The sequence below is a fragment of the Salminus brasiliensis genome, chromosome 1 (assembly GCF_030463535.1).
Source record: "Salminus brasiliensis chromosome 1, fSalBra1.hap2, whole genome shotgun sequence".
Lineage (NCBI taxonomy): Eukaryota > Metazoa > Chordata > Actinopteri > Characiformes > Bryconidae > Salminus > Salminus brasiliensis.
Genome location: NC_132878.1, coordinates 13,938,399 through 13,994,665, shown reverse-complemented (window position 1 = coordinate 13,994,665; position 56,267 = coordinate 13,938,399). Strand labels below are relative to the sequence as shown.

The 56,267-nt window shown below is 38.8% G+C and overlaps 4 protein-coding genes and 3 non-coding genes across 10 annotated transcripts; 5 read left to right on the top strand and 2 right to left on the bottom strand.

Annotated features, from left to right (window-relative positions):
- Positions 1-2,360: 2,360 nt before the first annotated feature.
- Positions 2,361-20,381, top strand: fkbp15a (FKBP prolyl isomerase family member 15a). The gene is made up of 26 exons (XM_072672408.1): positions 2,361-2,425; positions 5,508-5,614; positions 6,585-6,642; positions 6,764-6,833; positions 6,915-6,989; positions 7,126-7,224; positions 7,956-8,105; positions 8,430-8,492; positions 9,165-9,308; positions 9,467-9,603; positions 9,716-9,764; positions 10,027-10,134; positions 10,477-10,561; positions 10,638-10,729; positions 11,200-11,266; positions 11,404-11,510; positions 12,310-12,408; positions 12,497-12,591; positions 13,421-13,523; positions 13,740-13,911; positions 15,317-15,453; positions 15,590-15,745; positions 17,170-17,265; positions 17,346-17,411; positions 18,074-18,181; positions 18,746-20,381. The coding sequence occupies exons 1-26, from the start codon at positions 2,361-2,363 to the stop codon at positions 19,100-19,102; spliced, it is 2,865 nt and encodes a 954-aa protein (XP_072528509.1). The 3' UTR covers positions 19,103-20,381.
- lrsam1 (leucine rich repeat and sterile alpha motif containing 1) lies at positions 17,306-42,405 on the bottom strand. 3 transcript variants are annotated; one of them, XR_011978959.1, is made up of 26 exons: positions 42,298-42,405; positions 40,300-40,421; positions 39,550-39,606; positions 38,579-38,623; positions 38,377-38,454; positions 38,207-38,275; positions 38,043-38,127; positions 37,599-37,720; positions 36,674-36,764; positions 35,505-35,614; positions 34,745-34,774; positions 32,380-32,502; positions 31,444-31,583; positions 31,066-31,110; positions 30,312-30,382; positions 29,372-29,471; positions 29,204-29,291; positions 28,985-29,059; positions 27,684-27,764; positions 27,361-27,456; positions 26,421-26,519; positions 26,168-26,299; positions 25,443-25,503; positions 24,541-24,746; positions 22,410-22,592; positions 17,306-18,830 (listed from the first exon to the last, which is right to left on the bottom strand). XR_011978959.1 is itself a non-coding variant. In XM_072672421.1 (25 exons), exons 2-25 carry the CDS (start codon positions 40,369-40,371, stop codon positions 22,470-22,472), a joined length of 2,199 nt encoding a protein of 732 aa, XP_072528522.1. In that variant the 5' UTR covers positions 40,372-40,421; positions 42,298-42,405; the 3' UTR covers positions 19,398-22,469. The 3 variants fall into 3 exon arrangements, 2 of the variants coding, with proteins under 2 accessions (XP_072528522.1, XP_072528535.1); XM_072672421.1 differs by lacking the exon at positions 17,306-18,830 and having other exon boundaries at positions 19,398-22,592; XM_072672434.1 differs by lacking the exon at positions 17,306-18,830 and having other exon boundaries at positions 19,398-22,592; positions 24,541-24,713.
- Positions 42,406-43,444: 1,039 nt separating this feature from the next.
- Positions 43,445-47,004, top strand: rpl12 (ribosomal protein L12). Of its 2 annotated transcripts, none has more exons than XM_072692808.1 (7): positions 43,445-43,608; positions 44,989-45,062; positions 45,184-45,282; positions 45,902-45,983; positions 46,336-46,422; positions 46,764-46,876; positions 46,958-47,004. In XM_072692808.1, exons 1-7 carry the CDS (start codon positions 43,572-43,574, stop codon positions 46,961-46,963), a joined length of 498 nt encoding a protein of 165 aa, XP_072548909.1. In that variant the 5' UTR covers positions 43,445-43,571; the 3' UTR covers positions 46,964-47,004. The 2 variants fall into 2 exon arrangements, with proteins under 2 accessions (XP_072548909.1, XP_072548910.1); XM_072692809.1 differs by having other exon boundaries at positions 43,589-43,679.
- Positions 44,785-44,912, top strand: LOC140538149 (small nucleolar RNA SNORA65). The gene has a single exon (XR_011977710.1). It is a non-coding gene; the product is annotated as a small nucleolar RNA SNORA65 (small nucleolar RNA).
- Positions 46,056-46,182, top strand: LOC140538137 (small nucleolar RNA SNORA65). The gene has a single exon (XR_011977706.1). It is a non-coding gene; the product is annotated as a small nucleolar RNA SNORA65 (small nucleolar RNA).
- LOC140538142 (small nucleolar RNA SNORA65) lies at positions 46,548-46,675 on the top strand. Its single transcript, XR_011977707.1, has one exon. It is a non-coding gene; the product is annotated as a small nucleolar RNA SNORA65 (small nucleolar RNA).
- A 781-nt stretch (positions 47,005-47,785) lies between the features above and the next one.
- Positions 47,786-50,980, bottom strand: pole3 (polymerase (DNA directed), epsilon 3 (p17 subunit)). Its single transcript, XM_072692807.1, has 4 exons — positions 50,442-50,980; positions 50,113-50,198; positions 49,882-50,000; positions 47,786-48,800 (listed from the first exon to the last, which is right to left on the bottom strand). The coding sequence occupies exons 1-4, from the start codon at positions 50,505-50,507 to the stop codon at positions 48,622-48,624; spliced, it is 450 nt and encodes a 149-aa protein (XP_072548908.1). The 5' UTR covers positions 50,508-50,980; the 3' UTR covers positions 47,786-48,621.
- Positions 50,981-56,267: the final 5,287 nt, after the last annotated feature.

Here is a 56,267-nt window from a genome sequence, read left to right as displayed (position 1 = left end):
AAGCAGCTCCAGGTGTTCCTCCCAGTTCGGCAGACTATGGATCATTCGTCCTCCTGGGTCACTGACTTGTGTAGCACGTCCCTCATTCCTTTGTGATATCACAATTGAACCTACTGCCAGCGCCATTACTCTTGACAACTGTGGATTTTTTTCTAACTCATGTTTAATAGTATTTTTTTCATGCCCATTCCAATGGAGACCACAACAGGCATAAAATGTCAAAAAACATAAAATAGATAAGGCTGAGCCTAAACATCTGGAACTCGATATTTGCATGTTTGAGTTGAGAAAAAAATCCTGTAAATTTATTATATCATGTGTGTTCAAAATAACTTCAAATTATTAGCACTTGCAACAGTTACAGTTATGCTAACAGCAAATTAGTTTGGCCAGCATGAGCATACATTTATATTTTTGATTGAAAATGGGTACTTACTCCTCCCTCTCTGCAGTTGCTCCATCATGCTTGTCTTGTCGGATGTCGGTCACTCTCACAAGTACTAAGACATTTAACATGCACAAGACCAGACAAGGGAAGGTTGAAACAAAGGGGCACTGATACAGAGAGACAACGAGGACCACTGTTTATCATTGTTTCTCCACCAGGTGGCGCCAAAGCCACACTGAAGTGCGCTGCTAAATGTTTAAGTGTGGAGCCGATTTCAGTACCAGGCCCTGTCCCAATTTTCGCCCTAAGTCCCTCCTGGAAGTGCCCTTAATATAAATTTGTCGAGGGCGGGCAAAAGGGGCGTGAGCATTGAAGTCGAGTTTAGAGAAGAACTGGGACACACTTTGGCTCACATCCTTCAGCTGTTTATGACACTGCTGCTTAAATGTGAAATACTGCTGTTGCCACGATGCTGGAGTTAATAGTGGCTGCTATTTTGCTGTGCTGCTGCTGAAATGGAGAAGAGGTCTGTGGCAGAGCATCATTTCGATACTTTTAATAAAACATTAAAATCACTATATAAATTAAACAGTGCTTTTTCTCAGATACCTGATTCACAAAATCACACCAGTCTTCATAAAGAACAAATTCCACTTATAGCTTCTTTTCTTTTTCTCCACATTTTTTTGTTTTATGTGAGGAACGCATGGGATTGTAGAGGAACATGGGCAATTGCCTTCACAAAAGCGTAAACTGATGTGGACTTACCAGAGGGGCGCATCAAGTGCTCATAGGGGGTGAGAAAGAAATGGGACATCCTACAGCCTACACCCAGTAGATTACATCACATCATGGGGAACAGTCTATGAAAAGAGAGAGAGAGAGAGAGAGAGAGAGAGAGACAGACAACAATACACTAGATGTCCAAATGTTTGTGGACTCCTCTTCTTGTGAATGCATTCAGTTACTTACTTAAGTTGCACCCATTGCTGGCACAGATGTGCAAATGCACACACAGTACAGCTAGAGAAGTACTGCCATTAGAATAGGACTCTCTGGAGCATAAACATGAGACACCATGCCTAATGCCACCTGCTCGTTCATTGTTTCTCCTGAAATCAGGGGAATAAAAAAAAAAGAAGAGTGTATCGTGTATTTGTTGGAGTAACTGTCTCTTCCTACTAGATTTTGGAACATTGCTGTGGGGAATTAATTGCATTCAGTATCAAGAGCATTAGTGAGGTCAGGATGTTAGATGATCACCGCCCCCATCTCATCCCCAACTCATCCCAAAAGTATTGGATGGAGCACCATCCATCATTCCAGAGAACACAGTCCCACTGCTCCACAGCTCAATACTGAGGGGCTTTATATAGTTCTATAGCCCACGTCTGGTATTAGGCATGGTGCCAATAGGTGCATGTTTATCTGCTCCAGGGAGTCCTAATCTATTGGCAGCACTTCTCTACAGCAACTAGAACAGCTGTGTGTGTGTGTGTGTGTGTGTGTGTGTGTGTGTGTGCATTTGCACATCTGTGTCAGCAATGCGTGCAACTTAAAGTAGCAGAATGTATTACTTAGCATTAATTAATTAATTAACGACTCAATATACACACCATGACCTGCTCAGAAAGTTGTTTGGGAGTCATTTTGGGAGTGTAAACCTAAACGAAACTTGGAGTTCAGAGAGCTCAGTGTTTGCAGTCGCGTCTGGAACCGAGAGCCGATTTAAAGAGAACAGGCCGCCTTTCAGAGCTCGTGTCAGCCGGTCACGTGCTTTAAAGAGTCCTTTCCAGTCTCAAACAGCCCCCTACTCCCTACTAGTGCCTCGTGCCTGCGCACCTGCGCACCTGCGCTGCTGGCGTCACCTCTGCTGCCTCAGAGCTGCTGAGTGTGCAGCAAGTAGTGTGTGTGGTGTGGTGTGGTGTGGTGTGGTGTGGTGTGGTGGGGTGTGCAGAGGGCTGTGCAGAGGATGAAGGAAGTTAAAGAGCTTTTTCCTGACTACCACGATGAAGAATTCCTGGCCCCTAAAAGCGGGTAAGATTCTGGACCTTAATGAGAGGTGTTCAGCTCGGTTAGGTTAGGTTGTGTATGAGGGTTTACTCGTGAGAGCTGCTGAATTCACCGAGCTGCTACAAAATAAAAGCCTGCTGCCTCCAATGCGAGGAAAGCTGAATATTCATAATACTCAGTTTTAGTTTGTAGACGTTTTGGGGTTTTACACAAATGAGTATTGGTGTGCTGTAGCTCTTAGCAGCCCAGTTTTGAGAATTTAGTGCGCATACATTTAGCTAAGTTTTATTGTAAAGAAGTTCAGTGTAATAAAAAAGGTCCAGTGCAGCTTCACCACACTGCGAAATATTTTCAAAAATACATTCAGGCCAGTTTTTTAAAAAAAAAATTGTGCATTTTCTGCAGCTGTGTTTTACTCCCCACCAGTTGCCTTAAACTGCAGTTCCTCTAATTCCTTCACATGTTCCAGCTGTATATGGTTTAAAATAGGTAGCTAGAGCAGTAAGACAGCCACAACCAATAGAACTTCCTTTTCTCAGCATCTCAAGATAACTGATTGTGTTGTCTAGATCACTGCTTCTCAAGAACAATAAATTAGTGTTAATAAAAAATAGTGTTCACAAGATAATAATAAATTAGTGTTAATAAAAAATAGTGTTCACAAGATAATAATAAATTAGTGTTAATAAAAAATAGTGTTCACAAGATAATAATAAATTAGTGTTAATGAAAATAGTGTTCACAAGATAATAATAAATTAGTGTTAATAAAAATAGTGTTCACAAGATAATAATAAATTAGTGTTAATAAAAAATAGTGTTCACAAGATAATAATAAATTAGTGTTAATAAAAATAGTGTTCACAAGATAATAATAAATTAGTGTTAATAAAAATAGTGTTCACAAGATAATAATAAATTAGTGTTAATAAAAAATAGTGTTCACAAGATAATAATAAATTAGTGTTAATAAAAAATAGTGTTCACAAGATAATAATAAATTAGTGTTCAGGAGATACAAATGCAGAATAATACAGAATAATAGAATGAACTCCTGGCCTTTCTGGACTTCCATACCAGGCCTGTGCCATTCATCTGTAGATCTTACTCATAAAGTTCAGACACCATTGGAAGGTTTTAACTGTTTAAATTTGGTAACCCTTCACCCTCTGGACTTCTGGGGCAGGATTCACAAAAGTGTAATTTTTTTTTAGATGTGCATTGTCTCCATACTTAAGAAAAAAAATAAGATAAATAGTTATTCTACAATATCTTTACATACATATCTTTTCCTCTTAGTAAACAATTAGTTTTTAAGAAAACCAGTTGTCCTTAATTTTCTACTAAGAGAAAAGGTATGAAAAAAAGATTTTGGAGAATAACTATATTCTTAAATATTTTCTTAACTTTTTACGATCGCCTCACACTGTCTAAGACGGTAAGGATTTAGAAGGCTAGTCTCAAAGGTGACCAGTTACTAGAATTACTGGAGATTAAAAGTGGAGACTGTAGTGTAGAGTAAAGTAGAGTAGTGTCTATATAAGGACAAATGTAATTCCAGTCATCTTATTTTCCAAGGAGGATCTGTTTCCTGTTGGCTTTTCCCTCCAACATCACTTATAGTTCTTGTTTAGTGACATTTTTTGAATTCCTAAATTAATTCTGGCTTTCCTTTATTTTTCACAGATTTAACTGATTAATGTAACGTTTAAAAATGTGTCTTGGATTGTTTATGATCAGCTGTAAAATGCAGCATAAAAGGCTACGTTACAAATGGCAACAGTAGAAACCAACAAAGTGTAAGAATAAATCTTACTTATAGAAAAACTACTTATAATATGATTTCGTAAGAGAAAGTTTGAGATCTTTAGATTCTGAAAAAGTCCTTTTCTTAGCAATGTCTTTGTGAACATGGCCTCTAGTTCTTTAGCGAGGACTCTTACACTCTATTTTTGCTGTGTCCAAAAATGTATCATTGACACACCACTGTGCCCTGTTAAATCATATTGAATTGTTAAACTCTCAGTAGCAATATAATCACAGTTCTACTGTAGTATTTGTCTAATATTTTCAATGTCATGCAGCACAGAGACCAGAGGAAAAGGAAGAGACTGACTTTTATAAACCAAAAAGGTGGGGCATTATAATCAGGGGTCTGTGTAATGTCACTCACATGCAAGTTATTACGAGGCACGGACTCACTGCGGTCCACACCAACACAACGCACAAAGAACGAGTCAAGGGACGACACCAAGGATAGGATCGGAGGAATAAGGGAGAATTTGTTCTTCTTTCTTTAATCCTTCAGGCTGCTTGGCCTGTTGGGGAGCTACAGAAAGCTGGCAGTCATGTCTGCCGTGTGGGACACTGACTATCTGTGGAGAGAGGTGCAGGGGTCAGTATACCCACTTCTGAACCCAGAGAGATGAAACCTAGCCCTTCTCAGGAGCATGGTGATTGGAAGGGGTTTGTTTTTGAGAAATGTTTGAACTTTTAGATTATTGGGGCTGGCTACCAGTAGAAGACGTTAGAACCTTAAATTGGACTGGTGATTATGAAGTTGTGCTTTGGTGCTAATGGGAGGCTAATATTTTCTGTGCTTCTGCAATCTGATTAGGGTGGATAATTTTGGGCTTGTTGCCACTTGTTTCAGCTATAATCATTCTAATTCATAAGTCATGCTTCTGTTATGGTGAGTCAAATGTGTAATTTATGTTTTCCATTGTATTCATTTGTGGCGTCTTTACTAGCGTGGTATTATAGTTTTTCAGTTAAAATGTACCTGGTAGTCTATAGAATGGCTTAGTTTCTCAGACTTATGCAGAAGCCACTGTTAAGCCACCAAACACTTTAACTGGTGACTCATATTTTGTATTGTGAAGCCATATTTGGTATTAATTTGCATTGTTTAAACGGCAAGGCTTAGCAAGTTGGCATGCATTTGTTCTTTAGAAAAATGAGTCAATACTCTGGCTTGTTTTTGCGGTGTAGACAACAGTGCACTACAGTGTCACAAACCTCTTGGCTACGTTAGTCTTCAGTGAAAATCTGAAAATGTGAAAAATGTATCTAATGAGACAAATATTGTATGTGTGTGTTTCTCACAGGGCAAAGCTGGCCTCTCTCTTTGACCTGGACCAGGCTGAGAGTCAGGGAAATGAGTCCTTCCAGTTCACCGCCCCCAAGCAACCCAAAAAAGCCTCTGCCACCGTTGGTACACATGATGCCATCTGTTATTTATCTATTTTTACATAATTTGTACTGTCAGCTGTAGTGCTACATTTCTATTTCCATTGATGGCGTTTAGCAGACACTCTTATCCAGGGCGACTTACAAAAGTGCTGAATCAGTGGATGAGGATGGACATGCTAGCTTGTTCAGTGTACAGTGATTGAAAATAAGCAATGTGGCAAAATTGTAACCTTGCAAACCCATAAGACAATACTGCACAAACACAATACAATACTGTACAAATGTTTGAGGAAATGTTCCTCATACGTAATATGATTAATTAATTTTTTTCTTTGAGTAGTTCCTGTCCCTACCCATTTGAGTGTTTTTCCATCCCCTGAGCCTAGTAATGAGCAAGTTAACTATCCTTAGCTGAGGCAATGTTGGAACAGAAAACAATATTCAGGACAGAGTTCTCTTGGACCAGGGCTAGGAACCTGTATTTAGAGGGTGGCATACAAATTGGAACAGTCAATACACTCCCTCTATCACATGTTGCTACCAGTGCTAAGAGACATAAGGCAGGTTAATATCTCCACTTAATTACATAAGACCAGCTAACTGCTTCTTTTCAAACTGATGCTAACGCAACATCACTGGACAGTTCACAGTGTACACACTGCCAGTTAGCACAGCATTTCTAACTGGCTAGCATTTCACTGAATGATGAGGAAGAGGGAGCCACCCACAGAGATGCTCTTTAGATGATTCCATAGCCATCCATTACCAGGGTTTGAACCATTGATGGGACCATCGGTTAGAGGTATGCACCATTCAGCAGCCCCTAGAATGAACAGTTTAAAATGGGACATGAGAGAAAAAGTTAGTCAATGATAATTGGTTGATGTATTTTGGTTTTGTTTAGCTAGTGCAGAACTAGAAACAATTTGCCACAGTATAAAAAGCACATTGGGATGTAATCTATCACTGTTGTCCCATTTTGTTTTTTTTAGGCCCGCCTCCGACAGCTCCAGCTGTTCTGTTGGCTACTGGGGTCCATGCATTCTGCTAGTGAGTCAGTGTGTCTCATGTCCTCTTTTATGTTTTTATATTAGAAATGTTTGACTTGTCATGTCTGTTAATAATAGTTTGCATGACTGCTGAGGAACCTCTAACCAAGTTGTGTTTTCAGTGTAAATGGACAATATATGAAGCAAGGCAGGCTGGGTGCTGCCATCCTGGGAAACCATGTGACCAAAGAGGTGAGAAGATAATGAAGAACTAAGCAAGAGCAAATGATAAATCAAACTCATGGATGCTTTTTTTTGAATTTGTACTTGCAGTATAAAATCCTGCTGTATGGAAGTCAGCAGAAGCATATCACTACAGCACGAATACACCCTGGATTTGTCCTTACAGTAAGCTCTTCTCTTTTCTCGCTTCTTTCTTTTTGTCTTCTTTTACTTCAATTACTTTTCCTTTTCCTGTTATTTTTTTCATCTCTCCCATCTCATCTCATTCTCATTGTGCAGAATTGTTCCTCCTTCTCCACAGGTTCAGTCTGGTAACTACATCACATTCTACGATGATAAGCGTCAGAACTGGTCTCTGAAGTTTGACCCAGAAAAGGCTGGGTTAGACTTTTGTAAAGAGGTAAATGTGAACTGACCCAAAATTAAATGCTGTAGATGTGTGAACATCAGTTCTTTGTTTGACCTTTCTTAAACTGCATCATATTTGTCCTGTTCATCACAGCAGATTTGCAGTGAAAGCATCGTAATCCTAGTAAAGCTCTTGGTTTTGTTCAGCCAACTCCAGCATGGTCACTGTCTGTCTAGTTCTGATTTAAAATTTCTTCTTTTTTCTAGATGATCATCTTTTATTGCTAGTAGCATATAGAGTATATATATTTTTTTAGTAAACAGCATTTGTGCTTTAGTTTGTTTTAACCTGGCAGTAGGGCTGTGCAGTGGCTGGTGCAGTGGTACATTTCATACACAGAGACACAGCACCATAAAGAACATTAGGAAAGTGGTCAATAATGGTAAATGGTAAAGTGATGAATATAGAGCAAAAAGAAGAGAATGAATAAAAGTGTTACAATTGAAAGTGTAGGTACTCATTAATATTTGTGTCAATATTGTTATTATTATAATTTTTAAATTAGCCATGAATGTCTGACAGCTTCTGTGAATCTGTTTCTCTAATTGCAGCTTAGGGACTTAAGGTTGGCGGGCCAACCATGTCTTGCTGTGATATGTAAATGAATCGTCTAACCAGTCACAGTGTTTTACAGTGTGCTGTGAATATCATAATAATGGAGGGGACTTCCCTCTCGGCCACTCCCTTATTCTTCTGTCCCCCTTTCTCTGTCCTTCTCTCAGGTGTGTTTGGCCAAGTGTAGCAGCCAGACTTGTATTGACAGTCTGGTGGTCCAGGACCTGCTGCAGGGTGAAGGTCAGGCAGTGGATATCGGGGACACTGTGCAGATGGCCTTCTGTGGTTGGGTGTTTCAGAATGGCACTATTGGACAGGTCTGTTTGTGTGTGTTTGTGTGTGTGTGGTATTTCAGTTTCTTGATATTTGTAAAACTGAAATGTGTTTATGTTCACATAGCCAAAGCTCACAGCTTTAATGTAGTTTACTGCATGATGAGGTTTTCACAGTAGAACCTTCTGTGTATATTTGTTTTTTTTCCCCTCGTGATCTTGCTATTCGGACAGCTGTGCTGCTCATTACCAACTCAGGTCATAGCGTCATAGCCTAAATGATGTCCTGCAGTTTATGCTTAAGCTCATAATTGCATCTCTGTGTTTTGTGCTTGGTTATAGCAAGAGACATGTGTTTCTGTCTTGCAGATGTTTGATTCTAACAAAAACAAGCTCCAGCGAGTAAGGCTGGGGTCTGGGAAGGCCCTGAAGGTGAGGTGTTTGGCAGTGACAGCTGTTTATCATCATACATGTTCTACATACATACACTTTCTGTCAAAATATTTGTGGACACCTCTTCTAATGAATGCATACAGCTACTTTAAGTTGTACCTATTGCTGGCACAGATGTCCAAATGCACACACACAGCTTGTCTAGACCTAATAGAAAAGGACCCTCTGGAGCAGATAAACATTTAGCTGTTCCTTAATAAGCATTAAGACAAGCGGGTTTTGAATCAGCAGAGCTGTGTTCTCTGGAATGATGGTGCTCCATCCAATACTTTTGGGAAGTTGGGGAATTGGGGATGAGTTGGGGTGGTGGTCATGCAACATCCTGACCTCACTAATGCTCTTATTGCTGAATGCAATCAAATCCTCACAACAGTTAGTAGAAAAAACTAGTAGAAAGCCCCATTTGGATAGTAGGGACAGTTACTTCAACAAAAGCAGAATAACCAAATTTGAATACCTTTGAATTCTAAAGAGATAATGAAGGGGCAGGTGTCTCAATACTTTTGTCCACATAATGTATCTCTGTTATTTGTCGTTGTATATTCCAGTGGAGGAGGATGATGATTGATGGTTTTCAATTTCTGTTATTAAACTTTTTTCCAACTTCGGACCATCAGAGAAACCAATTCTCTCTTGCAATCTCTGTGTCAGGGCTGGGAAGAAGGGATGGTGGGGATGCAAAAAGGAGGGCGCCGGCTCCTTATCGTCCCTCCCAGCATGGGTTATGGGTCAAAGGGTGTTCCAAGCCATGTATCATCAATGAGCACACTGGTGTTTGATGTGGAGATTTGTCATGTAGGTTAATCTGTTTATTCTGAAGGAGACTCAACTCCTTTGTTAAGATTGTTGAAACATTTTGCATTTGCTCAATCTCAGTAGCCCATGTATACCAGTTTGACTCTTGCTGCTTGATGGAGTGGTTTCTTCATTTCTTCATTCCACTACCCCTTAAGGTTAAATTCTCCAAAGATGAAGACTGCCTTAGCAGTGCATCTGCAGACTCTTCCAATGCTTCTCCAGTCCCTGATCTAGAGAGCTCCAGTGTTGAAAGTACAAACCAATCTGCCATATGTGTGACCTCTGACCAAAGGTTTGTCCAAAGCAACATTTTACTTTTAAGATACAAGTGCAACAGTTTTTGATCAATGAACGTAATCTGTTTTGTCATTGAGATTTTGAGTTACCAATTGTTTAATCCTTAGACATCAAGCACCATATGCTAAATCAGGACCTCTAAATGAGCTACCAAAGGTAAGTAAAGAAAGGCTTTAGAAGAGCATTGTTATCCAAACCAAGTGCAGCATGAGCAAAGCTATGCCCACGTTTCTGAAATGCCATTCGGAATATAAGCTAAACGACATTATACCTTACCTTCCTACCTTAATAATATCTTGCATTCATATTAACCTTAAAATACATATGGGTTGTTAATGTAAATATTGTAATTCACTAACTCACAGTGACTCTAGTTTTAAATTTTCCTCACTGTTCTTTCTTTTCCTGTTAAACTCAGCACTCTGATGCAGCCAAAGCCAAACTCATCTCACGCATGGCTAAGATGGGTCAGCCCATGTTGCCTTTCCTCCAAGGGGCCATCCCAATTCAGGCAGAACAAGAAAAAGTAAGTGCTTATGGAGAAGTCATTAACAGAGAGGTTCACTTACTTTTTCTAGCCTGCAATGTGGATGATTACTCTTCGTGCTCAATAAAAGACATGAACAGTAAAACTGACTGCGTTATTAGTTTAGGTATGTGTTTGTCTATAGTTGTGACCTGGATCAGACCAGTTAGTAATTTTATTAGTAATCAGTGTAGAAATCCAGGCAGTTTCAAATGGTTTGCTTTCTTTTGCTTGCAACTGTGTATCAAATCCTATAACCTATAACCTGCTCCATATAACTTTATACTTCACATACAGCGGTTACACATTGCTATTTGATCTGCTTTCTATCTGTCTGTGTAGAATGTCGGTGAGTCTGGGCCAGTTTGTGATTCATCCCCTCAAGTAATCCCACAGCCCGTGGCTTCCAAACCTCCGTCCTGTGCTGGTGAGAAAGCACTATTATTATTTGTTTCCTACGTTTTCTGTTTCTAATAATTTAATATGCTTTGATTCTTTTGTAGTATCCCCAAAAACTGTCACCTTTCAGCACCCAGAGGCAAATGCTGCAGGATATTCCCAGCACGTGGATGTCTCCTCAGGTCGGGCTTTCCAGGTACACTTTCGGGACACCTTGTATTTTTTTTAATTTATTTATTTATTTTTATTTGATAATACTTGATCTGATTTGCTTTTTGTTTAAACTCCTAAAGACGAAAGTCCTGATGAGTGCCAACATAGTTGAAATATGTGGGCTTTGGCTTTATCATTTGGAAGAATTAACTGTCAAAACAAATTGTGGCATGCATTTACATGTGTGACCTCCTCAAAATCAGTCTGGTTAATCTAACAGTTTTAAAAAACAGGTTTCCCCCCAAACAGTTGAGGAATGTGTACAAACACTCGAAAGTTGGTTACAGATTCTGTCTTTTTTTGGTGTTGTGATGAAGAGGACGCTCTCATGTGGCTTCCACCTCCAGCATAACTGAAGCTGCCTTCAGCTTAATTTTCTGGTAGTTGTTGTTGTTGTTGTTGTTGTTGTTGTTGTTTGTTTTTGACCTTCTTTGTTCTGTGTCTGCTCAGCAGCCTTACGTTGCATCTCAGCTGCAGCCTTTTGCATCCGTCGTTCCACCCCAACACATGCCATACCAAGGTTAGTATAATACACACTTTCTCAGAGCCTTCATCCACTGATGTATTTCTTTAGTAGTGTTAAAATGCATCACATTCAAAGACCGTCAGATACAGGGCCAAATTTAACACATTTTCTGACCTTTTGTTTCCTTCAAGTTGCTGACATCAGCTCCTTCCTGTTAACCGAGGCACGACAACATAACACTGAAGTCCGATTGGCTGTTGGAAGGGTGGCTGACAGACTCGAACAGTTGGCCTCCAAGGTATAGCATATGGCCTTTGACTTTGATGGCTATAGACCCATGTTGGGTTCAATTAAGCCTAAATCTAAGCAAACAATTTCATTTCTTGATATCAGTAATCAAAGTGATCATGTTTTTAATTTGTAATTGTTTTTAATACGTAATTGTTTTTAATAAGTACAATTTGGACAAAAGTTTTGGGACACCTGCTCATTCATTGTTTCTTCTGAAGAGTTAATGCTGCTTTTGTTGGGCTTTTGTCTACTGCATGGGGCCACCTCTGATTGACTAAAGCACTACAAAATCTTCCTTTTTTATTTATCAATTTATTTTTTAATCCAGAGTCCTGTATAGAACCCAGATGCTGAGTCAGGACCTTAAATGGATTTACATGTGACCTTCCAGTGGGCCAAAATTTATCCACAATGAAGTGAAAGACTGAGCTTCAGTTTTTTAGGAAACATTTGGTTGTTCTAGCTTAAGAAGTGTAGCATATCATTGCATAGCTTTTAGCTTTGTAATTATCTTTTGTGATTATTCCTGAATCATCTAGCTAAAAAGATTGTAAAAACATGAAACCATGAACCTTTGCCCAACTAAATTAAAGCTACATGAACCACTGAACTGCTCTGGTTGCTGCATTATAAATCCCAAGGTTGTATACTGTGCTGCAGTATCAGCTAGCCTCTATAACTAAGTACATTTACGGTGTGACACAATTTCAAGACATTTTGAAATTTCAAGACATCTTCTAACCTATCTGAAGGGAAAAAGGCTCATGTAGGTCGAATTCTGTAGGTGTGATCTCTTTCTCTTCCAGGTGGAAGACCTGCAGAAGCAAGGTTTCTGTTCTTTTGGCATGTCTGCCATATCCCTGGAAACTGCCATGATCTTGCATAACATACAAAGAATCATTCAGGTAAGGTTCATCTCATTAAACAATTGAAATTGAAAAAAGGACCTTGGGTTGTGTAAACCAGTCTGTTTTTTGTGGTCTGACTTTGCAGGAGAATGCCTCTCTGAAGAAAGAAGTGCTGGAGAAAGATTCAAAAGTGGAGGAGCAGACACTCAAAATAGGAGAGCTCATTGAACAGAGGCAGAGGTTTGTTTCTCTGAGTAATATTCAATACTTGGAGTTTATTTCAGACTGTTCTGGACAGATTCATAGAACATACTGCTAGGATTAGCGTGCCATTATGAGCAAACTGCATCATAGAGACGCATCTGCTCTTTCATAAACCTGGATTACTGGCATGTTTTACCTCTTCATTTATATGTGGCACTATAGCACTTCTCCATCATGCGAATGTACTGTTACAGAATAATTACACAATATCAGCCCACAAAAAAATACCACTTGAATGAACCTTGTTCATTAGGTTAAATTAGGATTGATGAGGCATCTCTGAACTCCTTTGTGATGAGTTAAAGCAGATGTATTGGCAGTGGGCTGAGGGCCATAAAGGCACCCATCTTTAGGTAAAGAAGATAGGTAGTCATCAGTTGGGTACTTTTACACCACATTACAACATAGTTTACTACAATACTAAAAAAGAAAACAGGTAATAGGTAATATGGTATAGAAATGTTTTTCTTATTGGGTCAGAGAGTAGAATTAAAATCATAAAGCTTCTTTAAAACATCTTTGGGATTAGTTGAAGCCATTTTTTGATCCAACATCAGCTCTTCGCCTTTCCAGACTATACATAGTGTACCATGAGTTCTCCATATTCTCTTTTTCTTTATATTTTAGCTTGTACATGTACATTTAATTGATCAGAAGGGTGTTATAGAGAGTTCTGTAAAGGGGATATGACATGAACTGCATTTGCTTAGTCTGCATTTCTCAGCTCTGTGTGTGTGTGTGTGTGTGTGTGTGTGTGTGTGTGTGTGTGTGTGTGTGTGTGTGTGTGAGTGAGTGAGAACATTAGGTACATGGAGCAGAGCAGTTTGCTGATGGAAGAGAGCAACAATACACTGCAGAACAGCAGCCAGCACAACCATGCCAGGCTGCTACAAGCTGAACAAGAAAAGGTACAGTCAGTTCTAGAGTGGCATGAGTTCTCAAGCATCCAAGCTATTCTTTTTTCACATTTTATGAACGCCTTTAAATAAGCTCCCTAAATAGTGGAGATTGTAATGAGGCTTATTATTAATTAGCTGTATAAAATGTTTAAAAATTTGAAAACTAAACATGGTGGAAAAACAGGATGGAAACAGATGGCCTACTTTTAACCCCCCTAAATTCAGGTGCGTTTATCCGAAGAGCTGAGTTCCTGCTCCTCTCGTGTGTGTGAGCTGCAGGATGAAGCGGTGCATCACCAGCAGAGGGCAGCAGAGCTGCAGTCCCAACTCAATTCTGCCCTGCAGGAAAGCCAGAGCCGCTTTGCCCTCATCAGCACCCTGCAGGCTCAAGTGGAAGGTAGAGGAACAGTGGCCACTTCTGGCTGTGTTAATGGAGACTGCAGTGATTGAAACTGTTGAGCTTTGATGGGTAAATAACTTTAAAAATCCTACACACAAGTAAAAAAGGTTCTATATAGTACCTAAATATACACAGCCATAACATTAGCACCACTGACAGGTAAAGTGAAAAACATTGATTATCTTTATCTACAGTAGCATCTGTCAAGGGGTGAGATATATTAGGCTGCAAGTGAATAAATCTGTACTTGAAGATGAAGTTTTTAAATAAGGACAAATGGACACGCATAAGAATCTGAGGCACTTTGATGAGGGATTGCTAGACAACTGGATCAGAACAACTTTAAAATATCAGTCAGGTCTGGGTACCTACCCAAAGTGGTTCAAGAATATATACTTGTGAACCGATGACTGGGGAAACCAATCACCTCAGGCTTATTGACGCGACCTGTGGAGGCCCCTCCTCACAACTTGCTGTACTTGAAGGATCTGCTACTAACGACATGACAGGATTCCTTCAGAGGTCTTATGGAGACCCTGCTTCAAATGGTCGGCTCTGTGTCATGGTGGCACAAGGGGGGCCTACTCTGTATTAGGCACACGGTATTGTAATGGTTGATAGGTGCCTGTGGGACTCTTGAGTGGCGTAGCTCTCTAATCATAGACCCGATTATCATCCGATCACTACAGGTTTGATTCCCAGTAATGCCACAGCTATTGGTGGCCAGGACTCCCACAGTGCTTAATTGATCATTCTCAGTACTGCAGTGACATTGAGCCACTCATACCAGCACAACACCACCTAACACCATGTCAGTCACAGCAGTTCTGCTGGAGTTTTTAAACACTGTGTCCACTCACTGTCCATTCTGTTGGACGCTCCTACCTAGTTGGTCCACCTTAATGTAAACTCGGACCGAAGATATTTCTGGTTGGTGGTTGTTTAAACCAGTAGAGTCCTGTGGGCAGCATCCTGTGACCACTGATGAAGGACTGTGTGCAGCAACAGATCAGCTTCTGTCTTTGACTTTACGTCTACAAGGTGGACAAACTAGGTTGGAGTGTTTGGGTGGACAGGGTTTAAAAACTCCAATAAAAAAAAAAAAATAGCTGCTCTGTGGTGGTCCTGTGGGGTCCTGACCATTGAGGAATAGAGTAAAAGGAAGCTAACGGAGTATGCAGAGAAAAAGATGGGACTACAGTATGTAATTACAGAACTACAAAGTGCTCCTGCATGGTAAGTGGAGCTCATATACTGGCAGAGTTTATTCCGAACCAGGGGTGGTCATAATATTCCATAATATTCTGACTGTGTGAATGTATCAGCTCCTAAAGGTTAGGCTTGTATGCATTTGCTATACTTACTTTTTTGTTTGTGCTTTATTCTGTCTCTGTGTTTGTAGAGCTGAGAAATGAAAGGGAGCAGTCTCAGCAGCAGTGGAGAGCAGAGAAACAGAAGTTCAGAAAGATGGAACTGACCATGAAAACCATGGAGGAGGATCTCCATGACTTCAGGACTGAGAAAGAACTCCTTGAACAGGTGTGTGTTTCGATGTGTTTGAGAGAGATACAGAGACTTTGATTCAAGTGAGGAGTCTCTGGAATCCATTCATTTAGCATGTATTCCAATACAAAGTTGATTTTGCTGGTGCCCTGATTCCTGTGTGCCTTGCTAGATGTTGTCCGATAGGAAGAGGAAGTGGCAGCTGGAACGGGAGCGTCTTCTGATGGAGCAGGAGGAACAACGCAGGAGCAGTGAAGAGGAGAACCAGCAGCTCCGCAAGCAGCTCAGGAGGGCCAGAGTCTGCGCTGATGCACACACCAGGCAACAGGTGAACTGAATTGGGGGGGTATCTTGTACAATGTTTTATTGTGGCTTTATGATGTTTGATATTGTTGATTTTTTATTTTTTTTTTTCCCCCTGTGGTCTTTGATGCTTGTTTTATGTGTTTTAATGTATATCTGCCACTCTGTGTCACCCCTTCTAAACTGCCAGTATTACTGTCAATATGCAAAAATACCCCAGAGCAGAGTTTGATATAGGTGTACACACAAAATATTGGCGTGATCTAGTGCTTCACTAATAAGAAAGCTATAAACTGTCATCACAACTAGGGGTCCACCAATATGATAGAATATTAGAACATAAAAAAGTAACTTTAAGTGCTTTAAGCTTTAGGCTTTAGTCTACACAATGTCCAAATGTTTATGGACACCCCCTTCTAATAAACACATTCAGCTACCCTAAGTTTTAGCAATTGCTGACACAGATGTGCTGATGTGCGCACACACACACACGGCTAGAGGGGTAAAAAGCAGTGGAACCGTGTTTTCTAGAATGATTGTGTGCCATCCAATACTCTGAATGTAATCAAATTCTCACAGCAATGTTCCAAAATCTAGTAAAAAGTCTTTCCTGGACAGCAGGGACAGGTACTCCAACAAAGGATAAATTATTTTCTGAGCTCAATCTTATTTTTAACAAACGTCACAAAAAATGTATCGTCATAGAGAGCTACACCTACATGGTAGTAGTATTGGGATACCTGCTTATTTAGAAAGGGCATGAAGTGTCTTTAACTTTATCTAAAATAAAAACAGTTTATAAAAATATATTTAACTGCTTTGTAAATTGATGTAGCATGTATTTCCTGTCTCAGTTGGTAAATTATTTAGGCAATTGTAATGATATGTATTTAAAATATATTATAGTGACATTTTATTTTCATTATTGAAAAGCTTCTACCTTAAACATTACATTAGAGTATTCTAAGAGCATCTTTCCTGCTACATTTTCTGGACGCCTGAAAATAAATGAAAGTGAAGTGGAGCTTCTCTCAAATGGCCCTCTCATTCCTGATTTGTGTACTTTTTGGAAGGCTCATTTTAGGGCTCTGTTACACCCCTTGCTTAGTTTAACGAAGTACTCTGCGATCAAGTTCATGCTATGTATGCTAGACTGTATGAGTTTTTGTGTAATGCATTAAGTTTTACAGCGAGTGTTGACAGGTTTAAATCTTTAAGACTGGGATATACTTTTGATTTAAATAATTGATTTAAAAATAACGAACATGGTAAAAATATGAACACACTGCGCAGGCAAATGAATTGGCATCATTATAATTCAGTCTAATGTATAAACATTTGTATGGTGGGCCTGGTCCTGTACTCAAATCTTCTACAAATACTGATAATACCGGTCAGCAATTTAGACAAACCTTTTGTCTTTTGTGTTGCCTTCGTGTTAATCTACAGGCTGAGCTGGCTCTAGAGTGGCAAGAGATGTGTGATGCAACCGTGAAGGTGCAGAAAGTGAAACTGGAAGGAGTGGTTAATCAGTTGCGTGAACAGGTATGAGTGCTGCAGACAAAAAAAAGATGGCAGTCAGATGTGTATTCGGTCTGAATTTAATTTGTTTCTGTATGCCATAGTGTGCAACGTTACAGAAGAAAGCAGAGAGTGAGAAAGAACTGCTGGAGACCCATTTGGCTGCTCAGGTGAGGAGCAGCATTCATCTATTTCTTCTACAGCAGCCAAAATTATGGTTCCAGTTTTATAGAATAAAAACATCAGATGTCGTGATTCAGTTTTCAGCAGGATGAAGAAAAGAAGTGGACAGTCGGTCAGCGTATTTGAATAACACTGTACAAATGTATTTTAATGTAATTTAAATTGAAATCCAATAATATATTATTATAATAATAATTAACCCACATAGAATTTCTGTTCATCTGTGTAAAACGGGCAAAAAACCTGCTAACCCAGTGTTTCTCATCTCTGGTCCTGGAGGCACCCTTCCCTGCACATTTTAGTGCTTTCCCTGCTCCCAGCACACTTGATTCCACAAATCCGCTGATTAACAAGCATTTTCAGAGTTTCAGTGGGTGAGTTAAAAGAGGGAGTCCACTCCCATGTGCAGGACAGGGCGCCTCCAGGACCAGGGTTGAGAAACACTGTGCTAACCAATAAACTATGAAAACCAAACAAAGAACACATTTCATCTTCAGAGGAAACTAGCATGTGACTTGCACTTCTAACATCTTGCAGACTTATCTTCTCATTTCATTTATTGAAGACCGATCAGTCCACCACTGTTCTTTAAGTTTAATGGTATTTATTGGGATGTGAGTGTACTGAATGTGTGGTGTGTCTGGTACAGGTCAAGCAAGTGATGAATAGACTGTTCCACTCTCTAAAGGGACAGTTTGCACTGCAGGGCTCCTACACTGGTGACTCTGTTTTAAAGATGCTCCTCAAGACCATCAAGGTAGGTTTTGAGCAGTCAGAAAACACAATAGTATTTTGTAGTAGATGTTTTCTGCATACATGGGACCTGAAATGTAATTGTTTTTTGGTTCTTTAACTAGATAAAAACAACCCAAATAATCAAGTGATGTTAATGTAGAGTGGGTGTGGCAGGTTAGTACACAAAATATATAAACATACTAGCGTGTTTTGTACAGAAAGTGATGAAGCGTTGCTATGCTAACATGCATTGTGTTCCTGGCTTTTTTTCCCCCCTTCCCTCAAATTGTGTTTCACACTGCATTGTGGGACAATCATGTATTATTAAAACCATAGTAGATACTGAACTTTGAGTACGCAGTTAGGAAGCACCCCTAGGTATTCACCATTGAAGTGTGGTCCTCATCACACAGGTTTATGAAAGTGTGCTGTGCTTCCAACAATGGAGAATCCTGAGAACCGCTTAGTGCGTAAGCTGTTCATAAGTTATAGAGAACACAATCATGCTGGTACTGTAGTAATTAATCAGGATGCTATATCGTGTATTTTGCATATAAAACTAAATTGTTTTTTTTCCCCACTTTAGCATGTGACTATGCAACTTCTTAAACAACCCCCGGAGGTCGTCTCCGCAGCAGATGGTGAAGCAGGCTATGAAGAGAAGTGTCTCCCTACAGAAGAGACGGGGAAGGAGGAGAAGATGGAGGAAAGTGGAATAAAATGTGAAAAAGAGGATCCTTTACAGGCAAGCCTTGACCAGACCTACGTGACTGCAAGACAAACGACCCACCTGGACTCATCTGAGCTGACTTGCGATTCATCAATAGCTTTGGTTCTAGATGGGCAGTCAATGGACACACAGAGTGATGAGCATGGAGATGAAAATAATGCTAGCTGCTCCGAAGATTTAAATAGGGAGGGTGTAGAAGTTGTGAGGGGTTAGCATCCCTCACAACTAGACTGGATTGGATATTCATGTATCTAATTTCTAAACCAACATTACTCAGATACTAGGATCATTAACTGGACTAAACGTGATGGCAGCTGAAATTAAAGTGTATACATGTTTTTATATATTAACACTAAAAACTTTTGAGGGCACCTTTATCAGCAAATGTATATCATTAATACCATTGCTGTCACGCAAAAAACAATCTCCAAAATTGAACATTTACAGGACAAAGAAATATAAATAACTTTCAATGGAAGTCAGTGTAAAAAGATCTTATTCCATGTCATTTTGGAGCATTTCTGTTGGTCGATTTATTGTGAACTTCTGACACAATGTAAAAGACATTTCATATGTCAAAAACTGCAAAAACATGGAGATAGAAGGCTTTTGCATGAAAGTGATATTTTTCCAAATGTATTTACATGCAAGTGAAATGTTAAAAGGTCATAGGTCATTAAGACTGAGTAACATTGTGGCTTGTAAAGGAACACTTTAGCTGAGTCATGTGTCAAGCAAGTTTATTTTATATATTTCTAAGATTACACCAATAAAGTACTAATCTCACAATTTGACACAACTGAACGGTAGATGTCTACCTCAGAAGATCCTTACAAAAATCATAATCCATCCACTATTCATACACATACAGTGTCTGATGGTGGAAAACACAAGACAAAATGACAGGGCTTCACATTTAAGGCAAACATACACACTAAGGCATGTCATTTAGGAAATCTTAATAGATATTGAGTGAAAATGAGGACTGAGGCAATACTTTAATATTACCAACAAACACCAATGACTTGCTCATCCTATTTTTTTTACCTGAACATGCTAGAATAGAGTTAAACTGTAGACTTTTTGTTACATAAATACATTTCTTAAGATAATATGCAGTCAAAGAGTATACAGCATGAAACTTTTCCAGGGAGGCTTTTTACTTGTTTTTGTAACCTAGTTTTGTTAACTTAACATTCACAACTTGACAGTTACATCAACAGATGGAGACATGTTTATAGGTTGCTAACAGTTAGATTTGTGTATAACTGGAGTATATAACTAGGCTGAGGGCAATAATACAAATTAGTCATTTTGGACGAGACTGCAGGACTTTCTTACTATAAATACAAGTTTTACATCATGCACATATACTTAGTATTTTCCTTAAATTTACTAAATCTTTCATATACATTTACTTGTATTGAAAAATGGTTAATTCAGAGTATGAGTTGAATAAACCCAGTTCAATTGCATGAAGTAATTATTTTGGTTGAACGGATGAAACACTTTTCACTGTGTACAGGAGTTGCGTAGTCCAAAGCATGCTTAGTTATAAGAGCACTTTAGTGGATAAGGATTTTTGTTGTTTTTGCGTTTTGGCATATGTTCAAATGAACTTGGTAATATAAGTGTGTGTTTATATATCTGGGCCGAATACACAGCAGTGAGTTTAAAAACTAACAGCAAAACTACAGGGGTAATGAGGCAACAGGTTTTAGAGCTTGGTTTATGGGCAGGGTGAAAAAGGACAGAGGAACTGTACTTTAGTAAAGGAAGGATCACTTTTTGTTACAATTACAATAAAAAAAATAATACTACGGAAGCCAAAACTGCACTTGAATGATTAACAAAAAACAACTATCAACATTCAAGCATTAGTCAAGTACATACAAGTAAAAAGTAAACTTTTGAAATAAATTAGAGGCTTTCTTTGTTTGGTGGTGTGGGTTGAGGTGACCTCAGCAGTACGAAACTCTTTGCATTTTACCCTTCAGTATCCTAGAACAGTAACACACCTACCAAACCTAACACTTTAGAGACAAGTTGGATCAAGTGTGGCTGACCATGGAAGTCAACAAAACAGTGTTGGACACTGGTTGCCCAGGATCAGAACTGAACAGTCCTGGCCTGTTGCCTGAAAGTCTGGACCAAGGTTTGTCTTTTTGTTGCGTTGTACGCATTTGGTCCAGTTAATTTTGGTTTCACACTGCAGTTTTGCGAGCGCACTGAAGAACTTGATGAAGAGCACGATACGTCATATTCCGGCGTCACCACCTACGTGGACTAAATCTTCCTAAACTTGACACTGATTGTCTGCAGAAGGACGTGCGTCTGACGTCTGTGTGTTGTCAATTCAGTGGGTATCCTTTCCAACATAAAATGAATGACCAGATTCTTTTCTTTACTACTTTCTTGCTCATATTATGGTACATATACCAGCAGCACCGGCTTCAGGCACAGTAGTTGAAACTAATTATAATTCACCAAATGACTGTGCTTGTCGTGCAGCAATTATATCTTATTCGACCGAAAAGGAGGAAAAGACGGTAATCATTTTGTCTACTCCTCTTCCTCTTCATTTTTGCTGCTCTACCGCTCCTGCCTCAACTTCCTGTAATTGGGACGAAAGTCTGAACAATCCAAAAGAGTGCTTTTACACAGCAAACGAATCAGACCATGATTCACTTGATCTGGATTGAGACCACCTTGGTCCGTTGGTTCGGGACGCCTTTTACACTTAGATACGCTAAAAATAAATAAAGGTGCTAGAAAGGGTTCTTTGAGCAATGCTATAGAAGAACCATGTTTGTAAAAGAGATACGTGTTAAGAACCATTAATGTGGTAAAGAACCGTTACATAAACTTCTTTAAACCTTTAAAAGGCTCTTCCCTCACATCTCTTTTGCAAAAGCAACGTGCCCATAAATGTATTTTAAGAATATGTCATGGGAACTGTCAAAAGTCTTGTAATCAACCATGCCAAAGCTTTGGCTGACAGAGCTTAGGTTGAGAAATGTTTTCTTTTAAATAGGTCTATAGCATCTGTAACCATTTTAAGTCAACTGCTGACATAAGACCCGAGCGCAGCAAAAAAAAGAAGCGAGTTAGTAAATGTTTTTTAAGCTCTTTTCTTAGCTCAGCTGGATGAATGTAATAGATACTGTGTTGTACTAGTTGTGATTCAGGGAGAACAGACATTAGACACAAGAAAGGCACAAATGCTTAAATAGTGCAAGTGGGTACCATTGGAACTATCGCTAAATAATCTTCAATTATTTCCCTTCTCTTTCTTTTACAACACTCCAAGTTCAGGACAGCACACCAGTTTAAATACATATACTGAGGTCACAGTCTTTCAGCATCTAGCTGTCCTGCTAGAAATACTCCCATTCGATTGGCCAGCTGAGATGGGAAAGTGCAGGAGTGGATACAACTTACAGCATTTGAAATAACTATCACTTCATGCAGAAAGAGTGAAACTGGACGAGTCTGAAATTATAATAATCCAGAGAAGGACCTGAGTGAGTGAAGACCAGGTCAGGATACAGTTTGGAAGGCTGTCGTGTGCTGAAAGGGTTCAGCCGTGGTAAAGGCGGATGCGCTGAGTGATGACACTGCGGCACAGTGGGCAGGAATGCAGAGCGTCGCTGCACACTAGGCAACAGCACACATGTCCACATGGAAGGTAGACCACTTGAGACTGGAAAACAAGACAGGGAGCAAAGTACACATTGTGAGTCAATGGCTTGATGCAGCAGGAATATGCTCGCTCTTGTTTATTTGTACAGTAAAATGGCATTTTTCTCTTTACATATCCCAGTTTAGAAATACAGGTCCGAGCACAGGGTCAGCCATGCTGCAGCACCCCTGGAGCAGAGAGAGTTAAGGGGCCCAGCAGTGGCAGACTTTTGGACCTGGGTATCAAACCCACAACCTTGTGATCAATAAACCAGTGCTCTAATCACTGAGCTACTGCCCCAAACAACATGCGCCGTTCCTGAGGGTTCTGCAAAATACAAGGTCAATGTATGGAGCAGAAAGAGCAAGCTCCTCTTCCAGCTCTTCAAAGAATCAATGGAATATGTAGTCCTCATATGAAGATAGATCAGTTACTAAACTGATAAATGTCCAAATATTTGTGGACACCCCTTCTAATAAATGCATCCAGACACTTTATGTTGCTGATGCACACACAAGTCCCAGGAGAGAAGTACTGCGAACAAAATAGCAAATATACATGGACTGATTGGCACCATGCCTATTTCCAGGTGTGGGCTAGATTGAGCTGTATAGAAGTGGAACTGTGTTCTCTGGAATGATGATGCTCCAGTCAATACTTCTGGAGTGAGCTGGGGAGCCTAGGATGTAGTAACACAAAGTTACAACGTTTCTAAATTCAGCCATGTCACTCCACTGCTGCGATCTCTTTTCACTGGCTTCCTGTAGCTGCTGCCCGCATCAGATTCAAAACCTTGACGCTGGTCTACAAAGCCAAGAACAGACCAGGCTCACTGTCTTCAAACGTAGACTGAAGGCCCACCTCTTCCTAAAATACTTGTGCGAATAGTAGAGTGATCACCTTATTGACTTGTGTGTAGTAGTTTCTAAACTTAGAGATATCTTTGAATGTTTAGCCTATTTAAACTAGCTGAGGTTATCCTTGGGTAAATAGCAAAGCACTTTTGTAAGTCGCTCTGAATAAGAGCATGTGCTAAAAGCCTTAAATGTAAATGTAAGTAAAATCCCTTGTATGTGTAACATACTTGGCGAAATAAAGAGATTTGGATTCTGATTATCTAATATCCTGACCTCACTAAAGCTCTTTTTGCTGAAGGCAATTAAATCCTTACAGCAATGCTCCAAAATGTAGTAGAAAGCCTTCCCTGGACAGTAGAGACAACCAGTTACTCCAACAAAAGCAGGATAAACTTTTTAATACCCTCAATTTCATAAGAAACAAAGAATAAGCAGGTGTCCCAATACTTTTGTCCATATAGTGTAAGTACAGATACTGAACTTGATCTTACCCACCAAAGGCTGGAAAGTGATTTAAATACTGTAGTGTTGTCTGAAACTTACTCGTCTAGGAATTCTACTTGTTGTTTACACTGGATCAGAATCAGAATCAGAATCTGACTTTATTGGCCAAGTATGCTTACACATACAAGGAATTTGTTTTTGGTTACAGTAGCTCACAGTGCACGATAACTGACATTACAGAAGTAACAAACACACTCAACCTACACACACACAGTGACACACAGACACACCTGTATATAAAGCCCATACATAATTCCACGACAACTCACCTAAGGTCTGTCTAGTAGCATTCATGGATTTTGATGGACAAATTTAATCAAGCGTATATATAAAATTTAACCAATACTCCATATCTGTTGTGATTCATTTCTTTTTTATTAAGTTCAGGTTCTAAATTTAAATAATCAGTTAATTAACAAGTCATTACATGCCACTTCTTACACCACCTTAGTGTTTTTAGGATAAAGACTTTTGGATTTGATTTAAAGTAAAGTAATTATGAATAATGAATCAAATGTCTTGCAAAATGACAATAATAACTTAATGTTAAAAACATAATAATATAATAATAACTTGACCCAGGTGTTGAAAGGTTAAAAAACGCTTACCCCAGCCTCCATGCACACCACACACTCAGAGCTGCTGGGTCCATCCACTGGGCTGGGTGCTGTTGGAGTGAGGGGGGTCTTGGGGGTGAGTGGTGGAGTCAGCTGCTGTTGCAGGGGGGCGCTGGGTAAAACTGGACCAGCTTCCTGTTCCTCCTGAAGTTTCTTAGGAGAACCTGAATAGCGAGACATTGGAACTCCATGCGAATCTAAGTGTAAACATGTCCATTTGTAAGGCATTTGACTTTGGTTGGTTTGACTTTGGTTTAACTTTTGGAACTGGTCCGTTTTACAGCTCTGTTTTGGTTATTTAGGACAACAGGGTTTAAGTCACATGTACTAAACAGTCATTAGTCAGTTTACCAAAGAAAATATAGAAACTATTCGAGCACAATCTGTTATTCCACTAATATACATGTGTGTAAAAATTGGGGGCAAAATACTTTCTTCTTTTTCACACTCTATCTACCTTATTATATAACAAAATAATAGTGGGTTACAATCTCACTCTGACTCATTGCCTAGACAGAACATATTGGCTATTGTAAGTAAGTATGTGTACTTATCCACAGATTTAACTGATCCAACAGAGGCTCTAAGGTTGACCAGGTTGACCAGTGCAATTTGTATGGCCACTGTAGGGACAGAACTAATCACTTAATTTGATTTTTTTTTAATAAGAACTATTTGATTCATTTCTAATATTACTCCATTTTCTTCACAATTTGGAAGCCCAATTACCCAATCCTCGTTCCTTTGAACTCACTAGCAATGCCTCTAGGAGACATTTCCTCTTTTGTGCCCTCTAACACCACACTAAGAGTGATGTCGGGAGAAAGGCCAACTGTTCTCTCTCCAACTCTGGCTGACATTCTTAAGAAAGTGAAATGTAAGGTGCTGCTTACTTGGCTGTTCTCTGGCCCAGCGAAGGAGAGATTTTTGCACTCCCACTTCATTGATCCCCAGCTGAGATAGCAAGACAGAAAATAGAGCAGAAAATAATTGAGACAGTTAAAGAAACAGTTCAGCAAAATAATCTCTCTTTAAAACACTCTATTAAACACTGTTTTCTCTAAAAATAACGAGAACACAAATTTGCAATATTAATTGTAATAGTACAAAATAAACACTTTGTTACCACCCTGTAAATTCCTCTAATTATTGATGTCCATTGTACAACATGTAAACAGGGTGGATGTTAGTTTCAACCCTTTTTAACAACCAAATGCTGAACTCTTGTACGGAACACATACTGACATGATAGAAGTTTGGTTTTTTAAAAAATTAAAGTGCTGCCAATCACACACTAATAACTGCATTGTGCATTATTACAACTAATGCAATTACACAGAATTAATCATTTAGAAATGTAGGCTTTATTGAACAAAGAACCTTAATTAACAAAGACTTTAATAAACTCGTAACTTGTTTTCTTTACAACAGTACAAACAGTGTACTAACAGCTATCTGGAAGCCTGAATTGTAAGCCTGTACTTTTGCTTTTTTAAACCAAACTACTTATTTAACGAGAACTTTCACTATGGTAACTAACAATACTAAGATTTCTTCTAAATGGAGTTACTAAATAACACACAGGCACAAGGAAACGTCAGTAAAGAGGAGGACCGACCTTGCTGAGATCTGTAGAGGTCATGTGACGCAGAGCCTCTGCTGTGATTCGATGATGAGCTATGATTGGCAGGTAGTGCTGGGCAGACAGCTTACACAACAAACTCACCAGATCCTTATCCACACCAGCTTCCTGAGAGGAAGGCAGAGAAGGCTAATTACAACTTTCCTGTAGGAAATCAGTCATAATGTGTAGCGTTATGTGTAGTGCAGGAGTGCTGAATCCCTGCTGAGCAGACTGCAGCCGTGCTAACCTGCATTCGTAGGGACAGCGGCTTGGCATCCAGCAGCCTTTGATACTGAATCATCCAGTAGTTCTGCTGAGTGGAGTCACTCTTCAGCTCCATCTCCACCTACAGAAAAAAATATCAAAAGATCAAAATTCAGAATCTGCAAGTAATGCTTCACTAAAAGTCTTAGAAAGTACTTTAAGCCTCATGGCAAAAAAAGAAAACCTTTACATACAACTTTTTTTATATATACAAAAGCTATAAATCCAAAGGAAGGTTTTAACACATTACAAAGTTATTTGACCTGTCCCACTATGTAAAAACAAACAAGTGAAAGCCTTAGTGTAATCAAATAAACATCAGTGTCTAAACCCTACAGCGCTTGTAATTGACTTTGAAAATAAGTGATCTTATTTACCACTAGTGTTTAAAACCTAAATTATGTATTCTGCTTTGACCTCAATGTTTATCAAATGTTACAGTACATGTACATAATGCACACTATTTACAGTGTATCCAAGATTTCTCATCCAGTATGAGAACAAGCATATTTACCCAAAGATTGTTGCAGTCAAAAACTTCATTTTTGACATAATATGAAAGTGAGACTTTGCTTCTTGAAATACCCCCAAATCTCACCTCACAGCGTGACATGACACAATGTCTCATTAGGTTGAACAGAAATGATTTTCCTCAATGTCATTATTTTGGCAGTGCAAAATCTGTTTTTTTTATTAAAATCTGTAAAGTTTGACCAAGTGCAACAGCAGCTATAAAAACTAGATTTGTGGTGGCTAGGTCTATAGATAGACAAACCCACAGTGTGTTGAAATAAACAGCTTATGTGGTGACAGTCACTGAGATATTGAAAGTAGCTCTGTTTAAATGATCTGAGACCAGCATGCCCTGTTGATTTTAACACTTCGGCTGATAGAAATCCATCCTGGGTCAGCAATGGCCTTACCAAGACCTGCTTGAGCTGCATCTCTCTCTGGTCTTTCTGCTTCAGTAACTGCTGCAGCATGTCTGTCAGAGCTTCCCTCTGCTCTCCCAACACTTCCTATCACGGACAAATGACACACACAGAGAGAACCGTTCAAAAAAACAAAAAACAAATGCAATTTGACTGCGAATATGAGGTGCTAAGTGGACAATGATAGAAGCAAAAGAGCATATGGAAGGGAAAAAGAAAAAAAAATCAGATGCAGAAATAGATGTGGAAATTGCTTTTGCACAAAAAAACAGATTACAGATAAAGCCACCAGAGATTCTACTTTACCAACATACCTGCAGGTTCTCTGCATCCAGATTCCTCCTTTTAACCTCCAGCTTTGTCAGCTGCTTTAATTCTGCCTCAATTAGCTTAATCTAGAGACATGAAGACACAGGGAGGGTGAATGGTCCCAATGGAGCCAAAATACTGAACAAATGAGAAAACACAGCCACCAGTAATGTTTTGAGCAACATGAATATTACACTGGTGGCGGTAAGCAAAGGGGGTGGACTGAACAAGCTGCCAAATAAAATTGAAAAAAATACTTTGCAATGGTTTGCTGGAGATGACTTCTAAAGACCAAGATCAGTCTCAAACCTGTGATCGAATGGGTGGAAATACAGTGGCTCTAAAAGACTACTGGGATAGCATACCAAATAACCACTCTAACCCAAGGCTGAGGAATGGGAGCTTGAATCCGACACAGTTTGTTGATTTCCCTGCTCTAACAGACCTACTAAAACTGGCAATTAACAGGTGAGGTGTGGTTGACCGAGGACAAAAAACAGTGTAGTATATCATTATATCATCGCGGTCATGCAAAAACTTTGTATCTCCATTTCTGCCATAATTGAAAGGACTTTTCCTTCTTCTGCAAAACAGACAAAGACTCCAATATTTATCATCTGTGTCGGACACAGATGGAATTTGGCTTCAGCCTCAAACCATCTGTGCAGTGAACACACACATACTAGTAAGCAGACACATAGTGACAGTAAGCACACGTGCCCGGACCGGTGGGCACGCTGCCCAGGGAGCAGTAAGGGTTAAGAGACTTGCTCAAGAGCCCAACAGTGGCAGCTTGCTGAGCCTGTGTATCGAACCCACAGTGCTGTCATCAATAACCCGGTGCTCTAACCGCTGAGCCACCACTGCCCACAGAAAAAAAAACTCGCCATTTTACAAGGTACAACATACAACAAAGGTTTTTGTTGATAGCTCTGTGAGGCTATCAAAGCTGATGGCTGGTTTTAGAGCAAGAGCTTAAACCTTAAAGCAACAGATGCAAATGATCAACCTAGAGGTTTCTTTAAGGCGGCCACCTATTAAAATGGACAAACTTGCATTGCAAAGCTAAAGTAAAAACAGTAGTAGAATCAGTACATGAAACCTTAAATCGATCTGCTTTTGACCATTTTAGCCCAACTACATTAGCCTCCAGTGCACAACGGTTTGATACCATGATACCATGATACCTTGTATATCATATCATGTATTTGCTGATGTACTACTTTTGGGGTAAGTGAAAAAATATGTTAATTTAAGCCCTAGCGGAACTATCAACTTTAATGCTGCCTCCAATCCTGTCATCTACCTGATTACGAATATAGCCGTGCACACTGTCCTTCTGGAGATGCAAGGCTTCAAAGGCTGCCTTCTGCATTTCTTCCTGCCAGACAAAGCAAAGAGCAAGTTAAAAAGGGTCAAACTGTCACTAAATATAATGGCAAAACTCATTCAGTCACGCAAGAAAACATGCTGTTGGAGAAATGCACCTGCTTCCAATAAACATTTAAATAAGAAGGTTCCTTACCTCCTGAAGGATCTGGCTGATGGCTTTGCTTTTGTCTAGCTGCTGTAGAGACAGCACCTGCTCAAACTTCTTGTCCAGTGTTTGCATACTAGACAGAGATATATTAGTAGTCAGATTTCTAAGAGTGATAAAAGTTACAGTGCAGAAATCTTTGACATTTGCTTGTACCTCTTGCAAGCTTCAGACATCAAACTCTGTCTCCTGGCCTCACTAGCCTCCTGCAGTAACCTCATTGAGTAGCTCTCAGATAACATGGTCTGCATGGCAACTGGAAAACATATTATTGTGAGCTGACATATAATGATAGGAGATTCAAAATCCAGCAATAAACAATAAATAACTAGTGACATCATTGATATAATACATTACATTATACTATACATTGCTTTAAGAGGATGTTCCTTGACTTCACACAAACACACACCACTAACACACACAATGATCCACCACCAAAATAATAGCTGCTTTGTGGTGGTCCTGTGGTCACTGAAGAACAGGTAAAAAGAGGATAATAAAGTATACAGAGTAATTAGAGTACATAATGAAGTGATCAGTGATCTATCTATCTATCTATCTATATATATATATAGATAGATAGATAGATACATAGAGCTGTTCTAATTTGCCTCCAAGCCTAAGCCTACCATCGCCCCTGGACTTTGAATTGGAGAAAAAAAGTTTATCTTGCTGTGTGTGTGCAACAATGGGCTCAACTTAAAGTAACATAACACATTCATTAACGTCCACAAACATTGAGACCTATAGTGTATATTTCACCAAATACCGTAATACAAACTACAGGCCTAAATCACACTGGTGCCTAAAACCATTTCAGGTTGTTGAGTGATCTCATGTTTCCTTAACTTGCAAGCTACATTAGCCTTGTTGTTTCATTGCAGTACTACAGAGAGATACAGCAAATACCCAACACATCATGACTGATTGACTACATTTGTAAGAAAAAGAAAAATGATATTAATCTAAGACATTGATTTGCGGAGTAACTAAATTATTTCATGCTGCAGGTGTGTGTTTTGGAATTATTTTCAAAAGAATGACTTGTATGGTATTTGTATTGATACAGCAATAAATCATATCCCATGTATACCTGCAACCTCTCTTTTCCTCAGAGAGTTGGCCTCTTCCTGTGTGATGGCAGTTAGCTGCTCCATTCGGATCCTTCAAACAGACAGAACTTTACAAATTAAGTCTAATCAGCAGGGTCGTCACTATCAATTACAGTAATAATTACTACCATACCTCTTCCATCTACCAATTATTATATACACAACTACTCGAATTTAGAGTTTTTTAACAATTACAATAGAAAAGACTGAACAATAACCTACTCGTTCATTCTTTCTTCCAAAATCAAGGGCATTAAACAGTTCGTATCCTGCTTTTGTTGGAGTAACTGTCTCTATTGCCCAGGGATGGCTTTTTTACTATATGTTGGAGCACTGCGGTGGTCATATAGATGTACATACAAAGCACTATTATTATGCATTATTATCATACAAACTCATAAATCTCTCTGACCAGGAAGCTAAAGATTAACCACTGTTTTTTTATGAATGAAGTATCATAGCTCTATTAATCAGACATGTCCTTCTCCTCTCACAGTCCACTCCTCTACTCAAAACAAAATCTACTGTTGTCCAATTCTGGTACTAGCTTTGTTCTTGGCCATGCTATAATCTGTAACATAAAAAGATGCAAAATTCTACCAAGAAGACGAATCATAATCACTGGATCTAGAAATAGATCTGATATTTGGTCTCAGTGGATAAATGGTTCTGCACATGCTAAATATAAAGCCCATTTTCCATCAGCAGGATCAATTGACTGCAGCCTGTGCTTACCGGTCCTCTTCCATCGCCTGCAGAATCTCAGCACTCTTAGCTTGGCTGTAAACACAGGAGTACATTCATTTGTACAATGAGAATCAGTTCTAAAGCAAAGATCATCATTTCTTGTTATCTCAACATCAGCATTCGCAGTACTTCACAGAATGTGCCATTTGAAACATATATGTATTTCATATATATGATACTTTTCCTTTTAAATATTGTTTAGCCTGAGTCCAAACAAAACAAGAGACACTGAAAACAAGAGTAAATCACTGGAATTCTTTTTTTGTATGCTCACTAAATGCTCACTTTGTCATTAACTGACATTTAACTCTTTATATATAGGTATCTGGTAAATGCAACTTCTCTCCACACACTCCATTTTCCCACCGTTTGTTATCCAGCAGGAGGTTAGTGATGCGGGTGGCTATGCTGGTCTCAGCCTGCCGAACCTTCTCCAGAATTCTCTGCCTCTCGGCATCCTGAGCCTTCTGTTGCTGGTACACGTCCTTCTCCAGGCGTTCCTGCTCCTGAGGCACAAAAACAGTGGTTGATTATGCATGGAGCTAAATAGTGATTACATAGCAAACCATTTAAAAACATAACCAATGAAACCTTTGGCAAATTTCTTGCTCTTCCATTGAAATTATATAGGAATCATAAAATAGCATGACTCAATAGCACAAAATAGATATTTATGTATATGCTGAGTTTATTCTGCAACACACAAAATATTTTTCTCAGGTATTTTGAGTGTCAGCCATTTATATTACTCTTCTTTGAGCAACACACCGTCTCCTCATTCTTGACGTTAACAAAATTGGTTAATGTTGTTAGTCTGGAACTCTCAACCGCTCTGATTTATGGTACTAAAAGGAGGCACATTAAAGACTTGGGGAAAATGCTGCCAAGAAGTTTACCAGTTTGCTCTCTTTACTGTATTCATAATAATATTTTATTTATTGCTTTTGAATATTGTACTTGTATGATGAACTGGTGGGTGTCATGGGGTGGAGAGTATGGATGGGTCTCAACCACCCTTTTCCTAGTATGATTTCATGATGCATATCTTGTTAATTGTTTTGTTTAAACTTGAAAATAAACAGTTAATCACTGAATAGATTTAGCTTAAACACCACTGAAAATCTTTTGTCACACATGAAAGGTGCTGATGAGCACTGACATCACAACTACAGGATAAAAAAAGCATCAGGTTTAGGTTTACGTTTTTTTTTTTATGAATAAACATGATTTCATCAATTGACAAAGAGAACTGTATTCCAAACTATATGTTGCTGTGTAAATGCGTCTATGTGCTCTGAGTACCAGTTTGACGGACAGTAGCATGCCCTCTTTGCGGGAGTTGTTAAGGACAACAAGCTGTGCTTGTTCTCTCTGCTTTTCCTCCAGGTCTTTCTCAAAGTTCAGCTTCTCCAACTGCTTCTGCTCCTAATAGAGCCAGTGAGAGAGACGGAAGAGGAAGGAAGAGGAAGGAAGATCTAAAGCAGGGGTGTCAAACTCATTTTCACAAAGGGCCACTTCAGCATAATGGTTGCCCTCAAAGGGCATCCATTATGCTGATGTGGCCCTCTGTGATGTAAATGTAAGACAGTATAAATGTAACCAAATGTAATGTAGAATAAATGTAAGTACTCCTTAATGTTAAATAACTAAATAATAAGAGGCTTCTCTGTCCTCCACTCATTACCTGTATTAATGGCACTTGTTTGAACTCGTTAACAGTATAAAAGACACCTGCCCACAACCTCAAACTCCACTATGGTGAAGACCAAAGAGCTGCCGAACTAAATTGTAGACCTGCACCAGGCTGGGAAGACTGAATCTGCAATAGGCAAGCAGCTTGGTGTGAAGAAATCTACTGTGGGAGCAATACTCAGAAAATGGAAGACCTACAAGACCACTGCTAATCTCCCTCGATCAGGGGCTCCACGCAAGATCTCAGCCCATGGGGTCAAAATGATCACAAGAACGGTGAGCAAAAATCCCAGAACCACACGGGGGACCTAGTAAATGACCTGCAGAAAGCTGGGACCAATGTTACAAAGGCTACCGTCAGTAACACACTACGCCGCCAGGGACTCAGATCTTGCAGTGCCAGACGTGTTCCCCTGCTTAAGCCAGTACATATCCGGGCACGTCTGAAGTTTGCTAGAGAGCATTTGGATGTTCCGGAAGAGTATTGGGAGAATGTCTTATGGTCAGATGAAACCAAAGTAGAACTGTTTGGTTGTGTTTGGAGGAGAGTGAATGCTGAGTTGCATCCAAAGAACACCATACCAACTGTGAAGCATGGGGGTGGCAACATCATGCTTTGGGGCTGTTTCTCTGCAAAGGGACTGGTCCCTGTACATGAAAGAATGAATGGGGCCATGTGTTGTGAGATTCTGAGTGCAAACCTCCTTTCATCAGCAAGGGCATTGAAGATGAAACGTGGCTGGGTCTTTCAGCATGACAATGATCCCAAGCACACTGCCAGGGCAACAAAGGAGTGGCTTTGTAAGAAGCATTTCAAGGTCCTGGAGTGGCCTAGTCTCCAGATCTCAACCCAATAGAAAACCTTTGGAGGGAGTTGAAAGTCTGTGTTGCCCGCCGACAGCCCCAAAACATCACTGCTCTAGAGAAGATCTGCATGGAGGAATTGGCCAACATACCAGCAACGGTGTGTGCCACCCTTGCGAAGACTTACAGAAAACATTTGACCTCTGTCATTGCCAACAAAGGATATATAACAAAGTATTGAGATGAACTTTTGTTATTGACCAAATACTTATTTTCCACCATTATTTGCAAATAAATTCTTTAAAAATCAGACAATGTGATTTTCTGAATTTATTTTCTCATTTTGTCTCTCATTGTTGAGGTCTACCTATGATGTCAATTACAGGCATCTCTCATCTTTTTAAGTGGGAGAACTTGCACAATTGGTGACTGACTAAATACTTTTTTCCCCACTGTATTTGCATAGATGTAAAAATATGTTTGCTTGTTGCTCTGTTAACATAACATAAATCCTGTTAATCTGTCAGGTTAAGAAACTCATATTACTCCATCAATCAACGATCAAACTATCCAAGTGAATAAAGAAAAATATCATCAAACACATCTGAAGGTGTTGGGGTGCAGTGAAGACGTCGGTGGTGAAAGGATTGGCAAAGACATCGCAAAGTCACACAGCCAATTTGGATCTGACAGTTCGGACATGGGTTTTCCTTTAGCCTGCATGATAAGAGCAATGTCTTCCCTAAGCTCAAAAAATAGTTTGAGGACTTTGCTCCTACTCAGCCACTGCTCCTCCGTATGGTACGGCACGTCTCCGTGCTCCGAGCCCATCTCCTGCAAGAACAGCTGGAACTGACGGGCAACATAATCGGCATGCATTGTGGGAAATGTAGTTTAAGGTCAATGCACGCTTTGGAATTAGTGCCGGAATAATTAAAAATTAAGTCTAAAAGCGTGCATTGACCATAAACTCCATTTCCCACAATTCATGCCGATTATGTTACCCGTGAAGCGACGGCATTAAGCCACTAGATTGCAGTCAATCAGATCTTTTAAGCTCTTGCGGGCCACATAAAATGACACGGCGGGCCTTGAGTTTGACACATGTGATCTAAAGTGTCACAGAACTCAAACATCTATGAAATTAACCAAAGAAGAATCCAACCAATACCTTTCTCTTTTCATAGTCCATGAACTTGGTCTGCAAAGGGAGAGACTGAGTATCAAATTAGCAGCCAAAGTAATGCAGTCTACCAAACAACAATGCATTTTAAACAAATGGTTTGTACAAGATATACATCTATAGATCTAATTTACTTACAATTTCTCCTTACCCTAAATCTGCTCTATCAACCAATACATTCTAGTTTTTTCGTTTATTTACTAAAATGTGCTTCTTTAGTGTTGTACTGTAGTGTCAAAGCTAATGTAGCTAAAAAGTGCTGAAATCAGATGTCCCACCAATTAGCATCATGCAAGCCGCATGCAGAAAAGCATAAACACTGTCTGTTACAGTAGCTATTTAAAGCTGCATTAAAGTAATATAATGGTATTTCCCACTAAAGTAGTATTTCTACTGGTTATGAATAACTACAAATGTAGCTAATGGCTAGTTAGCTATCTTACTATTTATTAACATGTAATATATTTCCTATATAATACACATATATATAAATGAAGTATATTATGTAAAACACATTTTGCATATTATTTCTGTCCACCATAACAAAAAGTATGAAAATCTATTGAAAAACTAGTGAAAAACAATTCACTTTGATTCCCAGGCTATTGGAGGGCTTCCATACAAGAAGAAGATGTGTACTTAATTAAATTAATTATGCATAAAACATAAAAGCAAACAATGGGCATCTCATGAAAAAAAAATCAATACAACAATGTAGGACCAACGAAGAGCAGTGCTGGACTCATACCTGCCAGGCCATGACTTCCCCATCCACACAGTCAGTGCTCTGCTTACTGCCATCATTCTCCAGCACAGGCAGCAGGTACTGAGAGGGAGGACAGTATTCCACACCCAACTCTGCAAATTCACACCTCTCATCATTTATACTGATTGCACAGCTCTACAGTGTATGTTGCCAGTCAAATTAAAGAAGAGCTCTAGATTCAGCAGCAGTCAATCATTTGGACACACCAGATTCAATGCAAGTTGTTTGTACTTTTAAAGACATTTTGATCTAGTGATGGGTAAGTCAATTTCAAGAGAATCGGTTCTTCCATGCATCTGTGAGTTGGGGTCGACTCTGGGGCCAACAACTCGAAATGCCATGCTAGCTTGAACCACATTGTGTTAAATAGGAATTTCGATGTTAAGGCGTGTCCATTCATTAATTAGAGCACCATAATGTTTGGGATGTAGCAATGATAGGTACATTAAAGCAGTCATGTTTATGACTTTGTTTTATATCTCTTGCATGCAATGACGGCTTCTGAAGGCTATGTCTGATCTGTTGGACAAAATATTAAGGATCTTTCTGAAGATTAGTAATGATTGTTCTGCTATTAGTAGTTATCCTAGGCCTACCAGTCCCTTTTGCGATTAATGAGCTCACCAGTGCATTCTTTCTTCTTTATGATATTCGTATTAATGATTTTGGTAATCCCTTGGTTTGAGTGACGTCTCCAATGGTTTTATTCTTGTTTTAAGCCTCGTTAAATAACTTCATAGGCACAGAGCTTGTCCTCATGTTGAACAAGGACAACTAAGACTCCAAAGGTGTTTGAAGGCTTAGAAGCAAGCCTAGGTATCTTATACCTGCACTAATGAAGCAATAGAGCACACCTAAGTAATCATAAACACAGGTAAAGCCTGTAAAAAAGTGTCATTTCAACATGCTGAAACTGAGTACATGTAAATACCTTTCAAATTAAAGGTTGGAATGTGTACTTTAATAACATCTGGTTTGATGAAATTACTAGAGGAACATATGTCTATAGTCTTTGTCCCAAACATTATAGAGGACACTGTAAATGAGTCTTGATCTGCTTTACAATGCATCATCTGGTCAATGTGGAATTCTTATTTTATAGTATAGTATTGATGTCTTTGCTGTTATTCTAAAATGTGGTAGTAAAATACCTGAGCAGAGGTAGCGCTGGATCTCTTCTGTGCCAGCTGTACAGACTGAGACTGGTGGGTAATTCATAACACACGCGTCCAGAGTCAGGCTCTACATACACATACATAAACACAAATACACATTTACAGAAAGGTCCTTCACTAATATGTTATAGCAGTCTCTTAACAAAAGAGACCTCAAGCTTAGCCTAACTTTAATACTTTATTACAAACATCCTGCACCAAATACAGCCAGCATGTAGATCAAAGGCATGCATGTGCTTAAAAAGACATAAGACTTAAACATTCAATCAGTTCCAGTTTTTTCTTAAAGTGACTCTTAATCTGTTTATGTTTTATATTTGTGGGAAAAGAAAAGATGGATCTTTATCAAATCAGATCTGAGCGACTTGGCTTCATTAACAATCCTCAATTTAAAATTACAATGTTTTTTCTTTGATGGTTCACATTCATGTGCCTAAGTAGTCCAAATCTGTCATGAATGTGAACACACCTCTGCCCTGAATGCAACAAACATCCAAATCCAATGTCATCATGTGAATTGTCCATATGTGTATGAACAATGGCAATAATCAGCACAAGTCTTCAGTACGCATTAGCATTTTTGCAGTTATTCCTGCCAGGCTGTCAATGCTGAATGTCCTCAGTACACATGAGCATTTATGCAGTTATTTCTGCCAGGCTGTCAATGCTGAATGATGACGGCAGAACAACTTCAGAAAAATAAACTGCTATCATTGTAACCACTCATAATTATCAGACTGTTATATAATAAACTGCTAATTTCTTCATTCAATTCAAGCTGCATGTGGATCAAGCAAACAGATACAGATCACCATTATCAAGACATGAAGGTCTTGAAATGATCAGAAAAGATCAGAATTCAGCAATTACGCTTACAAAGTGAACACAGCATCAGTCTCACCTCCAGGGTGCGGACATTGGCCAGCTCTTTGGGCAGCTCTCTGATGCTGTTCTCAATGATGTCCAGGGTGCGAAGGCTGCTCATGTTCCCCACAGATGATGGCAGCTCACTCAGGCAGTTCCCTTCACATAAAACAATTTAACCATTAATCCACCATTGTCTAAATTAACCAATTTAGACAAGAGTAACTGTAACAATATGAATGTATTGCATGTACTGAATATACTATTGTGATAAATTACAAAGTTTATTACATTTATCATCTCTATACTCTTTAAAGGGTTCTTTAGAGCAATGCCCACAGCAAGAACCACAGCTGGCTCCTTGAATAATGTTTCAATTGTGTGTTTTCATTAATTGAAAGGTTATTTTCTAAGATTGCTCCAAAAAAACCTTATTAGCACCTTTATTAGAGCTGTGGTTGAACCTGACTCAAAGCCTTACCTCTCACATTAAGAGTCTGCAAATTACAAAGATTTCCTATAGACTGCGGAAGTGTCTTGATTTGATTATGTTCTGCATTCAACACCTGCAGAACAAGAGCATTGTTCAAAATGGATGTAATAACAGTAAACACCCCAATTTAACAATCAATACCAAAATACTACCTGCAGGGCAGACAGCTGTCCAATGTCATCTGGGATTGAGGTTAGCTTGTTTTCGTGCAGGTCCAATACCTTAGAAATACCCAAATAAGTGCATTTACACTTTGATAAACCTTATCTTTTTTTAAAACAGATGATCTATTGACTGTCACTTTTTCTATTGAATTACCCACCTTTATAGTTGATAGATAACTGATGCTGCAACCTTTGGGCAACAGTGATCTCAACTCATTTCCGTGGAGAATGAACACCTGCAGTGCAGATGGAAAACGCTGTGATCTAGGCCTATCTCTGTAGTCATCAGCAACATTTAAAACAGATTTTAAATGAATAGATTTCAAATGTTTCATTTATGTCAATATAAAAAGGACTCACCTTTTTCTGAAGCACTTTGCAGATGGAGAAGACACTGGAGGGAACCTATGGACAGTATACACTGCATTTAAATGTATAGCATTCGGCAGACACTGTTTTCCAGATTTGATCACATTTATTCAAGAGGTAGCTGGACATATATATATATATATATATATATATATATATATATATATATATATATATATATATATCTTATTGTATTGTGCCTGTTCAGGCAATGGAACCGAACCCAGTCAACCATTTCACTATATGTCTACCATATGTCACTACCAATATTTTACAAGAAATTTGAATCAATATTACAGTAATCCAATATCACAGTATACCAGTACAGATACTACCCAACCCCAAAACAGTTGAGAAGGTTCACATAGACTCATCATGGACATGATTTTGGTAAAAAAAAAACAGAGGTCACATTTCCAACCATAATTCAGTCTGAGGTTTGGTGATGACTGCCAAAAGCTTCTGGTCGAAGTTGTTAAGGGACATTTAACTAAATATTAAATGCACTGTATGTATATGTTTAATAATATGTATATTATTTTCATAATATATAGATTAATACTTTTGATTTCAGAAAGAAAAATTAAATCCAATTCTTTGGCTTTTCTAACAAAAGATATAAGTTGTACACTCAGTCTGTCCCCCAGGAAAAGAACAGCTCAAAGAAATCACTGACAGCCGATATTGCCGTAGCATTCATGTCCATGATTAATATATGTAAACTTCTGACCATAACTGTATCCACATAATCCTCATCTAATATCATGATCAAAGGTTAGAATGTGATGGGTATATGATAAACATATAAGGCAAAGTACATCAGAAAATCTACACCTCAACTTTTTGTTGAGCCTTGGCAATCTGACTAATGAAAAGTGAGCTGTCAGAAGCAGTACACAACATTTCAGTTTTTATTTCAGAAAATCAAATCATAATGCAGAACTCCAAGCCTTTTTTTTTACCTCAGTAAGCTCACAGCTTGAAATGTCCAGTATATCATCGGCACCTGCCTCTTTAGACTGCCAGAGGAAAACAGACAGGTATGTTGTTCAGCACAGCATCATTTTCGTCCAATATAGCTTTAACACAGTCAGCAAGGGCAATAACTACTTGGTAACATTAAAAAATATATATGGCATTAAAGCCAGAATACACAAGTGTATCATATTGGCTCTAGTCCCAATTTCGACATTTTAGAAAACACATAAGCCTTTGGCATCATAAATACAGTACTGTGCAGAGATTGTAGGGTCCTAAGCCCACCATTTAAAGCCCTTTATATTGGCAATATGAGTGATTTTGCTTGTAAAAACTCCAGATCACATTAGAACAGATGCAGGTTAATATAAATACAGTAAAAAGGAACAAGATTTTTTCATTTCAAAGAAAGTAGAGATCTTCTGAGATCGTTTCAAGCTATCTTGGTTCCAGATTTCTTGCGGATGCCTCCAGACTAGTCTCCCATGAGGAAAGCTTTGGAAATGTTTCATTGAACATAGCGATGTAAAAGCACTACTTTGTATCGTAATGTTACTGAATAATGTATTTTTTCTAATATTAGTGTTTAACTGAGCAACTAAACACATACTGCCCTGATTTTTCACAGATTTCTAAAACATTTGCACAGTAATGTATAATGTGTAAAATACCAGATTCCATCAATGGCAAAGCCCCATTTTAGAGCACCATCAAACATGCACAAGCAGACTCACCAGACACAACTGATACTCTAAACGTTTTCTGGAATCCTCACTTGGCTTTTTCTTCTTATTGAACAGAGGCATTCTGAAGATACAGGACCACTTTAGCCGGAAGCGGCCTCTTCTATATGAAGCTTTTGTTTTCATAGAGTTGCAGCAGAATTTCAACAAAACACAATGGGATCAGAGAGTGAATTAACTGAGAACAACACCATTATACAATAATAAAGCACTCTTCAGCTGAGTAGCACTACTGATATCTAATATGTCTGGCTTTCACTGGGCTGACACTTACACTGACTGTCTAATTACACTGGGCTGTGGTAATGTACATTTATTGCCTGGCCTGTTATTGCCTTATACACAATGTGGACAAAAGTATTGGGACACTGCTCATTCATTGTTTCTTCCAAAATCAAGGATGTAAAAAAAAAAAAGGTGTATCCTGCTTTTGGTGCATTCAACAAGAGTGTTACTGAGGTCAGGATGTTGGAAGATCATCACCCCACCTCACCCCCAACTCCCTAACTCATCCCAAAAGTATTGGATGGAGCACCATCCATCATTCCAGTTCCACTGCTCCACAGCTCAATGGTGACAATACTTCTCTTTAGGTAAGAGACACGCAGTGTGTGTGCATTTGCACATCTGTGTCAGCAATGGGCGCAACTTAAAGTAGCCAAATGTGTTCATTAGAAGGGGTGTCCACAAACATTTTGACATATTGTGTTTGTCATTAAAATTACACACAAATAAATAAAAAAGAACTGATTTCTATGTAAGACATATGATGTTCAGTTTCTTTTCAGTTTGCAAATGTGTTCTAATAAGAAAGAGTGAAGGAAAGATTTCAGGCCACATTCTTAACTATAAGGAAAACCTGGTTTTAGTCTGGCTCAGAAATATACAGTATCCCACAGTATCTCAATGTAAGGAACACTTACAAGATTTAGTCTGGCCCAAGCTGATTTAATTCCTAACAATGAACATTTAATAGCATATTGAACAACAGATGAATACCCAGATGAATATGAAGCTGGGGTTCTAGGTGAATTATGAAGAATGTATTCATGGCAGTCTAGAACATATAAACATCCTGTATAGAGTTCTAGTCTCCCATTTTAAATCAAATCTGCTTTTAGTCTGGGCTAAGCCGTTACATAGCACATCGAGCCCTTGGGCAACTGTGCACATCATGCTGAAATTCAGCAATGATATGATATGATATGATATATGTTGGCTGTTAATTATGAAGTATCAAAACAACTGGAGCCAGAACTAAAAAGGTTTTCCTGACAGTTCAAATCAAATCAAATCAAGTCAAATCACATTTATTGGCACATCACATTACACAGGTGTGTATATACGAAACACAGAGAGAAATACTGAATATATACACATATACACACACTGGAAATGTAGCCTGAAATCTTTCCTTCAGTCTGCATTATTTGAAAACAGAAAAGGTTTAATTAAGTGTTGGATCATAATATTTCTTACAAATGAAAAGGTTGCAATACATTTTACTGACATGTTTTGTATTTAATATGTGATGTATATGTTGATTCTGGCTTTTTTACGAGATATTTGTTTATGTTGTTTAATGTTTATGTTATGTTTTGTCTATAAAACGCGGAATATAAGTTGTGCAACATATGGACGTGAAAACCCCCTTTAGTTTACCCTCATTTACTCAATCAGACAATAATAACAAGCACAACAACAACAAGGAGCTGATGGTGAACACAAGGACAGGCGTCAGTTAGTGCTACGAGCCATTCAGTAAAACAGCACTTCTCATTTCTCGCTAACTTTAAGCCTTTATATTACTAAGAGCAGGATCGCACTCTTAGGAAGCTAAATAATGAAAGTTAACCAGGTTACTTAGCTAGATAGCTACAGTTAGACAGCATAGGCTACACAGCTTACACAGACAGGTAGAAAAACGACCGCTTAGTTTCATTTTAAAGAAACCATAAATTCAATATTGTTTTCCTATTTAGAGAGTACCTTTCCGTGGATAATCTCTTCACACTGTTGATTTGATTTGATTTGATTTAGTAATATCTAACAAGCTGCCTGTCCTCCCAGCATTTCCTGGCATAAGGACCCCAGTGTTTTTACTGACGTACGGTTTCGTAGTAGATGGACCAGTCTCGCGAGAATTCGAGGCTTTCTAACCGTGCAGACGGAGTCGATGATAAAGACTCGCGATATTTGCGCATTGCCAGAGAACATACGGGAGGAGATTAGACACTCAATTAATTCAATTAAATCGTTCCCAAACAAGCGAACAAAAACAAAACAAAACAAAAAACTGTCCCCTGAATCTAATAAATTGTTCCTTCGGTTTAACTAAAGAGTCTCGTATAAATATATATTTTTTTACTCTACTACTTTAGAGTATCTGTATACTTGTACAGTCAAAGCATAGCAAGAAAATCACATACACGTACAATAACAATAAAAACAACACATGTATCATAAATTTATGTAATTTATGACATTTATGTATCATATAACAACGCTCGTGTTAATTATTAAATATACTATGTAATGTTATATATATATATATATATATATATATATATATATATATATATATATATATATATAAAATTGCTAAACATGGATACATGGATATAGAAAATAGTGATAATTTGCATATACATTAAAATTATGTATGTAATGACACTCATACACATATCTGGCTGCAGTGGACACCGATGAGCCCTCTTCTAACTCTGTCTCACAGTCCCTCCGGTGATTTACCTCTCTGAATGTTTTCAAGACACACGAGTCCATCGTGGAACTGGACTGAATAGAGTTAAAAGTCAAAAAAAAAAAGTTAATTAAAAATATTATAACATAATAATTTACTTAATAACTTAAAATGAGAATAAAACAAAACGGAAATCTATAGCAACATAATAACAAACACATAGTAATAGGACAGCAGCATTATAACACAATGATTAATTAATGTTTTTATATAATCTTTGTATTTTCCTCTGATATAACTCTTCATCCACACCCTTTCCTTTTAGACTCGCTCTCTAGCGCACTCTAGCTCTGTTTTGGTGTATTGCAACAATGCTGGTATCGCGGTGTTTTACAGTCTCGCGATGTTTGTGAAGTATAATACTCAGCTCCGGCCGCCCTCCGGCCTTTCCTCTTTCACTTAGCTGGTGAAGGTGCAACAGTAATCGGTCGTCCCGAATCCGGGTTCATCCGACACCCTCACCGACTCAAGCCGAACTGAGCTCAGCTTCAACAGCAACACCATGCCTCCTAAATTCGATCCCAGCGAGATTAAAATCGGTATGATTTTACAAACGACGACATTTCGGTGGATTTCCTCATCCTGTGTGCAGAGGCCTCGTCAGGCCTCGGTACGGGCTCCCTTTTTTGCCGTCTTAAGGTTATTTTGGTATGGGCGCGGAGTTGGTTATGCGAGTACTTAAATTTGGGATTTGAACATTGATGCGGTCCAGATAGAGAAGTTCCGGAGGACCGGTGCGGCCTGAGGGAGGCGAGTTCGCTAGCTAGCCTAGCTAGGAGGTAGCTCAACCTGGGGGATATTGTTTAGCTTTTTTTTTTTGTTGAACGACTACCTTAAACATGTCAAATATAAGTCTTTTTAATGACTGACACTGGTCAGTGTAACCTAATTGCCTTGATTTTGAGGATTTCACGTGTTAGTAGTGGGCAGAAGCGCTGGACACGTGTTCGGCGCTGTGCAGGGAAGTCACTGCTGGTCCCGCTTACAAGAGGGTGGCATTTAACGATCCTGGCCGGCATTTCTGTCCAGATGGCTTAAAATAAGGCGATTCACGCAATCAGTGTTAACAGTAAGCTGCAAATCAGGAGTTTAACTGCATTAGTCTCTAATAAAATCTTGAGCAATTTATATTGGAGGGGCGTTGGGGGATTTCAGGTAGGCAGTACTGGAAGTAGGCTAGATGGCGAGTTGGGGGCCAACTAGTAGTCCGTAGTGACTTGTATTGACCTTAAGTTAGTGTATTGTATAGGAATGATCACTAGTAATGTAAATGTCTAGCTATAGAAGACTTGCCTGGTCATGGTGCACTCTGCTGACCGAGCTGCTGTATAACACTAGGGTAGTTGCCTAGTTCAGCACTGAATGTAGGACCTGTCCCTGTGTGGGCCGTTTGTACATGTGTGGGAGGGGGACAAGGGGTGATGTCTGGATGTGGGGGTGATTGTAGGAAAAGGTGCAAAGCTTGATGTGAAATGGGATTTTGTAGAAAATCTTGTCAACAGGCCAGATTAGCTGCATAGTTTGACCACAAATATAATAAGCATAGCTAGTGTTTAATTACTGTGCTGTTATTGCTGCTGGGATATATATATATATATATATATATATATATATATATATATATATATATATATATATATATATATATATATATAATTTTTTTTTTTTTTTGTATTAACAATTGAGTCAAATAGCACTTGTTTGAAGAGTAGCCTCCCGCCACTATGCTAGTCTGTCTGAGTGACTTGGTATAATCCAGTGGGGGCTAAGATCAAACCCAGCCCTAGGAAGCAGGGCTGCCCAGCCTCGTGGGTATCTCTGTGCCGAAAGGCCTGAAACAAAATGCAGCACTGTGCAGTGTTTCTTTTATAGTTCAGTGTCTGCCAGATTACATAATTGCCTCCCCTTCTGTTTTTCAGTGTACATGAGGTGCACAGGAGGAGAGGTTGGTGCCACTTCCTCTCTGGCCCCCAAAATCGGACCTCTGGGTCTGGTAAGTTAAACTTGTCTTTTACTGTTCAGGTTCTGCACATTGTTCCCCTCGTGAAATATTTTAAGCTAGCCATTAAGCATCATGAGGCTAACAGTTCTTGCTTGGTTTTCCAACATTTTAGTCTCCCAAGAAAGTGGGTGATGACATTGCCAAGGCCACCGGTGACTGGAAGGGCCTGAGGATTACAGTCAAGCTGACCATCCAGAACAGACAGGCAGCGGTAAGACCAAGAGCATCTCAAGTTTGAAACCGAATTAGTGTAACCTGTTAAACCTTAGGTTTATTATGCAGTTATTATTCCTAATATAGAAACTCTTGTGAATTACTCAGTTTAGTATAATCTTGTGGTGTCCCACATGGTTCTGTTTTAGGGAAAGTTATGACAATGGTACATTTGAGAGTAAAGAACTTTGAGTTTGCATACAGGTTCTAACACAGGGGTGGAGTCCAGCACAGTTTACTTATTTCTTAACCTGCCAGTTAATAGGTGAGTTGATTCAGGGGTGCTTGAGCAGCAAAAGTGTGAAAGTGCAGGATTCTGGCCCTCCAGTATGGGAATTGCCAACCCCTGGTCTAACAGGTTAACCAAGGAAGGCTCTGTAATGTAGTGTAAGTGATTTGATTGGCAAAGTGCAGAATCAGTACACAGCCATGTTTGTCAAGTGTGGTATTAGTAAGGGACCTCTTGTTTCAGCCTGCATTGCAAATTGGAGCTGGATTCAAATTAATGTTAGCACTTAAATTACATCTCTCCAATAAATCAGGTTGTTGGTATAGCAGCTGCAAGAGTGCCGCAGTACCATCCTCACCAGTAATGTGAAGGTTATTATTTTCCCCAGATCGAAGTGGTGCCCTCTGCCTCTGCCCTGATTATCAAGGCCCTGAAGGAGCCTCCCCGTGACAGGAAGAAGGTCAAGAACAGTAAGTTGTCTTCATGGTTCTCGAGTTCTGTTCAACAGAGCTCCATCAATGTACAGAACACTCAGTCAGCCTCCCGCCACTATGCTAGTCTGAATGAGTGACTTTGTATAATCCAGTGGAGGCTGATAGTGACCCAGCTCTAGGAAGCAGGGCTGCCCAATCTGATGGGTAACTCTGTGCCGAAAGACCTGGAACAAACTGCCAGTGGTTTAGTTACTGTTTATTTATTTTTACATAATTTATGAACATGTACATTTAAATTTCTTTGTTTTCCTTGCTGGGATTAATATCTCTCTGATTTGTGCCCAAAAATACAGAACACATTCTAATTGTTCTCCTTTTCTTCCTGTAGTTAAGCACTCTGGCAGCGTTCCCTTTGATGATATTGTCAACATTGCCCGCGTCATGAGGCACCGCTCCATTGCCAGGGAGCTCTCAGGTATTTTATTTATTTGTGCTATTGAAAGGAGTAATCCAGTCTTTTTGACCGTTGGAAGACGTGGCCGAGTCTCTGCTAGTGTCCTGCTTGGAAAAAGGACTGGAATTAATTTTAATTGCAAGCCTCCCGCCACTATGCTAGTCTGTACAAGTGACTCTGTATAATCCAGTGGAGGCTAAGAAAAAACCCAGCTCTAGGAAGCAGGGCTGCTTAGTCTCATGGGTAGCTCTGTGCCGAAAGGCCTGGGACAAAATGGCTGTTGCTTAATATTTAAATACAGGTGATGTGCCTACGCAGACTGAAAGTTCAGCAAGTCATAATCGACACTGCTCCTTTTTCAGGAACCATTAAGGAGATCCTGGGTACAGCCCAGTCTGTGGGTTGCACCATTGATGGCCGCCCACCCCACGATGTCATTGACGACATTAACAGCGGCAAAGTGGAATGCCCATCTGTAAGTATGGCTTGTAGTGGTCTATGGATCATATGGTTTGTTAAATGTATGTTTTGGTACTAATTTGTCTTTCTCTTGCAGGAGTGAAAGGTTGAAAAACATTGAAGACAATAAAATTGTTAAAGAAACTTCTGGTAGTGGTTGGCTTTTTTTCCCCTTCCAGATGATGAAATCAGTTAAAACTGGCATGTTGGATGTATTGGACGACAGGTTTCCAGCCCTGGTTTTGAACCCTAAAATGCAGGGCTTTAGGGGTACTGGCTTTAATGATTGAAGCATGCACTTTTTACGTTAGTTACTAATTAGTTAAATAAAGTACCATTATTTACACTAACAGCCTGTAACTAAAGGCAATGGAAGCTTTGGTATAGATTAAATAAATTGATGTTTTCTTAACTGGGGCATTTACAGAGGGTCACTGATTTGAGTTCTTGCCTAGTCAGTATTTTGAATCAGTTTCCAGCTAAAGCATCACACTAAATCAATGCATCTAATCCAGATTCCATATGTTCAGTTACATGGAGTTGTCAGGTTCATGAATTGTCTGCATGGTGATCATGACTCAGTCCTGATGACTTGCTGCTCTGCACAGTTGCACACTTCATGTCCTGACAGTTTTGACCATCTGCATATACATTGTACTCACTATGGTTTAACCTAGCAAATGAACTTACCAGCTACAAATCTAAGCTCCTTTAAATCCAGCTGAGGGCAAGGAATCTGTACTTCACATCCTGTGTAGATCAACCTGTGTGGTGGGAGTCCTAGTATATTAAGTTTAAGAATGAACACTAATGAGCAGGGCCTTTCAGGGCTAGGCTTGGGAGCCACAGTACTAAACAATTTTTACATTCTGCATAGGTTTGTGAACCTTTACACAAATTCTACTAGAAAAACAGGCTGATTAAGTTCTACAAAAGTACAAATTTATTTCAAAAGTACAAAATCAGTCAATGCCTAATCACTGACACAAACTGACACTGATGCCCCAACATGTGAATTTTACAAAGGGAAAATATCAAAACACCCCTGCCTTGGTTGCAGTAATTTTCCACATTCTCTGGATCTTTGGATATAGTTTGTTCCAGGAGGTACTGCCAGGTTTTTGATCTTGCAATTCTGTTTGCTCGCACCCACAAGCATTTTTCTCTGTCAGACAAGTACAGACAACAAACCAAGAACATAAAACATACAAAATGGCAGGCCAAACATATCTGGACACTCCACCTTACACCCTGTAGCTGCATTGAAGAGTCCATGTTGAAAGAACAACTGAAATGGACAGATTTAGTGGAAAAGTTGGTAAAAGCTAATGAACAATTATTTTTCCATTTATAAGAAGGCAGTTTAGCCAAGCCTGGTCAATCTATACTCTAATTTCCACTCTCACTGAACACATTCATGGCACTACAGCTACCATACAGTGCATACGCAAAATATACTGTTTGTCAGAGAACTATAAAAAGAACCAGTATCCCTGCATCACAGACTTATTAGAACCAGCCAAGGAAGGTACAGACAGGGATCATACCAGCACCTTAGATTAGTGCCATGTTAGAACTGTTAGTAGTACTGAAAGTCCATGTTGCCTTTTAATTCTGAAATTTGTACAGAAACAGCCTTATTTTGTAGACCAAGTGCTGACAGCTGTTTCTTCTTAATTGCCAATCTTGAAAGTGGACACTACCATCAGCTCCTTAGGAACCAGCCTGGGTAGTAATGTTGCTAAATTCTGCTGTACCCCCTTAGTTTTCCACATCCTCCTCCTCGCCTTCGTTCTCCCCATCCTCCTCCTCCATGTGCTCCTCTTCCTCCTCCTCTTCCTCTCTGCTTTTGTCGTTCTCCTCTGTGCCGTTTTTCTTGTCCTTGTCCTTCTTTTTCAGTTCTGATGCCTCTTTTTTGCCTTTCTGTCCTTTCTTGTAAGCTGATGAGCAAAGGAGTGTGGTTTAGATGTTAGGGGTTTTGGCAAAATAAGCATAACACAATAAGCCTAGTAGTAGTAGTACATGCTTAAGAATAGAAGTGCTACAAAAGTAAAGAACTATTACATGAACTAATTCATGGTTCATTAAGTCTTTAAAAGGCTCTTCACACTTCATACATCTCATCACAAAAGTGGTTCTTGACGGAGCAGAAGGGGGTCTTCTATAGCTTCACACAGAACTTTTTGTAGTACCTTTATTTTTAAGAGTGTATAGATGTATTAAACTGCAGACATTAAACACAAGACTGCAAATATTTTGCAGTACATTTTGAACCACTGTTATGTAACAAAAGTGTGAACTACAAGGTCCAACCATGAAAAATGGGGCCCGGCAGAATATTTAGCTGACTGTGCAAGTTCAGAATACACTGTCCACAGCACAAGAGTTCTGTCAGAGGAATGTCACACATCCAATACAGCACTTCTCAACTGGAGGCCCCAATTCTGTAATTTTCTTCTTACATGGCTGATTATCAGCAGAACATGAAGCCTTTTGTAAGACTGTTTTGAAAAAGTGTTTAGACTAGGGGTGCTACCGCTATACTGTACTGGGGACTGCTGTGACTGAAGCTAAAAATAAAAATAAAATAATTTAATAAAATAAATAAATAAAAATAAATGAGGGTTGCATTGCTTTTGCATAGCTTTCAAATAGTGTTCAAAACTGTTAAAATGTGTCATAAACCAAATGGATGTCTTTAATTATAATAAAAGCATGACACATAAGCAAACATCTCTCCAACAAAAGACCACCGTTACTACATGACATGTATGTTGCACTCTAGCCAAAATTTCAAAAAGACAATGATATTTGATTTAAATTCAATGTTCGCTCCTCACTTAAAGGACAAGAGAGGAAATATTTGATGCTGCAACAACAATGGCAAATACAAAAAATTAACACACTATATTATATCTCTACAGGGGTTTAAAGGTCTTCACAGTCAGGGTTCCTTTCAAAAATGCCATGTACACACACACACACGTTTCTGAACACAACCAAGAAATTTCAGACAGTTACCCTCCAGAGCCTCTCGTAGGGGTGGTAAGAATCGCTCAAATTCCATCTCCTCCATAGCAGACATCACATCCCCAGCATTGAGTGTCTTCCTTTTGGCTTTCATGGCAAAGCTGTTTGCACTGGGAATTAAATAATATAAAAATATTGTCACACACACACACTTACTGTTGTATGATGTTATATGTATGTAGGCATTATTAAAGGGAGCTACAAGCTGATCTTCAGACATACCATGATGTTGCATAGAGAACAAACACACTGGCAGCTTGAGATATCGCCCTTCTTGCCTCTTTGGACACATTTACACCATCTGGCAACTTAGGGAATCAAACAAGAGGAAAAATACTAATTAATACGAGCTGGTACTACATCATTGTCCCTCTTTAAAAAAATCCAAGTCTATAGTTTAACCTCTTTGACAACAATGGTGGACAACCAAACAGAGGCAGTTCACACTCGTGCTGTGGCATGAAAACAGACACGTGCGAAGGGGAAAGACGTCTTTATCATAAACACACACGAGCTGAACAGCACAGCAGTTTGCTGATAAGCTTACTTACAGCCTCTTTAATAATGCGGGTGATCACAGCATTGGGAAGGTTCAGGTCCTCCGGTCTCTCAGCCATGCTCAAAGACAGCTAGCCAGCTAACTAGCTAGCTGGCCAAGTTAACGAGGGACGAACTCAACGTGGACGTCCTTAACCGCACGAAATAAACCCTAAACCTGTAGCTGAAGAAATGTGAAGGTATTTCTAAATGCTGCAAAAGGATGGAGGAGTAGTTACAGTCCTGCTGAATGAAGAGCAGCACAGAATATCGTTCTGCCAAAACTACTAGCCAAGTTAGCCGACCCGCTAACCGCCTCGCTGCAGTGTATTAGCTATCTAGCTAGAAGACGGGAGAAATGCAGGTTAGCTAGCCAGCTAACTAGTTAAGACGGCCGCAGACTAACAGCCATTGGTCATAACTGTACACCACCGGGGCCGGTAATACACTGAAGTGGAGTATTTATAGATAACTGGTTGGACTGAGGTGAAAGACAGTCGCTGCTTCGTGCTGAATCCCGCTTAACATCCAAACCCGAGAGCTCAACCTTCCACCTTCACCCTCTCACACGCAGCGTCACGCCAACAGCCAATCGAGGACAAGCGGGGTTAGTTTATCATATTTCAATGTTTATTTTATCTATTAATTTTTTTTGAGCTACTGATTTATTTTTACTACTCGCTTTGTTACCTTTTTATGCCTTTAGTTTTCCTTTCCTTTTTTTATTTCTTACTTTATTTACGAGTAACTTTCATACCTGCAGGTATTCTAACAACGTGTCCTAACCTGACCGGTTACTGCGCATGCGCACGCGCACACTCATAGTACTGTATTTTATGTTTTATACATTAAAAGTGAACATGACAAAAACTGGTATTTTCACGTTATTTACCTTCTCTGTAATCTCCAATACAGTGGTTTAGGCTATCAACATATTCTGGGGGTATTTTCTGGTGAGTGATTTAAGCTGTCCAAATATCATACCCACTGATTTCATTCTGAAGTAGTAAATTGGTATTAAATCAGTATGTTTAATAAATCACTTACCAGAAAATTAAAAGAAGTATTAAAAATAATATGATACTTCTGCTGGGAGCATTTCCTGATTCTAGTGCTTCTACAGCATGTGTTATGAGATGTTACCTCAAATAATATTTCTGTATAGGGTCTGTGTATGGCTGTTACGTATTTCTGCACCTTATCCCCATCATACACACTCAGTGCTGAGTGCTCTGACAGTGCTCTATCATGTTTGTTGTATTGTTCTGATTCCAGGTTTGCACTAGATATCACATTCTGATTTAATTATTGTAAAGTACTTTGTATGTATGGCTGTATTTTTGGCTTAAATCACAGTGAAATCTACAATCCATGCAAAGGATGTTGTGAATAATTCTTATGTTATGGTTCATATGTGTAAAAAGTGATCAGACCTTCTAGACACAGGCTTTTTTTTTTCAAACCAAGCATTATGGGGTACACAGTAAGCTTCTGTATAAATAATAGCATATGTAATTTAATGACATAATATCTCACTCTGTCATAATATTGGCATGTTTTCAATGACAACATCTCATAATGAGATAGTTTCTCATAATTACAAGATATTGTAATGATTATATCATGTCATTTTACTACAAATCTCTTTTTCGTACATGGTGTTCTGTCATAAATATGACATGTGATTTGTATAACATAATATCTTATAACGATGAGATATTTTCTTCCTATTAAACGATGTGCTATGTTCTTAATTACTTAATACTTATTTTTCAGACATATAATGGCATAATAACATATTTTCTCATAATAACGGCATGCTGAAGAAGAGAGTTTTTAAATTGTATTTCTAATGTTAATTTAACTCACAATAATACACCTCTGTGCCTATTAGAATTTCCTACCGACAGTTTTATTTGGCCAGCTGTATCAATAAATATATGCCATGGTAGGGTATTTTGACATGGTAGCACAAATCAACACTTGGTCCAAAGCATCATATTTCTAGCATGACTACAGTCTCTCTCAGAAAATGTTCTATAATTATTACTGAGGCATCAGTGATGAAGTAGGACAGTATTATGGCAAATTTCTGCTGACCTCGATGGCAATCTGCAGTGTTCCTTTTTGAACTTCAGTATCACCCACTTTGAACCATTGCAGAGCTGGCAGAAGGTTTGTTTATCTCGAACTCAGATCGTGTGAAAAGTCCATGAAAGCACTGTCTAAAGTGTGTTTTCTGTGACGTAAGCGCCCTGTTCTTATCGTGGCTAATATTACACAAAAACCTATGCTGTGCTTGTTTTTGTACTGGCAAGGCATGTTGAGTGTATATGGTGGTCACGTAGCATTTTAAGTCATGGATGCAAAGGTCAGTGACGAATTCCAGCTGTGTTCAACTGTTTTATGCTGCCATGGCTAAATAAACTTAAGGAATGGTTCTTTAAAATTGTGCTGCGGCACAGATTTAGACTTTCCCAGATGGATGTGTGTGTGCTCGCGTGAGAATAAATGTAAGGGAAAATGATTCTGCTTTGGCTTAAGGCCTTGGACCCGTTGGATAAAGAGAGTGATGGACATCTCAGTACTTATGCTGTCCAAGGAATTTTCTTAGGGTCACGCTTTCATTGTCTGTTATTCTTCTATTATTACTAACTGTGAGCACTGTATACTATCAGAGGGTAAAAATGAAGTAATCATTTTAGTAATATGTGTTTTTTTAACATGCCATAAGGAAAAAGCTGAATGTGGCTTAATGTACTTCAACAACAGCTTGTGAAGAAAGACAGAGTGTAGGGAAGCACAGTCTGTACTGCCCAGTGCTGAACCTGTAATCTACATATAAAGTAATCTTTCTTCTCCATCCATTTCATGAAAAGATCACATTTCCAACTGTTAAGCATTAGAGTGGATTGATCATGCTTTGGGCTTGTGTTGCAGCCAGTGGTAGAGGAGTATTGCACTGGTAGAGGAAAGAATGGCTTTAATGAAATACCAGCAAATTCTGGAAACAAACATCACACTGCCTGTAAAAAAACTGAGGTTGAAAAGAGGATGGCTTCTACAACAGGATAATGATCATGAACACACCACAAGATCCACAATGGATTTCAGTGTTTAATAGCAACTCATCTTAACTAAATTATGTGGCTGTAATTTATACAAACACAAAGATCGGATTGATATCTACTGATTCTTGGATTGGGTGGTTGGTGTGGTGCAACAGATAACACCACTACCCGCCACTGAGTTACAACACCATGTGGGAGACTGGGGTTCGATTCCTGGTCTGGGTTACTATGCTGCGCTACACCAATAAGAGTCCTTGGGCCAGATTCCTAACACTACATTGCCCCATCTCTGTGATATGAATAACCTTGTATGTTGCTCTGGATAAGAGTGTCTGATAAATGTAAATGTAATGTAAATGCAAAACTCATCGGGACATCCCTAGTTTAAAAAAAATTCTGCAGTTGCCAGGTAAATTTAGCAAAAATGTGAAGTTTTTTTTTTACATACCGACAAAACCTATTATAGAAAGCTAGTATTTCTTCTTTTGAATAATATGATATAGTATGAGGACTCATGCCTAAAATTATGAAAGCAAAAAAGCTTAGACTGTATTATACACAAAGACAGATACAAAAGCTGGATTAGTCTAATATTAAATAAATTATTTGTGAATAAAAAATATGATGTTAAGTAAAACTGTTATATATTACTGGAATATAGCAGTTTGTGGTCCATGATGAAATTTGGCTTGCTATTTAGCCTGACTAGCCAGAATATGGCTTTTTATTTAGCGAGACGAGTCAATTGCATTATAAACAAACTTATATTCACTTTTGCAGCTTGGCAATAACACTGTGTGCTGATGTCTAACATTATGTCTTGGTTTTTGCCAAAATAGAAAAGAACAATAAATAAAACATTTAATAAGAAGAATCGAATGAGTGACATTTTCAATTATTTTTTAATCCATATTTAAATAAAAACAGTACTTAATCATGGACACAGACAGCTGGAGCCAGCTGTTTTAAGATGTACTGCATGTGTGTGTGTGTGTGTGAACACAGTCTATTTTAGGTAACCCTTTTTTACGTGTGGTCCTGTTTAGAAAAAAAAGTTATAAAACTTTACATTTGGAATTTTCACAGAGGGAGCGGCGTTCTCATGCCATCAGAACTCCTAAAATAACCTTCTTGTCATACAATTGAGTCAGCGTTGATTGTGGCAAATGGCAAAGAATTTCCATGGCTTTTTATCTGTCATTTTCCCTTTGTTGCAATTCCCCTCATTAAAATGTTTTGAGGTTGGTTTGATATATTAACTCAGTGGGCAATTAACATATGTTTTAACGTGGCGCTGTGTTTTACTGCAATTTGTTTCATCATTTTTCCACCCTTTTGAGGGTGGTTTAATTAAAATGTCGCATAAGCTGTAGTGAAGTGTTGAGGCATGCCCTTAAAACGTTAACATGATCTAAGACATAATGGTGGTAGAAGCAGTGTTTTATGATTATTTGGTTTATATAATGGTTACAAGTGAGGATTTGGGTGGAAAAGGCTGCACACAGTTGGGATCAAACGAGACACACAGAAAAGGTGTCCTTATTTTCATCATAAAAGCTGCTGTTAGTAACACTATATACAATCTCTTATTTTCATCATTAAGACTAGCTGCAGATAAATGATGAAAATAAGTCATTGTATATAGTGTTAATAACAGCAACTAGTCCTTATGATAAAACAAATTAGAGATTGTATATAGTGTTACTCACAGCAGCTAGTCTTTATGATGAAAATAAGAGACTGCATATTTTATGAAAATGATAATTTACTAACTGCAGTTAGTAACACTATATACAATCTCTTATTTTTGTCATATAGACTAGAATCATGTAACTTTTTGGGGTGTAAATGCACTGTGAAGACACAAGATTCTAGTCAAGAATGTTACAAAACAGTTTGGGGGGTTTAGAATTGGCCTGTTTTACAGCTCTGTTCAGTTCTGTGGGATTTGCTTTAAAGGAGGAACAGCAGTGTTTGAGGTTCATGGTTTGCCACAATAAAAATATACAGAAAGTATCATTTCTAATATTCATTACAATACATAATGCTTGTTTTTACTGGTTTTGTAATATTTTGAAGAAGGGTTGCATAAATGTCAGTAATGTCACATTTCTTTGGCGTAGAAACTAGAACTTGCTCTTGCTCTGGCCTTGTGGTTCAGAGGATCTAGAACGGCAAAACACATCATGTTTGGAACCATTTTGTTGACCATTTTTTTAACCTGGCTATTTATTCTAATAGACCCAGATTGACTCAGATCTCCTAATATGGGTAAGGCAACAACTACAGAGTGATGACATGACTTCAAATATAATCTATAATTGAGATTTTTTGAGGTGTATACATTGTGGCTTCTGCAAGCTAGATGTATTTACATTTTGACATGGAAGTATAAAACACTAATACATGAAGGCATAAGCTTTAGCCTACATAAATAAAAGCTTTCATAGCTCCTCCATATCTGACCAGACTGTCCTTTGGTTAAAATGCTATAACACTGATGTGGGTAGTGAGACTGTGGAACACCAGGTGTCAGTAATAGGCCTTACAGTGATAGGCCTTTAATGGCTATCCATAATTTTATGGATGGAAATTTCGCTCTCTCATTCTCCTTTTCTCTTTAAAATATACCAGAATAGAATAGAATAGAATAGAATATACCAAACTTATGCCAAATACACTATGCAGGTTTCGCTTGAAACAGCGTTGTATCGCACTGTTGTTGTTTTTTTTTTTTTTAACCCTGCCAGCCTAAAAGCCTTGCACTGC

What these genes read in the sequence shown, in the direction of transcription:
- fkbp15a (XM_072672408.1), top strand. Translation starts at nt 2,361, where the DNA reads ATGAAGGAAGTTAAAGAGCTTTTTCCTGACTACCACGATGAAGAATTC. An exon ending in CTCATTGAACAGAGGCAGAG is followed by an intron (nt 12,592 to 13,420) that starts GTTTGTTTCTCT and finishes TGAGAACATTAG; the next exon opens with GTACATGGAGCAGAGCAGTT. An exon ending in CCTGCAGGCTCAAGTGGAAG is followed by an intron (nt 13,912 to 15,316) that starts GTAGAGGAACAG and finishes CTGTGTTTGTAG; the next exon opens with AGCTGAGAAATGAAAGGGAG.
- lrsam1 (XM_072672421.1), bottom strand. Translation starts at nt 40,371, where the DNA reads ATGCCTCTGTTCAATAAGAAGAAAAAGCCAAGTGAGGATTCCAGAAAA. An exon ending in TGCTACTGTCCGTCAAACTG is followed by an intron (nt 31,584 to 32,379) that starts GTACTCAGAGCA and finishes TTTGTGCCTCAG; the next exon opens with GAGCAGGAACGCCTGGAGAA. An exon ending in CCTCTACAGATCTCAGCAAG is followed by an intron (nt 25,504 to 26,167) that starts GTCGGTCCTCCT and finishes TTGCTATCTCAG; the next exon opens with CTGGGGATCAATGAAGTGGG.
- rpl12 (XM_072692808.1), top strand. Translation starts at nt 43,572, where the DNA reads ATGCCTCCTAAATTCGATCCCAGCGAGATTAAAATCG. An exon ending in TCCCAGCGAGATTAAAATCG is followed by an intron (nt 43,609 to 44,988) that starts GTATGATTTTAC and finishes TCTGTTTTTCAG; the next exon opens with TGTACATGAGGTGCACAGGA. An exon ending in AAATCGGACCTCTGGGTCTG is followed by an intron (nt 45,063 to 45,183) that starts GTAAGTTAAACT and finishes CCAACATTTTAG; the next exon opens with TCTCCCAAGAAAGTGGGTGA.
- pole3 (XM_072692807.1), bottom strand. Translation starts at nt 50,507, where the DNA reads ATGGCTGAGAGACCGGAGGACCTGAACCTTCCCAATGCTGTGATCACC. An exon ending in CCCGCATTATTAAAGAGGCT is followed by an intron (nt 50,199 to 50,441) that starts GTAAGTAAGCTT and finishes TGATTCCCTAAG; the next exon opens with TTGCCAGATGGTGTAAATGT. An exon ending in GTTCTCTATGCAACATCATG is followed by an intron (nt 50,001 to 50,112) that starts GTATGTCTGAAG and finishes TTTAATTCCCAG; the next exon opens with TGCAAACAGCTTTGCCATGA.